Below are 55,338 nucleotides of genomic sequence, written 5' to 3' on the forward strand. Positions count from 1 at the left end.
TACTAAAGAATGATGTTGTAGTGAGACCATGTGACCACTAGAGTGCGGCATGACATCACCTGTAAGTGTGTGCGCGCGTGAGCGTGTCAGCGCGCAGTTTTCTCTGTCCTTTGCGTGGTTTGTTTAAATGTTGTTACAGCTGGAATTCTAGTTGGCACCGCCTTGGCCTTACCTTGTGATACCAAAGTTAAACATTGAGGGAGTTTCTGGTTTTACAACAACAGGATATGCAAATGTGTGGATTAAGATAAAGAACGTAAAAGAGGGTGTATGATAGATGCGATATGGGTTCTATGAAACGATGTTTATTTAAATGTTGAGTGGTTTGAAAGTAGGCTAGTCATCCCTAGGCCTACTTCGCGTTAAACCTTTTAAGGATATATCTGGAGGGGCCCAGGAAATAGTGATGAAGCCTACAAATGAGATGCAGAGGACAGGAGACAATTTACAATGTATTTATTATTATGTAAAAAATGTTTTATTGCTTCATTATTTTGTGCAAACAGATTTTATTTAAAGTGCATTGCCTGTGAGGAGAATTATGGATGTTTTTCATGGTCTGGTGGAAAGTGTCCAGTGGCTGCACTTCCGTAAAGGTCATTGTAAAGGGCCCTTTGCAGCAAGCTCTTGCATACATTTTAGATAGCAAATGTACTTGTTGGTTTTTAAAAGGGCAGTTTTTTTTGTTGTTTTTTTTTGCATTATAGTGCTATGTTACTATTGATCCATTGTTACAAAACATATTTTAGACCGAGAGTGCACCCCCAAAAATTGAACCTACTGAAACTCACCTTCAGGCCATCCATGATACAGATAAGATTGTTTCCTCAGCAAAAGAGATTTGGGGAATTTCAGTATTCAATTACTTCCTCACCAGTGGATCCTCTGCAGTGAATGGGTGCAGTCAGTAGAGAGACCAAACAGCTGACAAAACAGCACAATAATCCACAAGTAATCAACACAACTCCAGTCCGATTCAATTTATTTCTTGTGTATTGAAAATCTGCGTGTTAAGAAACTAATCTATCAATACGGCGTTTTAACTTTAAACCATTGCTTCTTGCCAAAATAAAGAAAAAACTGTTTTTGGACTGTTTTCGCTTGCAAACAGTGTTCAATTTGTGCACATTTCTCTCCTAATTCAGTCTGTTTGGACTGTTGATGTTGATGGCACCCATTCACTGCAGAGGATCCATTGGTGAGCAATTTATGCAATGCAACATTTTTCAAATCTGTTCCAATGAAGAAACAAACTCATCTGCATCTTGGAAGGCCTAAGGGTGGATACACTTTCAGTAGATTTTTATTTTTGGGTGAACTATTCTGTTAAGACAACTGATCTGTGGGAGTTTTGGTAACTACTCATCAAGTAACTTTAGAATCAAATAGTATGTGAACATAAATCTTTAAGACAAGTCATATTTTTTTTTATTTACTTAAATAAAAATTTAGATTAGTCTAAGTTGAATCCAAAAAATAAGACTGATAACCCTTTGTTTGACTGTTAGTTGGTCAGCCTAGTACTTAAGACACTGTCTTAACATAGAGGCTAAGTTCATGCAACTGGCCCCTGATCTTACAGATGAGTTATCTAGCTTCAATGAACTACTACTATGAGCTCAAATAGTCAATCTGCAAAACGACAACATCCAGAATATTATGAAATGTGAGTGGGAAAAAAACTGCAGAGCAAATCATTGCACGATTCTTTTAATAATTCCAAATGTCTCATTATTTGATTTTATTTATTGTAAACCATTCTTTCTTAAATGTCAAATTATTTGCGATACCAGTGTTATGCATGCACAATTTTTTTTTGAAACAACAAGAGTGCTCTCATTATCAATGATTTTTCTGAGGCTCAGTGCAGTACAGAGTCTGGTGTAATATGAAAAGAGCATTCTGCTTTTGCCTTCCAGGGAATGGGAGGTGTTTCCAGAAAGCCTTTGCGTGTCTGCATACATATGCAAACTACAAAGCTGCATAGTATCACTTGACAGTTCTTTGTAAAATAGGAGTCAGTGAAAGATCTTGTAAACAGGGTGGCATGAGTGTGCGAGAAGGAGAGTATGGGAATTCACCAGAAAGAGATGGAGATTTGTTTTCAAATAGTATGGATGCCCATGGACCACATAAAATCTATCATGGTTTGGTAAATCATAATTATGATGTAAAAATTATGACAGAGATGATGATGAGTTATAGGCCTTAAATCATAATTATAGCATAGATAGACATTTTACAAAAAGTTAAAATCATGACAAAAACAGTTATGATATAAACTGAGATAAAATTATAAATAATTATGAGATAAAATGTCAACATTGTGAGATACTAAGTCCTAGTCATGATATATAAAGTATACTAAATCATAATTATGCAATAAAAGTAAAAAAAGACATGATTGTGACATAAAAATCCATAAATACAAGATAAACATTTTCTTATATCATGTATCTTAGTGTCATAATTGTGACATTTTCTGTCATTATTCTGACTTGTCATAATGACTTTATCTCATAGTTAAAAAAAAATAGTCTCATAATTATGATTTAGTATCTCATAGTTGAATCTTTTTGTATCTCATAATTATGTCTTAGTATCTCGAAATGTCTATTATTTATCTAATGACTATGACTTAGTATCTCATAATTATGTCTTAGTATCTCGAAATGTCTATTATTTATCTAATGACTATGACTTAGTATCTCATAATTATGTCTTAGTATTTCGAAATGTCTATTATTTATCTAATGACTATGACTTAGTATCTCATAATTATGTCTTAGTATTTCGAAATGTCTATTATTTATCTAATGACTATGACTTAGTATCTCATAATTATGTCTTAGTATTTCGAAATGTCTATTATTTATCTAATGACTATGACTTAGTATCTCATAATTATGTCTTAGTATTTCGAAATGTCTATTATTTATCTAATGACTATGACTTAGTATCTCATAATTTTAACATTTTTTCTTATAATTATGACATGGTTTTACAATTAGTTTTTCTTGTAGAGGAAAATAATTATTTAGGAATTAAAGACTGATATGGAGCCTCGTCAATCTACTGAACTTTTCATGCTCAAACTGCAAAGCTTTTCCAAAATACATAAACAAATATCATAGCTTCACCCAAAAATAGTCATATTAGACACACCTATGCGTCTCTTATTAAAGTGACGGTGGAAGTCAAGTTTGTGTATAACCATTTACTCACAATATCTTCTTGATGACAGTTATACTCCCTCCTAATTGTTCCATCATTCAACAATCATCCTGCCTTCCCAGCCCAGACCTGCATATTAGGATGACATCATCACTCAAAATAAAGATTGAGCTAGTTCACTTAGCATAGCTAAACTAATGACATGAACTGGTGAACAAGTGAGTTCAACAGGTCTTGTAAACATGACCTCACCATATGTGCTTACCTGACAGTGGTACTTTTGGGGACTGAGCTCAGCTGTCATTTATTCATGAGGCATTTGCATGTTCTGTCGTGTGAAGATGAAAAACGACAAAAGAAAACAATCTCAGCAAGAACATTTGGACCTATTGATTAAAATACTGTAGGCCAATGCCTGGCGCTTTCTCGCAAGTGTAACGCGTATCGAAGATCATGCGATTGAACTCTGTCCAAAGAGAGCAATGAAATGAAATAAGATATTGGTTTATTGTGCTTTATGCGAAAGCTGCAGAGTATAATTGAATTTATGATGTATTTGGCTTCAGATGCATGTGAAGGATAATCATATTAGTAATCTCTCTGTCTTTCAGGTGTAACTGAATCCTCACTTTAATAGCACTGCTCTCTCATCACCCCTCATCGCTTGGCTCGGTCAAGAGAATATCGCTCAGAGAGAGTTCGGATGGGCTTTTGTGCTGTGTTATTCCTCTTTGGACCCCGCAACCTCCCCGGAGCCCGTCTCTCGTTACCAGCCCGTCTCCATGGCCCGGTGCTCAGACCGCTCTTGTTGTTTGAACAGGGTATCACATCTAGATTAAAACGCCATTTCTGTAAGTGATACCTTGATTGATTTATCACTCAGACAATAACAGCCACAACGAAATACTAACTGAAAACTGACCAAATGTGCGCGGGAAAACAACTCTTTCCTCAGCGCTGTCTTATCTGAAGCTTGAAAAATAAGCTTTAGGTTTAGGAATTTACATATGGTAACTTTAAATACCATAGTTGCATACAAGTCCCTAAATGACAAAATGGTTGTATGGAATGATGACAACATTCATGTAGCCTATTTCGGGATTTAAATGGTTCACCAAATACCAAGGTAAATGTCAGAAAAAAATGATAGTATTAACTTGTAACATCCTAAAACAGGAACCATGTCAAAAATCCACGTTAATACTGCAGGATATTTCTGTACTTTTTTGTTAGTGTTGTTAACAATAACTGGTATTTTGACAGAACCTGTAGTACATTTTTACTATTACACTCACTAATTACATAATATCATTAGTAATTCACACACTGTAAAAAAAAAAAAAAAAAAAAAAAAAAAAATGCTATTTAGCAATGCATGGATCTGCAATCCTCCTTTTACCTTTAGGTTTCATTTCAAAGCCCACTATATGATATAGGCATTATATGCCTCTTAAAACTAAAGGCAAACATTTATGCTAATCGACAAATGCCATGATATCCACATATTCCTCACACTTGGCAGCAGCAGTATAAATAAATCTGATGATGCCTCTATGCCATTGGATCAGAGTGTACAGTAAATAAAGTACACAAAATCAGTATTTTGTATAGTATTTGTGGCAGTGGATAAATCATTTTGTGAGATTTGTCCAAAAGGATCAGCGTGTCATGTAATATTCAAACTTTAATAACCAATTAAAAACATATTTGTATAAGAAGCAAACAAAATCAATACATCCTTTATTAACTGCCCTGACAACAATCATTTCTTAATAATAATTGCCACACAAAAATTTCAAGCTGCAATGCTGTAAAATTGCACAATATTTTTCAGTGTAAAACTGTTTGTTCAGATGACTCAATATGGAGAGTTGGGAGAACATTTGGATACATTGTGAACAAATATTCGGGTATCCAATTAATGTAAACAAAAGTATTCTTGTTCATTTCACACAAGATAATAAACTATAATTTAAAAAAAATAAAAAATTATTTATTGAAACTACCTTTTTTACATTTGTTAGAAGAACTGTCCAAAGTTGGATTTTTTTACAGTGCATACATTTTGTCATATTTTCCAGTAGGCAAACTGGACTTTATATTCATATTCTATTATTCAAGATAATTGCCAGCAAGTGACCAAAATAAGGCGTATGTTTCAGTCAATGTCAAGTCAATGATGGCTTGTTTTCTCAGCAAATCTTGTTGATGATCTTGATACTATTGGTCCATAATTGCTTGGTAAACATTATTATCCTTTTTTCTACGCTAATCCAGTCACAATATGACATGTTGGCAGGTAAGAAATGTTTGGCCAGTTTTCAGCAGGTTGTCACCTGGTGCATAGCTTTATACATCCTGGTTAAGTGAACAAATCAACTGCCTTAAGAACAAGTAAAACAACTGGGAGGCAGGCATTATGTACACATGCAATGAGTACAAAACACATTGATCTACACTCCATTACCATGGGGTTTTCTCTTTTTGTGCTGCAATTTAGCTAAAAAGTAGGTAGAGAGACTAATAAAGGGACTACTGGGTCTTATGATCTAAGATCAAGCTTTTATCTGTCATGTGAATATGTGCTACAGGCAAAGCATAAGCTTAGAAACAAACATTCCTTTTCTTTCACACACACACATGCAGGGAGACAGTAAAATAATTCCTTTTTGAATCTCAATCTTAAAAAAGGTAGTTTTGATTTAAATTGAATGATGCAAGACACATTGACAGCCCAAAAAAAATGACAACATTTGGCCATTGTTACAGCTGTAAACAACAATCAACTTCACTCAGGTTCTCCTTTACCTTTGGTTCTTTTTCTGCCTTGCTTTATATAATAACAGAAGAGTAAAAGATAAAAAGTGAATGTTATTAATATGTTTTGTAAAACAACTTTTATTAGACTTCTGATATGACTACAGTCTCTTTTTTTCTTAAGCAAATTGATTTGAAAATATTTTTTAAGTATTTATGGATTTGGGTGAAATGTTTTTAAATAAAAACTCATTAAAATAGTGTACGAAAAGCACTGTATGTATGGCACTGCATCAAAACATCTTTCTCAAAGGGTTCTGACAAGTTAAGAACATTTTCCAAATTGGAAAAACTAGTGGACCTCCACAGCGGGACAGCTATGAAGGTCAATGCAATATGATCCTACAAATACTTCATGTCAAGGGGTCAATTGTCTACCGACAGCGGTCCTTGTTTGATGAGGTCAACATCTGATCAACAGTGACGTCCTGTGATACAAACTCTTCTCTTTTTTCAAAGGGCAGTTAACGGCAAGAATTCCTCAAGTCAAAGCCAAGCCAAAGGTTATGAAGTCAAACTTGAGTTTAGTTCTTAGAGAATAGAATTACATTTTGTCATGTTTCCTCATGTCTCTCCTTTTATTTATACATGTCCCTCTCTGTCCCTCTCAATTTTTCTCAAACTTCCTCACATATCGTCCCTGTGTAACCTTGCCGCTTTTTAAAAGGGATAGTTCACCCAAAAAATGTAATGTTATTATTAATTATTCACGCTCACATTGTTCCAAACCAACATAAGATCAGCATTATTCATACTGTAATAAAATGAGGGGTATTTTTTCCCCGTATTTTTCATTTATTTATTTATTTTGTTTATAGATGCCTTTTTACAATTATAGTAATTACAAATGAACACATAGCAGTTAGCCTGAAATGCTTGGCCCAAATTACTCAGCACTTTTCTGCTTCTGTTTCTGCCTTCTTCCAATCCCTTCTGCTGAACTTGACATACTGAGGTCAAGGATCAGAAGTACTGTAAGTTACCAGATGTTCATTCCGACTCTTTTACCAGTATATCAAAAGTTTTGAGTCAGTGACTTTTTTTTTTTTTTACCTTGTAATAATCTCCACGTTCTTATGGTTTTATTGTAGGTCTGATCAAATTAATGCAGCCTTGGTGAGCATTAGAGACTTCTTTCAAAATTGTGCTTGTGAAGTCGTGCTTATGTGAACCCCAGCGTTCTAATAAGAAAGTCTCAGTGTCAGAATGTCAGAACTATGTTACTGAAGGGTTTACAGAGAATCATATCATCTGAAAATGTATGTTTAGTCAAAAATCATGAAGGACCACAGAAGTGGTATTATCGAAATGATATGTTCTAAACATAGGTTTGGGAGGAGCCTAACCATTCAGTCCTGTCAATCATCATTATAAGCCTATATAAGCAGCTCTCATTTGCACCGACCCAGCGTCAATTCTTCCGGCATTCCTCCTATATTTCTGTTTTTCCCGTCTAGATAGTACCACAGTTGGGGGGGTTGAACTCAGTTCTCAAGAAAGGAGAAAGCTGTTTAATTCAAAGACCTGGCAGGTATTCTCAGTACAGCACTGAAGTCAGGCCTTTGGCTTCACAAGCCATCTATCTAGAGACAGTGCTAGAGCTGTTCAAACACTACGGCTTATTGTTGCATTCTGGGACTTTGACCTGAGGCTCCTCCCATTCTGGTTTATATGTGTGTGTGCATGAATATCATGTGAGTTCTCACTGACTGAAGCTGAAGGCAGTAGAGCACTGTATGTGTGCGTGTGTGTACGTACATCAGCCGCTTTAATGTCTTTTGCGGTCGGCTGTTTTTTTTCAATATATAATAGCCATTTTACAATGTCCGTGACTCTTAAGTTCTCATTTGATATAGTGAATCATGTGGTATAGTAATGGTAAGGGTGACCTAAGTAATAATATATTATAATACTTTCAATTTTGTTATGGTTTATAGTCGCAGTTAGCAGATTATTGCCAGACCACAATTTAGTTTACATTTTGCAAGGATTTAAACAATAAAGTTTACATTTGCCATATAAAGCTTGTGTATCGCGAGTGTTCTGTATGCATGTGGATAAAATATATACAGTATATGCAAATTTACATTGCGAGGTATACTACACTGAAAAAAATCATGTATGAATATTAAGGTTAAATATATACCTTTTTCCTATTCCTATTTTCTCTCACCCATCTCTTTATATTCCAATTTCCAGTCTGGCTTTAAAAAAAAATGTTCTGTTCATCTGAAACTGCCTCACTAGCCAGATATGCTCAAAATGTGTCACTTCTGCAGTTGCAGAAAGAATCTCCACCCTTCCAAACTATATTTCACATGTTTTATGAAGGAAACGCTCTTTTCATATCCATAATTAAATAAGGAGGAAATCTGATTTGCAAATTCATTTTAGCATTGGCCAATTCAATGTCAAAACACTTGGCGAAGATGTATTGTATTGAGGAAAGTGTGTGAGATTTACACGTCTGGTGGATGTGTAGCTTGTAGACGTGTTTTGAAATGACATCCCTGTCTGACTGAAACCAGATAAAGAAACTCAGCATGGTGTTGAGAGAACTCCATTTCCCATAAAGATCAGCATGACAGTTTTACAACAGAGAAATTGTTTTCTGCACCCCCACATTTGGGAACTGACAGGAATGGCAATTGTGAAAATAGGAGAAAATAGAAGTCACATTGGAAAGGAAACACAATCCAAGGAAGCAAGAATTGTGCTTTCAGATAGTTCTATGATTAAATCTATGCTTGGACCACGTTGAGCTAGTTTTACTGAATGCATGAATCAATGAGCATGTTGAAAATCATCAGACTCATCAGCCAGAATGTGTGTGAATAAGTGATTGATTCGCATCTCACATAGTGCCTTGGGCTTTTATTAATGATTATCTGATGAACAGTTTTTCCTTTGTTTTCTGTGTGTTTTCCCCTAATTCCCCCTGAGAAGCATGGGATCTGTAGAACTGACAGCGAGGCTGATGCTCTGGATTTGAAAGAAAATCCATTTTCTTCTCTTTAATTTATTGAATAAACATGAGCCTGTCCATCTGTTCCATGGTAATCTGAAAGTGGAGTACAAGTCTCAAATATGTGTTATGCATAAACGAAAGCTTTAAGTTCAATTAAATTTAAATTGCAGTTTTTTTTTTTTTTTAGATAAATTACTTTCTCCTGTCGTAGTTGAATATTCAAAGAAAACCATAAGTAAGCCTTTAGTGGGTTGATTTAACTGAAAAGGCTTGCACTGTGGCTCTGAGGCTCTTTTACTACATTATTCGGTAAGTTTAAGCATCACAACTAGCCTTACACAGTTTAATTATAGCTCAATATGGCATGAGTCTTGGGTGGCACTTTGCTTGAATGTTGTTATTCTTGCTTTCTATATGTGTGAAATATATAGCAAATAAGTAGTACACTAAATGGTCTATGCACAGTATTCCTAAAAGAGTAAGCAATAAAAACATTAAAAAAATGAATGTTTAACTTTCCATTGTTTAACTATACCATGTTAATAATATATAGTTTTTGTTTTTATTATTATTTATTTATTTATTTATATAAAAAAAATCTGAATTGCAACCAAGTCTAAATTGTGATATAGAAACTCAAAATTATGAGGAAAAAGTCTGAATTGTGAAATAAAATGTCACATTTTTAATCCCATTGTGGAAACAATCTTCCACCGTTTCTTCACTAACGGCAGAGGAATTAGAGTTCAGAACCTGTTTAAAAGAATCATTATTTTTGCATTGCATTTGGTGAGATTTTCACTTTCTAAAGCTCCTATAAAAATATCGTTTGTGGCCATGAGTGTGGGGTTTGAGTAAATGTTTAACCATAATAAAGTGATAATATGAAAAAGAGTAGTTCCTCTTTTCTTCATTTTGTCTACTGTATGTGTGTGAGAGAGAGAAAGAGGAAGAAAGGTGAGGTGCACATAAAAAAGAGTGAATAAATCAGCAGCTATCTCTCCAACCCAATTAATTGTTCCTATGTATCATCTTTCTTTTGCATTTCTTTATGTGTATGCTGTAAAACAAAGCTCTTTCAACAGTTCTTTGGTGACTGAAAAACGCAAAGTTAATTTGAAGATATAGTTCTCACTGTTCTGTCATCGTGATATGGATGGACGAGCAATCATGAAAGACTGTCATCAATGCCACTGTTGATATTCTTTAAATGCAACTGTGAGTGAAGATGGTAAACGGATGAGCTGGAAGATCTTAACCGATTGACCCCTCAGCAGCTTTTTTCACATTTAGCCTCCCTTATTGTTTGAGACAATGTATAATGGCATCATTCATGAAAGTTGGGCTTGTGATAAAACCATCACACCGCTGTAGCAAATTCAGATCTGGTTGTTATTGAAGCCTTCATTATTGCAGTTATTGCACTAACACTTTACAATATGGTTCAGTTCATTAATATTGATTAGTTTATAAAATGTTACACATATTCACTAACAATTAACAATTTTATGAATTAACCTAAATTAATGGTATATTAATTGTCTTTCAACATACCTAAAGCACTAATTAAATGTAACATGTTAAACCTCATTGTAAAGTGTTACCGACATTCCATTTCAGAGTGAAAAATTATATTAAGCTTGCAAAAATGTATAGTTTTTCCTCTGGGATTTTGCTGAATCATGAAAGGTGGGCATTACATTCCAGAATTTATCCAGAATGTAAGTTTGATGAAAGAATATAAAGGTGGTGATTTAGATACTGGTTACCTTTACTTAATAGCTCAATAATATTTCTATAGATGTAGTGTTAGTGCATGTTGCTCAATCTGTGGGTTTGAGTCCCAGGGAATGCATAAACTAATATAATATGTATTAATGCATTTTAAGTTTTTTTTTTTTTAAATTGCAATTACCCCAACTTAACTAACCTTCCTTTCTCTCACAGCAGAACTGATGACTTAATTGCACTCATCAGGGACATGGTGACAGCTTTATAACCACCAAAATAAACACAGAACTGTGTCATACAGGCTAGCAATAGATAGAAAATTGGAGGAAGTGCTCTGAACAAATTATTATTTACATTACTAGTGAAATTCATGGAATCAAACGAGAAATAATGGCAGTGTCTCTGTTATTGTTGGGTTCCTGATCTAATACATATAAAAAAAGTTAAAAAAAAAAAAAAAAAAAAACCTTGCATACAGGTACTGTATGCTGTAAAAAGTGATTTTTTTGAACTTGTAAATAAAGATGGCATCAGTTAAGTAAATTTTACAAACAAATAATATTTTGCCTTTTTACTTCAAAATATCAGGATTAATTCAAAAAGAACTGCCTAAGTAAAAATTTAAGTTAAAAACTCACAAGTATATTTTACTTGGAACCATTTGTTATGTTTACAAGGATTCTTTAAGTTAATATCAAAGTTATGATCCCATATTTCCCATCATGCAATGGGGCATGAATAATTAAAAATGTACACTGTTTTATTGTTGCTTTTGTTGTTAGTTGTTTAGTTAAGTTGTTTGTTGTTGTTTATTTTAGTAACATACTGTTTTGTGACAACTGGAGTTTATTTTCTACTCAAAATGACCCATATGTACTCAAACTCTATTCACTGATTGTCACCGTCATTGTGTGTGGTGTACCAAGTATTGAGGTCTCTGTGTTCATGTGGCTATTCATTTTATTGTGGGCATATTATCTTTGAAGGATAAAAGCCTGTCTACATGCTTCCTTGCATGTTTGCTAATGCAAGGGATTCACATGCTGTAATAGAATTTCCAGTGTTACCTTGTTAAAGTAAATTGTATAAGCTTGCTGATTTTTTTTAATTCAATTGATTAAATTTTTTAATTTTAATTGAGTTTTACTTAATATATATGAGTGCACAATTTGCAAAGGAAAGAACATTTTGTACACATTTTTACAGTGAGAAGCATTACATAATGTAAAATTTATAAACAAAGAGTCAATAAAATTAACTGGGAATTTCCAAGTAAACTTAACTTATAAATGTCTAGTTAAACCTATTAATATTTATGTTTAGGCTTTACGTGGCAAATGTTTGTACTTTTACTAGCCTTTTCTGAGTGAAAAAAGTTTGCAAGGTTTTTTCAAGTAAATCCTACTCCACATTTTTTACAGTGTATAATATTCTTTCACTAAACAATTATTAGTTTCTGATTAGATTATAAAAACAATAAGTGAAAACTCATTCATAGAGATGCCGACCTGAACTTAAGCAAAATAAACTTAAGGGAAACAAAGTAAATTTTTCTTACCCCAAAACTTGACCGTATTTTATGACATCTTGCTTCTCAGGTAAATGCTTAAATGTTTTTTTTATTGGAAAACAATACAAACATTTATTTTTGCAATGACAAATTTTTAAATACTGTCAGTCAGGACAATTATAGGATGTTACTAAACTATATAATGTATTTTAGGTTACAGTATCATGGTGTGAGATCTTTAAAACAGACAGAAATCAATGCGTGACAGTGAAATGCATTTTATGGTTAGAAAGAGAAGTATAGTCCGACAAAGTGTCGTTGGCTTATTTAATATTATTTAATTGTTGTTAAAATAACTGAGTTCTAGCTACAATAATCTTAAATGCCTTAAAGAAAATGCTAAATAAAATGTATATAAAAATTAGCAAATTGTTTGTATTGTTTTGTTGGATGTAATCATTAAAATATTGTTTTTCTGTTCAGTATAGTCGGCTAAATCTTGAGATACATAGACTACAACAAGCTTGTTTCTCACAGAAACATTTAAAAATGTCACACAAAATTCTTCTACGCAAGTAACCTCAACTAAAAATACATGTCAGCACTACCCCGCCATACAATTTTGCATGATGAGAAGAAGGAGGGGAGTACAAATATCTTTACCCCCATTTGGGCATAGGGTGTTAACAATGAGGAGTCTTCATTCCGTCTGCCTTGTGAACAGGAACGGGCAGGAGGCTTGCCCTGGGGAAAATGTTCACTTTATCACATGTGCTGGGCTGAACCCTAACAAGCTCTGGAAGTCTGGTTCTCCATTTTGGGCTGGTTTGGAAAAAGTTATAGCACTGACAAAAAATAACTGAGCTTATACGGGTCTGACAAAGGCCAGTGTTCGAATCTCAACTGGGTTGCTTTCTCTCCTCCCAGTCTTTCGTCAGTTATATCTGATCAAATGCACATTATTATTCTTTATCTTGGGTTAAACTAATTAATTTTACTTTGTTGGAACAGCAGCTATGCTAATTATGTCTCTATTTGTATCTATGTTTTGCCACAGGATGTAACTAGGATTTACACAAGCTTCAATCTGGATCCAGAACACCTGAGACAAGATGATGCAAACCCCTCGGAGGACCTCAGATGATGCTAACCCTGAAACAACATACAGAACTAACAAATATTGCTACAAGTGTGATTGCATCATATAATAATTGCTGTTAATAGTGTTCATCGTCTTCTGCCATATCCACATAAACTGTGTCACCACTGATAAGCTACTACTAAACATTGTAGAAACTTAATTTTCTGTAAATTTGTTTTGCAATGATTTGTATCGTAAAAAGTGATATACAAATAAACTTGAATTGAATTTCTTCATTGTCCTTTAATTTAAATAATAATAATAAAAACTCTTTGTGAAAGCACAGTTAATAGGTATGTGATGGAATGTATTTATATGCAGGATGAGGGATATGTGTATGTGACAGGCTACCAAAGATGGATCTTAACTACGTTGCATCAACTGGAAAGATAGCACAAAGAGGCAACCAACACTCCTCTTACTTGAGTTCACACACACATCTGTTTCAAAGTCATGTGTCATTTGATAGAGAGCTATTAGCTCACTTTGCCTGCGGACACGCATGGTGTGTTGTGGCACTGTAAACACATACAGAGGGGCCTCTGTCCGAGATTGCGGGGTGTGTGAATGTATGAGGCAGAAAGACATGCTGGATTTGAGGAGCTGAACAACCAAGTTTTAACAAGTTTTAAATTTGGTCACATCGGACAAGGAAGCTGTCTGTTAAATGTTTCATTGCACTCTCTTGTGATGCCACTTAAATGTTGTCTTTAACGGATCTTAAAGGATGGCGCCGTTTATCATGAAACATTATCCGCAATGCAAGTGCACCTGAAGGCCTGATACTGATATGACGGATCACCGTTACCTAAACAGAAGAAACACTTCCCCTGGGCTGTACATGTTGTACTTTGAGTGTCTGATTATTGTAAGTGATTTAAGGTGCGTTTGGGTGGTGCATCAATGAGTGGTGTTATGAGGAGGTTAATAGTTTGAAGCGATCTGATTTAATTTAGATGGAGATCATGTTCCACTTGAGGCTAACCACCTGACCCCATTTATTGGGATTTCGTGAGAGGGAGACATGAAGTGAGACCTGCGCTGTTGGGAGTGATTAGAGGTGGATGGTTATCATTTAATTCATTAAAAATAGATACAGGTGGAATTAATATTATGAAAACAAAATATTCTTTATGATGTACCTTTAATTATTAATAAATAATGTTATATTATGATATGATCTCTGTGTGTGTAGCAATAAGCCATGAGATGCTGTTACAATAATTATTCAAGAAAAGGAAAAAATAGCAATGTACAGACAAGAGTGGATTCTTTTGTGAACTTGTGGCAACATTATAATTAAAGGATTAGTTCAATTCCAGAATACACATTTACTGTTAATTTACACACACCCATGTGATCCAAAAGTTCATGTCTTTCTTTCTTCAGCTGAAAAGAAATTAAGATTTTTGAGAAAAACATTCAATGATTTTTGAACCAATCGTTTGCCAAGCAATGTAGTAATGTAATGTACACCCAGTGGTTTTGCATTGGTTCCTGACGTAGCTCGTCCAAAAAAAAAAACTATTTGGCTGTGCGAAATGCATGAGCAAGAGAAATGTAGGGCTCATGTAAAATATCTTCCACCCACTCGCTATGTTTCTAATGCTCACATAGTTTTCTTTCTAAAGCAGTATTTATTTCCATTCCTATTCAACTACTAATTCCAAAGCGAAAATCCCAGCTGTTATTTTTCTGCAGATGTCACTTTTACATATTTTATATGCAAAATATTTGTCTAATAATGTTGATAACAAATTATGGATGGTTTGAAATTGTTGAGCTAATAAACCTTTAAACGGCTGAGAGAGATGGAAAGGAAGATAAATACTGCATGCCTTTAACTGCACCTCTTTGCAGATTGTTCACATAATACATCTTGCAGGTCAAAATAAAGTGTTTCCAACAAATACAGACACTCGTTTGACTTTTGAAACAGGTGCTCTTTAACCTTGCTGGAGGCTATGTTGGTTCCTTTTAGAAGTGTGCTCTTGAAAAAAATTTAGGAGTTGTACCAAAATAGTCTGAAAAGGCCTCAGATCATCAGTGGAGGTTCAGGCTTTTTTTCACAGCTGAGATGAAGATGATCAATGGTTGCCTTTGAGGCAATGATTTGAAGAACTTTCCAGAGCTTGTTCTTCTATTAGGAAAACGCCTTTATTGCTTTGATAAATTTGGTTTTGGCAAAAAAATTAGAACTAAAACAACAAAACAAGTGTAACTGAACATTTCAAAGACCTGTTTATTCCAGAAATTCTGTTATTATATTATTTTCTGATGTGTTTAAAAATGTGCAAGTCTTTATTATTCATAGTAGGTCTATAACGTGTTTGGTGACCATTGCTTTCCAGTTTTTTAGGGAATAATAACTTAACTTTGGTCTGTTCTTCACACAAAGTACTTGTATGACATGAAATGCACTTTCATTGAATGGTGTTTTAGTAACAAGGTTCAGGAGGAGCTTATCAGATACTTAGCTTAATCAACACAGGTGGACCACAATCAATTAATCAATACCATAGCATAAATATCACTGACTTACTTCTATCCATTGACGGTTTATCAGCATCCCTTCTCCACCCCATCTCCTCATTTCGAGTTCACTTTATAAATAGACGGGGACAGCACGCCAAATATGCATACCATACCTCATCTAATCATATGTAAGCATGAACTCGTAAAATAGAAAAGAGCAGCTTAGAGATTTAAATAAATATCTCCTATGTTTCTTAGAGCTACTGTATATACTGTAGACACCTGTTCAAATGCAAAGTAGTTCACAATAAATGATAACATTATGGGCAATATGTAACTACAGGCAAATTCATACTCCTATCACATGTTTACCTTTACCCCTCAACCCCCTGGACTCATTTTTCTGTCAGGCTTTGTCTTATAGTTCAACACAGCAGTCATAAGCAAATACAGTCACTGTGTTCATGGGAATTAGATGAATCAGGGAGCCCAGGAGCTTAAAGTCTTCTCATGAGGTTTGACAAGCATGAGGCACAAGCCATCGGCTTCTTGGATGCCAGAAGATCCTGAAATATATGTTGTATTAAGAAAGCCTGCAGGATCTAACCCACTTTCTTTATGGTTTATTCAATCAAACCTTTAAAACAAGTAAAAGCAAACTGGGAATGACCATGTGAATTCTCTGAAATGACTGCTTTGCTTAATGTTTGCTTTTTTTAACACCTCAATACACCTTAATTGGAACTGCCATTATCTTATTTTCCTGAAACTTGCTTTAGGTAAAACCACATGAAGCATGAAATATGAGCATGAAGAAACAGAGAGACACTTTTGGGTCTAGAAGTTTACATTTTTTACCCCACTTACCGAGTTCAAGCTTAAAATAACTACCAAATTGTAGTAATTTAACACTGAAATTAAACAGAATCTTCAATGGAAAGCAACACAGAATCTTTCAGAATGTATTATTCTGAAAAAGAATGAAAGGAAAGGATGGAAGAGGGGTTTGTGTTCAGAAAAGAGAACATTTGACAAAAAATAAAAAGTAAATGAAAAGCGGAAGGTGATAAGCAGTTTGATAAAAGATAAATAAGCAAATGTAGGGAGGAAAAGGAAAGGGAGTTCAAGGAAACATCTATTTACCTTCGCATACAAGGCCTTGGATTCATGTGACTTTTTTTACAAGAAGAAAGGTAAATATTATGGTTTGAAATAAAGCGGGGAGACTATAGTTTAGTAAGGAGTAACTATATACCCACATGTAAACAGCCTGGGGTTGTTACCTTAACTTGGGTTGTTCATGATGAAAATGTTAAGAGGTTTATTGCATCTTTGCTGTCACAGAATGTGCAGGGTTATGGTTACTCGGTTATTTCCCTATTGCTAGTGATAAACAAATTAAGTTTTTTTCTCACAAAATCTGGCATTTCGCCAGTATGTCCTACATAAGGTGTAATATTTGTAATATCACTATAAACATGCAATATTTTGATTGTACACTTTTTCTTGTATTAAAGCTGAAACAATCTTCTGTTAAACCTTCTTCTGTTCATTTTGCCACATAATCTTGTTTAACATATTTCCTGTCAATCTTTAGTTTAAAACATTTAGTCATGTGACATGTTTTGATGTTTTGTTCTGTTATTGGTGTTATCCTCATTCTAGAATACATTTTACTTCCCTAACAGTTTTATTTGACTATTTGAACTTGTTCAACAGTTTCATTATAGATTTGACAATTCAGTATTGAATTTAAAAGAAAACAACAAATGTGTTTATCTCTGGAGGCTGGAATGATGACAAATCACAAGATTATATGAACAAATGGGAATACAGTAAAGACATCTAAATCATCTGGAAACAGGGTAAGTGATGGGTGAAAGGGAGGTCAGGGGTGTCACAGTCATCATAAAGTCTTGGGTCATATGTTAGAATGACAAGAAGACTCAGTGTTGTCTAGAGCATCCAAGACAAGATGAGCCTCTCATGCACATTAATGACAAACAAACACATAAAACAATGACCATATCCATCCACTCAGATGTGTCTCATTTCTTTCATTTTCAGGCAAAATTAAAGTAGCAAGACTACACAGATTATACTGATCTTGCTGCTTCCAAAACTAATAAAAATAACACAACGTGTTTGTCACATTAAGTGACAACAGTGAAATAAATCAGTTTTTTTATACAACCTGCCTAAATGAGTCACCTCACGCTGTAAACATTATTGCTCTTCTTAGATTAGATAATGTGTAATTATATATATATATATATATATATATATATATATATATATATATATATATATACATATATATATATATATATATATATATATATACATACACACACACACACACACACACACACACACACACACATACATACATATAAAATGCTTGTTAGAAACTTTCTTTATTCAGTTGGAAAATGCAACTGGTATTTTTTCTGCTCTAATAACATTCCATGCGAGTCTGTGACAATGTAAATATTTTTGTCACGAATTCACCATTGCCAGCTCAGTCTTGTTAGAGGAAGCTTTTTTGAATTTGAAGGCCACTGATAACCGCTTTCCTTAGCCATAATTATCATAGTTTCTTCTGACAAACCACGTGTCACCCTGTGGCACTCTTAACCTCGTTTTTGCGTCTCAGGTATGACTAGCACTATTACTGTTGATGTTGCCTCCCTGTCCCCGCCCACGTTCGCTGTCGTTCCGCATGACCCGCGCGCAGAGTACAAGGTAGAAAACAACGCTGGCCCTTTAAGACGAGAGTCGTCGCTCCACTGGAGACCGTTGCGCGGTATTCTCTCAGACTATGAGCTAGATGGAATTATAACAATGGAATATCACTACGTTCTGTTTACTGTTTTGTTGCAGTTAATCGTTCAACCAGGTAGGGCGACTATTATAATTTATTGGTCCTTTCATGGTCTCACTTTGCTTAGAGGATTCCTGAAAGTTTTTCATTGAGATGTTGGGATGGACTGCACTTGCTGTATCTATGCACCTATAGATGACAGGCAGTGGGGTTGTTTAATTATTCTTTATGTATACTCAAAACAAACGGAGTGCCTTTAATAAAGACCATTGTGTGTAGCCTACCTGTTGCTTCCTACTTTTTCTACTTTAGATGCATGCAGGCTCTTTATAGAAGCAGTGTTTGGCTGTTATCATTAGATGACCCCATGCGCGTTCTCTTAATTTTCCACATAATGAAGATCTCCATAAGGAGCCTTCGCACCTCAACGCACGTTCTGTCAGCTCGGGACTCCAAGAAATAATGTATTCTAATGCAGCAGAATTTCTCTGATAATCCCACCGAATCTTATCCTCTTCACTTACCGCACGGGGGCTTATATCAGCAATTTAAGCTGTTACAGGAACCTATCACTGAAACAAGATATCGATCCGGAGAGCCGCAGGTGAGAATGTGAAGCCGATCCCTGCGCGCTGCTCTCAATTATTTATCATTCAAGCTCGCGAGTGCCTGCCTCCGCAACAAGTGGAGGAATACGAAGCTTTAGATATCATTAGTAAGAGACGTGACGGAAAAGAGTGTGGATGGCTAAAAACGCACTTAATTGATATTATTAACTTTATAGATTTAGGATATAATGGGGAGACAGGGTTGGCTCTGCCGGATTTAACCCTCAAAACGTTTCGAAACAAATTTTGCGGGTTTTACAGAATATATTAAACAGATTTAGTTAGTTTTAGTAACCAGAAAAGTACCCCAAATTCATCTGCAGCGCGTTTCTCTGATGTAGCCATAATAACGGTGCGCAGTTGAGCACTTTATGTAACGTACGTGAAACATTTTTTTAACGGTTTATTAAGGACCTCGCTCAAATATTAGCAACAAAAATGTGTTTGAAGTCTGTATGATATGGGACGCCAAAGGCAGAGTTGCGCACTAAACAAATTGAGCTCCATGGAACAAACTCTAGAATTTGTCAACGAGATGGGCTACGAGGGCACTGAGATGGTCAAACTTTGCTGGAACATTCCATTTTTATCGAGTTTGCATTTGCGTTTGTTTTTCTGTTGGTATCCTAACAGCATGGGCAGTTAGGCTGCATATTAACGCTCCGCGATTTCATGTAATTTCCTAAAAGCCAGAAAAGTTGTTTGGCATGCTGCAACCTGACTTTTTTGTGAGCGTGCTGGCACCTCATGGACATATCAGATGGTCTTTTGTGCTCAGATAAGCTCTTATGGATGTTCTAAAAGATGAGGGGCGAGACATTAGCTGGACTGCATCTGTTAACTGACCATTGCGTATCATGTGTTCAGACATTTATCCTTATTACAGATTCATTTGCTAAATTAACGATGCTTATTATGTGGCTTATTAAAGTTTCCCCAAAAAGTAGCCTATCATGTTTCGTTTTGGGGGGAAATTTGCTTCGTTCCATCATTTAGATTCCACGCATGTATCATTGTGCTTGGAGATGGTGTTGCCTGAAGAAACCCGATTATGGTAACCCAGGCCTTTTTACAAACCATTTCAAAGATCACGTTTAGAGTGAGCGTGGGCAACTTAATTAACACATGGGTTGTTGAAGTGACATGGCATTTTCACTGTCCCACAAGATAAAAATGAATATAATTAATATTCTCGTTATTTAAAATCCAGTGGTTAAGCATTTATTTGTCCTACGTTGACCTGTTGTTATAATAGCTGCAGTGTTACTCGATTTTTTTACAATTTTGAGCAATATCTCAAATTTCCTGGTGTGACTGTCCCAAGCATGGTTTAATAAATTATAGCTTTTATAAACGAAAAAGAAAATCATTAAATGTTAATAAATACCTCCTGCATTGTACAAGTTTCTATTTTAGTAAATGCAATAATTTTTTCATCCATATTTCTGAAAGCGTAGGAACTTGATGTCTTGATGTGTTCCTGTTTTGGCGTGTTTTCCTCCCCATGTGCTCCCCGTGACCCAGTTTCTCCCTTGTGTGACTGTATGATTTGGTTCAGGTGTGTCTCGCTTATTACCCCTCATTAAATTTTGTATTCAAAGAGTTGTTCGTTCCTTTGTTCCTTGGTCATGGAAATAATCATGGAAAATTATGCAAATGTGTCTTGCTTACCGTTAATGACAGGTTAAGTTGGAATAGTAATGTCACTAATTGACAGAAATAGCCGGGGGGGGTTGTTGAGGAGAGTAGGGGGGGGGGGTGTTGAGTTAGAAGTTTCAGTAACAATGACTCAATTTTGTTCATGAATTTTTTTTGTTTTGCATTTAGTATTGCAATGGGGTGATATATATATATATATATATATATATATATATATATATATATATATATATATATATATATATAACACTATATAAAAATAAGTGTCTAACAATGAAGATAAATATCTCTCTTGCTATTTATGTACTATTAAAATGTTAATTTTCTTATTTTTTGCTATGTCACACCATAGGAAAAATTTATGGTACAGTTCAGCAAAAAATGTTTCAAAAAAGCAGTGAAATAATTGACGAAGTGACCCTTTATATTTTCTCAAAGATCAGACTTCACACTACATACTTTCTTTTCTTTTTTCTTTTTTTAAAGGCCTTTTACAACAACAACAACAACAAAAAAATTCTGCCTATTTGTCAACTACCCACATACAGCTTTGGTGTGGTTTTGGCGAGAATCTGATGATCAGCTTTGTAATGCCAGAGGGCTTCAACACTCAAGTGGCTGACTATTTTGCATCGGGTTCCTTCTAACACATAATGATACGGGCTTTCAAATAACAGCCGTGAGAGAATCGTTTACATGGAAATATTCCTAGTTAATATTAGAGAGCTCTGATAAGCACAGTTAGAATTATCCTAATTATGCCCAGATTTAGCTTTCTAGTGGGTGTATGATAGGAAGGTGTTGCTTTCATCAGGCGGATACCTCTAGTGGCTGACAATGGTATCACAAGTTACAAAATACACACTTTATATTTACCCAAAAAATGGGAGTAGCCTATGCTAAAAAAACAAACAAAAAAAAACAAGGAAAATAAACAAGGAGGAGATTGGAGAAAAACAAATGGGAAAACAGGCTGAATAGGGTTCAATTTCCATCTTGGTGCAAACATTTTCTTAAATTTTTCTGTAATTATCTCAAAACACACAATTCCCTTACATCACCTCTTTTCAACAGCCCATAATGTTGTCGTAATGGCGTAATTTAGATAAAAATCTCTTTCTGTATGATTTAAATATTTACCAGAGAATCTGAGAAGTGCTGGGCAATGCTTGTGCATTGCTTTTCTGTGAAGGCCTTTCTCTCATTCAGTGTTTCTTATTTGTTCTTTTGTCGCTGATTATGTTTAGAGCCCTGGAGAGGACGCGTAAACATGAACGCTTGTTAGGTGAAGTTTTTCTCTGGAAGGACACCTGACTTTGCAGAAGCCGTTTTCTTGAATGGCATAAAGTGACAGTTTGCAATGAGGCGAGCTACTCATCTGGCTAAACCACAGTTTATCTCATTTCAGCCTGAAGCAACTATGGAAGCCAGTGCATTCCCCAACCCCCGTCTCCCACATTCACAGAAACTAAAAAAGGATTCTTATAATTAAAATAGTATTAGATTTAGCCTTAGACTTTATTGAACACATTTCTAAGACATAACCATTCACACATTGTCCGTTACACTTAAGTTAATCCCACTTTCTCAGTGTTAACTTAAGGCCCATAATTGCCTCAATCCATCAAAATGAACTGCAGAAAGTAATGACAGATTACAACAGTATTTACCAGTTACCAGGAACCAAAAGTAGACATTATGCTACTACATAATTGTGTTTTCTTGGTCTTTTGCCTTTGCTCACTGTTTTGCTCGCTGCTTTTATTTTTAATATTTAATAGTATCCAAAATTATCACAGATTTCTTTAGGCCTATGTAATCAGCTGAAGTTTTACTGTTATGCTACATACATTTACTCAGTTTTAATGCTTTTTTATTTTGTACTTTCTTACTTTTTTTGTGTTCTTCACTTATTTTCACAATTCTCCCAGTCATGTGGGGAGGGGGAGAATAAATGCTCTTTTGTTAGATTAAAACTCTAATCTGTTGTCTTTAAGGGTTATAGCTGACAAGGCAATGCAGCACTTTTAATGGAGAAGGATGCTACAATTCAATCGAATCTAACACTAACTGAGAAAGGGGCATTCATCTTTTTAAGAACTCATTTAGAGAAATTGTGATTAGAGGAACTTAGAAGGCTTAGTTTTTTTAAGTTTTTTTTTTAATGTGAAACTATTTCTCACCCTTAACTGTCATTTATGCAACCTTAGAGGCCTTTGATTTGTGTGTGAGAATAAATGTGTATGCGCTTGGTACATTCTGTATATCAGTGTTGGTTCTTTTATTCAAAACCAGTACCGTAGTGTTCTGGCAAAGTCAAATGCATTTGACAGATTGGTACATTTTCCCGAAAACCTCACGTTAACTCTTAATAATCTCTTCTCCTGCATGTTTATCAAATGTTAAACTATTTTATCTTCTACTTGTGCACCGTGTTCACTTGCTTGTTTCCTCCCAGCCAGGTCCAGGCCCACTATCACCCCTGAAGGACCCCAACTCACAGTACCCCTGAACAGCGACTTCAGCTTGCAGTGTCAGAGTGACAGTTCAGTGCGCTGGCTGCGAGAAGACCGCCCCACACGAATCCTTAAGGAACAAAGACAGGGTCAAGTGACAGTTCTTAAAGTGAGCAAAGCAGGCCCACAACACATGGGCAAATATTCCTGCCAAGAGGAGGAATCTGGTGAAAAAAGCTCAATCTATGTGTATGTAAAAGGTAAGTCAGCCTTTGCATTTGTGAGTCAGAATTTTAATTGGGTGTAATAATGTCTGGGCTGAGTGACAAGTCTGTAGGGCAGTATTTAAAGGATTCTTCAACCCTCCTTTGTGTCTTAGTGTCTACATTGTCTGTATGTGAGTGCTGCAGTTATGTTTTAGATGTGCTAGGTTTGTGCAAGCATGTTAGCAAATGTATACTAGTAGAGATAGATAGAAAGTTTGTCTGCACTATGTGAACTTTCTAACACTTTATTTGCTTTATATTTATGTCTTTCTTTCTCGCTCTCCATCTTTCTCACTATGATCATACTCTCCAGCATCTCTCATCATCCTTTGTGGTTCCTTTTTTGTGCCAAAAAGACACTTTGGGTGTCAACAGATGCCCCAAATACCTACAATCAGCTCGCTGTTTTCACTAGTCACCCGCATGACCTTTATTTACTTTAATGTGTTATTTCAAGCATGTTCTTATAATCCCAGTGGTAAACCCTTCAAATTGGTCCTTGGCATTTTTGGCAATTGACTTTAATTTTACTAATGTGTGCACTGCAGATGTGGGTTATTTGTATTTGTTTATTAGGTATGGTGGAGGGTAGTTTTTCACTTTCAGTCTTTTTTGTGACACTCTCTCTCTTTCTCTGAGCTGTAATGTCATGATCTAAGCCCACTTGGTTGTGTTTCATTGGTTTTTGATTTAGCATTCCTCTCAGCAGATCCTGAAAATCCCTTCAGGAGGAACATCGTGTTTGACTTTGTTGCGGGACAAGGGGAGATGATCACGCTCCCATGCTTGGCCACAGACCCACGTATGACAGACTTGCACCTTCAAAAATGTGACGGACAGCCCCTGCCCAACAACCTCCGATATTCATCCAGTATTGAGACGGGCATAACATTGGAAGATGTCAGGAAGGACTTTGAGGGATGTTACATCTGTGTCGGGACTCTGGAAGGCAACACCGTTAAATCCGGACAATATCAACTCAATGTCCGCCTCGGTGAGAAAGTAAAGGAGAGACATAAGTAAAGTGTAAAGCTCTGCACACTTTTAACAATGTTTTTATTTTGAGGTATTTCAAATATTGATGTTTTCAATTCATTGAGATTAAACCAATTCATTAATCACTTTATCATTGTAATTAATTTAATTAATGAATTGCCCTAAATATCGCTAGAGGACACAGAAAGACACCAGACACACGTCTATGTTACCCCACTTTAGCTTGCTCTTTCTTTCCCACACATTTCCATTGATATAATGCATCAAGCTTCTTTGCTTTTAGTTCCAGACGCACCTCCTGTGATCACACTGGGTCGGCCTCAGAGAGTGCTGCTAGTCCAGGGAGAAGAGCTCGCCCTCTCCTGCAGCACCTCAAACGTCAACAGTGACATCACAATCAGGTGGAAGGCTCCCCATGGAGTGGTAAGAGCACTCTCATAAACTGAGCACATCTGTGGTGCCCCATGACATTCTTCACACACATATATACTGTACATACTGCAGGCTTTATCAAACACACCAACCATTTCAGTCATGTGCAACCAATGTTTACAAAAGAAGACTTATAGTATGAGTGCACATCAAATGTAATGTTTGTAGACTGAAAAAGATAATTTAAACGTTGTTTGTACTTGATATTATGCCCAGAGGCTAATTCGATCTTGTGTGGGTTGAGCTGCTCCTTTAAATTCTATATGTTCATGTACTGTATACACAGCAGCAGAATACAGTTTTCAGCAGGGATGTAATTCATTCAGAACTGAATTTAGAATTTAAGTTTCGAATTTAGGATTTAGCTTGGAATTAAGTATGCAAGCTTAAATCCATCTCAATCTTGAGTTCAGGTATTAACGCAAGTCTACCAAATTTTATAACTGAACTCGCTGTTTTAAATTTTCAGCACTCACAGCTCTATTTTTGGCAAACTTGTGCTGTGAGAACACAACCTATGTGAACATATCTACTGTTTTAAGACTCTACTGGCATCAGAGACTGGGATTTGTGAGAGTAATGGCTTACTTTGTTTTATATAAAGATTATAAAAACAGCCACACCTACACAAGACAGCCACAGACATTATATTCAAGACAATGTCTATGCCTCATCTCTTCAGAGTTGCCCAATGAGCTTTGTGTCTGTTTTCCTTCTGCATGACTCAAGCAACCTTCAGTGCAGCAGTTCTCAAGAATCCTGACCGAACCCATTTCTCACCTGAGGAATGCCACCCTAAATCTGGGGTCTGTGACCATGCAGGATGCAGGGATTTACAACTGCGAGGCCAGGAATGAAAGAGGGACCAGTGCAAAGACAGTCATGGTCGAAATCTTTGGTAAGTCTTGTTTCAAGAATTTATATCAACAATCATATGACTATTTAGTCTAAATTTAAATAGTCTCCAAAAATGTCTCCAAAAAATATTTTATGCGTTTCTGTGTGCAGATAAAGGCTTCATTAACGTAACAAGTGTGAATAATAGCACTAAAAGAATGCGGGCTGGAGAAAGTCTGTCCCTGCGTGTGGTAATGGATGCTTACCCGAAACCTCATACATTTTCCTGGAGCTACAGTGGGGTAAAACTCACCAACACTACTGATCATGTCATTACCAGCCGCTCACACGGGAATAGGTATGATTTTGTTACATTGCTACAAACAATTCTTGTATGTCCTAGGTAGTAATTGCTAGGGATGCACCATATATCAGTATGATATTGGTATTTATTGGATATATTTTTCGTATATTTAATTGTGTTAGCTCATTTACTATTAATGCTCACTTAAAGTTAGTCTTTAAAATATTATTAATTTAGAAACACTATTATATGTAGTCTTTAGTACATCTCTCAATATCTATTTTTGAATTGTGTATTCTAATGTTGTTAAGCGTTTTATATATATATATATATATATATATATATATATATTAGGGGTGTAACGATACGCGTATTCGTATTGAACCGTTCGGTACGACGCTTTCGGTTCGGTACGCGGTACGCATTATGCATACCGAACGGTTCGTTGGACTAATTAATTATATTTGAAAAAAAAAAAGAGAAATATAATGATATGCGTTCAACAAGGTAGCCCAATAACCCAAACGACGTAACAGGCAACGCCCCTGACACTCCCGATTCCCGAAGAAGAAAAAAACACCAACTTATATGTTTATGTTATGTTATGACTCAGTCAGGCGCTCGCTCACTCAGTACGCGCTGAAGGCTCGTTGCAAAATGGCCAATGCGTTTAACAGACTAGAAAAAGAAGATGACTCTCAAACATATTGTTTGAGATGCATGATTCCATCTATGAGCTGCTCGATCAGAGTGACATGAGAGCCCCTCCTTAGAACATTATTTGTAAATCCATGTTATGGTAAGTGTGCACGTGAAGTCTTTGCACACTTTCTGAAATCCACACTGTGGTAAGTTTGCACACTACACTAGTGCTCTGCATTCTTTCTAAAATCCTATATAGTGAGGGCTTCGCGCGGTTGCTTCATTGCTTCAAAAAAAAGAAAAAAAAAAAAAAACACCAGCGTGAATACTTGAAACATGTCAACTCATTTACGCCGACATCACCTTATTGTGTCAGTATCTGGGAAAAGACGAAAAAAAGGAGAAACATGCACGCAACAAACTATGCCTGCAGCATTTAGACACCAGTATTATAGCTTACAGGGAATCCAAAGTGCACCCAAACACCAGACCTGTTGGTTATTTTAGGATCTTATATTTCTGGTCTGTTAAATGCATTAGACATTTTGCAATGAGCCTTCAGCGCGTGCTGAGTGAGCGAGCGCCTTAGGGTCCGTTCACATATCGCTCCTAAAAACGCGTGGAAAACGCTAAGCACGTCTTTTTCCTCCTTTCCAAAGCGCTCGGGCAGAAGCGCTCATGAGGCGTCTGTCTTTGCTAAGCAACAATGACGTGCTCTCTCCATGAGACGCGGAAATTTCAGCAAAGGGTAAATGGATTTGCAGCTCTAAAAATCGCTTGCAGTAGCTCTGCTACTAAATTTATTTCAAAATTACAATCCATATACAACTATAATCAGCTGATCCTTCATCTTGCCTGAGCTCTCAACGTTGTTACGGGAAAGGATGAAGCTGATTGGTTAGTTCTTGTCACATGACCCGCGGTGCGCTTGCGGCATTCTGAAAAGTTGAGATGTTTTTGCATTTTGCTGTATCTAAAACGTACCGAACCGAACCGAACCGTGACATCAGTGTATCGTATCGAACCGAACCGTGAATTTTGTGAACCGTTACACCCCTAATATATATATATATATATATATATATATATATATATATATATATATATATATATATATGTGTGTGTGTGTGTGTGTGTGTGACCCTGGACCACAAACCCAGTCGATGGTGTATATTTGTAGCAACAGCCAAAAATACGTTGTATGGGTCAAAATTATAGATTTTTCTTTTATGCCGAAAATGATTCGGATATTAAGTAAAGATCATGTTCCATGAAGATATTTTGTAAATTTCCTACCATAAATAAATCAAAACGTAATTTATGAGTAGTAATATGCATTGCTAAGAACTTAATTTGGACAACTTTAAAGGTGATTTTCTCAATATTTAGATTTTTTTGCATCCTCAGATTCCAGATATTCAAAATATCGCTATAGGTCAAATATTGTCCTATCCTTACAAACCATGCATCAATGGAAAGCTTATATTTTCGGCTTGATAGCTATTCTATATCTATCTATTAAAATCTCAATTTTGGAAGAAAAAAAAGATATTTAATTAATTGGTTTTGTGGTCCAAGAGAAAACACAATAGAATTATCAGCATCAGCCAGGATTTTAATATCAGCGCAAACTTTATTCACAGCACTGAAAGATACTTTAGGTTTAGGTTATTCATGTATTTTTTTTTCTTCATTCAACAGTTACACCAGCGAGCTGAAGCTAGTACGTCTCAAAGTGTTAGAAAGTGGCGTTTACACATTTTCATGCTCAAACCGAGACGCAACTGTCCATCAAACGTTTGAAGTCCACGTCATAAGTGAGTGAAAACATATCATGCAAATGGCAAATATTTGGCTTTTCCACTTGCCAGAAAAATGCACAGAATCTATGTGATATATGAGTTTTGTTTGTATTCTGTTTCAAAAGTGATTGTTCACATTTCTTGCCGGATAAAAGAACTCGATTGTCTGTGTAAGACAATCTCAAACAAGACAAACATCCATCCCACTGTACAAACATCCATCCCACTAACCAAGATTGTAAAACTGACCTCGTACCAATCTTTGTTGTTAGGTAAACCACAGATTGTGTCCTATGAAGGGCCAATTGATGGACAGGTGCGCTGTGTGGCTGAAGGTTACCCTACTCCTCAGATTAAGTGGTTTTACTGTGACCAACCTCATTCAAGGTATTCATTATTTCTTTCTTCAGTTTTGTTTGTTTCAAATACATCCACAGCTACATACGATGGGCTCCAAAAGTTGCTTTCAAATATTAGCGGCGTATCCCTTGAGCAGTGTTAACGTATTATCCTCTCTGAGGGTACATTGTGACGCAGCATGGATTAGCCACTAACCGCTAACTTGATGTTTGATGATTGGACAAGAAAGCTTTAGCCTATTATTAATAGGGATAAGCAATTTGACTCTGTCATGATTGTGACATCACAAAAGCGATTGGCTATTATCGGTCATATGACAGTACCCAACGACATTAGAACAAGCTGCTTCCATTGGGCTGTTTATTCTTGAATAGCGGTGTTGACCGAACACCTTAGCATAGACTTAGTCACAAGCTTATCCAATCAATTCCTCATGATGATCAAATCCGATCAGGATAACATGCCTTGCTTCAATTGGAGCATGTAAACATGTAGTGCTATGTGTCATTTGATCGTGTCCGTGCGTTGCTCGCTTTATCTGCCACCGGTTTGATGGTTTTCTCACCGAACAGACCATTGTTCCATTGTTGAGGAATTGCTGAGAAGTTTCCAACATGCTAAACAATGTTATTAAAGATATCGCTCAGTAATAAAGAGACAGAACAAGGAATGTGAACCAGTTGAGATTATTTGTTCTGGCTTTATATCCAAAGCTGACTTTGACCTTAACTCAGTAGCACTCATACTTCATTTTAGGAGAAGAGTGAGAAAAAAATTGGAGAAACAAATAAATCAAAGCACTTGATGACAGTACTGATGTTTTTAAGTAAAAGAGCCCCTGAGGTCTGTCATTTTGCTTTCTTAAGCAATAAGCTATTTTTACACACATGAGTAAAAATCTGCCATAGCTCCTGAATGCAGTGAGAAATGCTTATCACATCCTTATCATATTATTGATAAGCAGTGACCTTACATCAAAAATGACCTTTTACATTCCTGGCCTTATCATGAAATTTATTGGAGCATTTTCTTCTGTAGAAAAAATGTTGGCTTTCATAATCTTACATCAAAATGTAATAATCTGCTGTTCCTGGACTAAAATGGGATACAGTAGGCATTAAATTTTGACTGTAAAGCAGAGTTATTATCAACTAAAACTATGAAAAAAAAAATTATTGAAAGAGGCTGAAATAATTATTAGATGTAAATAATCAAACAAATAAACCAAAAATGTTTACAAACTTAAAAAATGATGTACTAAACAATAAAAATAAAAAATGTTGCCTTGGCTGGTAAATGAAACAAGTTAAAATAAAAGATGTTAAAATACATTAGAATTAAAATAAGTTGAGTTTTTAATTCTGAAATAAAATACGTTGAAAGTTTATCAAGCCAAAAGAGTATTATTTGTTTTTTATTGCTCCTTTTATGCAATGTGTCTAAAGCAGTTCACCACCTTATGGTACATGTTCATGAAACAATGCAGGAATATTTATGAGTTTGTTGCATGCTTCCTCAGATGCTCCAATTTGCTGAACGCCACTCAGGAGGAGGAGGATGTTGTCACTGTAACCATGACAAATCCCCCCTTTGGGAAAGGCACAGTGGAAAGTCGACTAAACATCACCAAGAACAGTTACGCCACCCTTGAATGTGTGGCATCTGCCAATGGGGAAATCGTTTACACACTCTTTGCTATCAGCGGTGAGCAAATAACCTCCCAAATCACATGCAGACACACACAGACAATGACTGAAGACTCTAGTTAGTGATTACTAAGTCTCAGCCTCAGACACTCCGCCTACAGTCGGTTTGCTGACCCTCTGATCCATATTTCTCACAAAACTGGAAAGCTCTTTCGTCATCTGCAGGCTATATTATGATTGGCTGACTTCATGCAACTTCTGAGAGTAAGGGTATACAGGTGTGTTTTACTTAAATAAATATAATTCTGGCCAGGGAGCCAAAATCAAAATCGTAGCTGTGCACTGAAACACTCACGTCAGCAGCTCAATATATGCACTTACTGGAAATGTTCTTTTAGCCAAAGCAATGTGTTGTATGTTTTTAAAAGACATTGTATGTCATTTCTGATCTCAGGGTTGCACAATTTTTATTTTATTTTTTTAACTTATACATGTTTTGCAGTTATGGAGTGAGATGCTAATATGCACATTATAAGTATACATATACAGGAATGTCTGCCATTATATACACACACACACACACACACATTTATAATATTACCAAAAAATTACCTTTCAAATAAACATTTTATCACACTATTCATTAAAAACATTAAGCAGCACAATTGTTAACACTGGTAATAAGAATAAATATTCCTTGAGCAGCAGGTCAGGATATTCAAATAATTTCTGAAGGATCAGGGGACACTGAAGACTAATGGCTGCTTTTATATATTAAAACAGATAACAGTTATTTTAAAATTGTAATGAAATTTTACTGTATTATTGTTTTTATTTTATTTTTTAGACCAGATAGATGCAGCCATTGTGAGACTTCAAAAGCAAATTTTAAAATGCAGGATAGAGTGCAATTTTCAAAATGGTACTGTTCACCTACAGCGAAGGTGAAGAACCTCGACTTTGTGTCATCATTGTTTCAGTGTTTAGTATTCATCTTTTGCACATCATAAAAAACCAGGAAATGGAATGAGACTTAGAGAACTCGACCCAGGTGTTTCTAGTTTCCCAGGAATAGTTAAACAACCAAAAAGGAGGAAACGCACATCTCCTCACGTTCGCTCCAGCTGTGCTTTTTCTACTGGCTGCATCTTTTTGAGAAAATCTAAACCAGCTGCCAACTCGCAGGTCACCACTCCTGCTCCAGCTCAACCCTGTGTAGGCAGACTTTTTGGATAAGATGAGATAACAGCAGACTATTATATAAACAGAGGTGCTGAGTTTTAGCCCTAATCTTGTTTCTTTTGTAAACCTAGCATTACCAACTGTTGGGGATTATCTCTCCGGTTTGGGGGGGGGGGGTCGTTTTGGTTTGTTGCAAAACACCCGGGCTTTCCACCCCAGTTAGTACTGGTATTACTGGTAAGGACGGAATGGTTAACAAAAGGTCATCCACATCCAGTTTATTTTGTTTCTGGTATATTCACTTTTTTATCCTTGTTGTTGTTGTTGTTGTTTTTAAGTTGTGGAGTACATTGACTGTTTTTTGCATGTTCTCAGCTGAATTAGCCTTAAGTAAAAAAAACTCTAGTTGAACATTGACCTGTTTGTAGAGTCCTTCAGGAGTTGGACTGGAGGTTTTGAGAGTGTGAATTGAATCCACTGCCTCAGGAAAGCCTGTTAGATGATGTGGGAACTTGTTTAGACTCTCAAGGTTTAGGCTGTAGCAAGTCCAGGAAAACCAGTGGGACGATGAGCCTTAGGCTAGACTTTTAAAGCTATTCATCCTCAGCTGAGCGAGACACAAAAAAATGTCCATTGTTAAGGTTTATGTTTATTTGTGGAGGACTTGATGGTATGCTTGGATGCAGTATGATGATAGATGGATGGCCGGCGAAAGATGGGAAGAGAAAGAGACAGAGGGAGGGAGCAGAAGCAGAAGAGGACTGTGAAAGCCAGTGGCAGGTTTACAAGGGATTACTTCCTGCAGAGTCTGCATTCTTGATTTGAAATGGAGAGAAAGCTTCTTATAGCTTAAGAGCTTACTACACCGCTCAGAACAACGCAGAAAAACAATAACACACCACACATGAACACATACACACACCTTACAAAAACAACACGGCTACACTTTCAAAATGTGAAAAGAAGTGAGGCGCAAAAATCTTCAGTAAAAAGTTTGACCTCAGTGCGTCAGTCTGGATTATTCACAGCTCAGTAAAAACAAGCAATTATGACATAACCCCACTGTGAGGCACTTATTTATTATTAATGTTGTTCTTTAATGCTCATTGTTTTTAGACATTCCTTAAGGTTTGGTTTTAGTGTTTAGACGGAGTGCAGTAATCATTTTTGATTTCAGTTGGCACACTCACTCAAGTCCCTAAACTAGCATCAGATCTGCTGTGGTTTTTTTGCGCCAACAGAAATGATCATCAGGGATGAGCTATGTGTATTGATTATCCATCGATGCCTTGTTCACACAAACACTCTGTCTAGAGCAATGGTTACAGAGGGAAAACACTTCAATTAATGTCAGGGTTTTATTCTAATTAAAAGCTTAACACATACATTTTTAAATAATAAAGGATTTTACTTTACAATTAATCCAGAACGCGGCAGCAAGATTAATTTTTAATGAGCCAAAAAGAAAACACGTCACACCTCTGTTGCACTGACTACCAATAGCTGCTCGCATAAAATTCAAGGCATTGATGTTTGCCTACAAAACTACCACTGGCTCTGCACCCATTTACCTAAATTTAGAAGCTTGCATTCTGCAAGTGAACGCCGCTTGATTGTGCCATCCCAAAGAAGCACAAAGTCACTTTTACGGACTTTTAAATTAGATGTTCCCTTCTGGTGGAATGACATCCCCAACTCAATCCGGGCAGCTGAGTCCTTAGCCATCTTCAAGAATCGGCTTAAAACCCATCTCTTCCATCTTTATTTGACCCTCTAACTTTAACACTCTCTATTCCTAACCCTATTCTTAAAAAATCTAACTACCTTTCTAATCTTTTTGTATTATATTTTCTTTTCATTTATTATGCAATTGTGTGTGTGTGTGTGTGTGTAAAGACCTCTTACACTAGCTTGCTCTATTCTTTTTTTATTCTATCTGTTTTCTTTTTATTTATTATATTAGTTCAAATCCGATGCTACGTGTACTGTGTTAACCTAACTGAGACTTGTTATAGCACTTATATATCATTGATCTTTTTGTTGTTTTTGATTGCTTCCACTGTCTTCATCTGTAAGTCGCTTTGGATAAAAGTGTCTGCTAAATGAATAAATGTTAATGTATTCAAATATAAAACAGCTATTTTACAGTTTAATATGTAAAAAAAATATGAATATTGCTGTCTTTTATGAATTTTTGATCAAAGAAATGCAGACTTCTTTGAAAGAATTAGGTACAATCTTACTGACCCCAAACATTTACTGATAATAAATACAAATAAAAATAAAAATACAGGATATAAAATTATAATAAATAAATTATTTCTTGTTTCCTGTTGATAGAGTACATATATTCTGCAAGTTTTCTGATGCCAACTCTATGTTGTTTTACTCTTCCCAGAAAACACTGTTCCTCATGAACTCTTCACACCATTGCTCATCGGTTTTGTTGCTGCGGCTGTTATCCTGGTTCTCATCCTGATTGTGCTATCCTACAAGTACATGCAGGTAAAGTGTCCTTCATTTTATAGTTTGTCTTCCAGCACAGGAAGTGCACGCTGATTCACTGAGGTAATCCATTAATTAGACAAAATTGAAGTTTTAATTCTCCCTCTATTATAGCAATAAAATATTGGAACCCTTTATTGTTATTCCAGCGCAACTTGTTTTTGGTTATTTGATATTAAACGTGATACTCAACGCAATTTACCTGTCACACCTGGCATCCCTCCCACACTTCAGGGGAACTTTGAAACAGAACACACTTAAGGAAATTATTTACTTAACATGTCATAAGACCTGATGTTTCACTGTGCAGTTTTGCACTGTTGCACAGGGGAGTAATCAGTGAGTAATACAACACACACGCACACATAGAATTAGCATTCACATTGTTGTTTGAATAATTTATGTCCATTTACAAGAAACTCCTATTAGTGGGCTCTGTTTGCTTTTGTCTATTAGAACACGTACAACTACAAACATTGCTCATTGTTTATTCTTCTCCTATCCCATCTCTTTTTTTCTGTCTTCCAACAGAAACCTAAATACCAAATACAGTGGAAAGTCATAGAAGGTATCCATGGAAATAGTTATGTGTATATTGACCCCACCCAGCTTCCATACGACCACCAGTGGGAGTTTCCCAGAGATAAGCTGCGTTTTGGTGAGTTAAGTAAAGTCCTGAATCAGTCTGCTTTGACTTGTCAGACTTCAAATCATTTTCTATATTGGAATATTCTTTGTTTGAAGATTATTTTTGGAAATGTTTACAAGGTTTAGTGCATGAGAAACATAAAGGCCTTTTGAATTTTACAACACTTGCTTATTTTCATTGGCTTTTACATGGTTGGTGGCACTGGATAGCTGGCACCATGTGACATAGTATCATATCTTTCCCATAAAGGAACAGACATATCCGTCAACAAACAGGATCTAACAGGATCTAGCATATCCCGCTTCCCCACAAGCCACACCTCCTTGATTCAAAAACAAGTCGATGTTCAAGCTGAAAGCTGGTTTTGGATCAGTTTCCTGGCACACTGACTGTAAACAACTGTATGAGGGAAAAATGAAATTGATCTAGTTTTCTGCATTCCCAGGAAAAACTCTAGGATCTGGAGCATTTGGGAAGGTGGTAGAGGCCACTGCTTATGGGATGTCCAAAGCAGACACTGTGATGACCGTTGCTGTGAAGATGCTCAAACGTGAGTGAAAAGCAACATAAAACACGATCATAATCTTGTGAAATATAAGTAGCATACTAACTCCACGGCATGTTTAACCACCACACTTAAACAAATAAGAAATTACACAAACCTGGAGGTTAAACATTTCCAGTAACCCACAATTGATTGAATCCTAGAACATTTTGGGTTAATTTTACTTAATGTTTTTTTTTGTAAATAATGAAACCTAAAAAAACATTCCATAAATGTTTAAAATTGGTTTCCAGTGCAATAATCAGAGGGGAACCGTACATTAAAATTGGGGGAACATTCTTTTTTGTTGTTGTTTTGTTTATGTTTTTTTTTATTGTGGTGTTTTGCCCCACAGCAAGTGCCCATGCCACCGAGAAAGAGGCTCTGATGTCAGAGCTGAAGGTGCTTAGTTATCTTGGCAACCATATTAACATTGTCAATTTGCTGGGGGCCTGCACTGTTGGAGGTAAGAGGCTATGGCTAGAGATGGTTTTCCTAGGTTTTTCTGTGTGTATTGTTTTGGTCTTCATTACTGGATTGGTCTGTTGCACAGGTCCAACTCTAGTTATAACGGAGTACTGCTGTTTTGGTGACCTGTTGAACTTCCTGCGCAGAAGGAGAGAATCCTTCTACTTCACTACACTGGGAGAAGACTCTTACTATAGAAACGTCATGCTGCAGCCAGAGCCAAAGTAAGTGTGATCAGTGCAACTGGTGAAGTGTGATAGTGTGAAGTGCTTGTGGGTTCACTAGCCCAGTTTGTATTTAATTACAGTGAGAGCAGGAATGGATACATGACCATGAAGCCCTCGGTAATGGGACTTCTGTCCTCTGAAAACCGAAGATCACTTAATAAAGGTTGGATCAATGCCTTTTCTGTTCTCGTCATCTCTTTTCCTGTCATCTTGTCTCTTCTTGTTACCCAAAGTCCTTTTGTTTCATCTTGTCTTGTGTTTGCTCTTCTTATCTTTTCTGTTTTGTCTTATCTCTTCTCACCTTGTCCTATATCTTACCATGCCTTCATTTTTCTTATCTTCTAATATTGTCTCTTCTATCTCATCTTATCTCTTTTTGTTTCATTTTGTCTTTCATGTTCCTGTCTCATCCCTTCTCTTTTCTTAACGTCTCATCTTTTCTCTTCTGTCTCATCTTTTTTGTCTCATTTTGTCTTCCTTGTCTCCTCTCTTCTCATCTTGTCTCATCTCTTCTCCTGCCTTCCCTTTCTCCTATTGTCTTGTGTCTTCAGTTTTTTCCATCTCCATTATTTTCTCATCTTGTCCCTTCTTTCTCACGTTATCCCTTTTGGCTTATCTTGTCTTTCCTGTTCTCATCCCATCTCTTCTCTTTTCTCATCCCGTCCCTTCTGTCTCATATTTTTTTCTGTTTTGTCTGTTGTCGTTTTGTCTCATCTATAGTCCTTCCCTTTTCTTTTTGTGTCTCTGCTTGTCTGTTAGCTTTTTGTCTCATTGTGTCTTCATCATCTTCAATGAATTTGTCATCCCTTTAGGTGATTCATACAGCGATTCAGATGCCATTAGTGAGATTCTGCAGGAAGATGGCATGACTATGGACACTGAGGATCTTCTTAGCTTCTCCTACCAAGTAGCCAAAGGGATGGATTTCCTGGCATCCAAGAACGTAAGTGTTTTTCTCATTTATTTGCGTTCTGTCTCTCTGACGGATACTGAGTTTTATATTCCAAGAGGTTGCAGTAATCCCATACTACAGATCTTCTCACTCTTCCTCTACAATGCTGAAGCTCACATTCCATTACCTCTGTCCAGTCAAGGATCGTGTTACACAAGGTCACACGAATGCATACATATAGTCAAGCACAAGCACACACTCATTCATTGAGGATCATGCTGAGAAATATCACGTTTCTCCACCTGGTCAGCAGATCCAGTATACAGTTTAGGGGAAGGACACTAAATTAGTCACACTGCTAAGTGGACAAGGGAGTTTTCTGTCAGTAAATTCATTTTAGCACTTCTGTGCTAACTTAGAACATTTCTTTGTTAATAAGGTTTTGAATATTGGCAAGATTATTGTAAATACTTGACAGTTTTGACAGTCCTGGCACATAAGAGCAATTCTAAATTATAATTCTAAGCAAAACCTTTAAAGGGGTTATCGAATGCAAAATCCACTTTTGTTGTAGTTTGAACATAAATGTGTGTTGTAAGTGTTTATGATAAAAATTCACCCAGTGAAATTCACCCAGTGAAATTTACAGTCTGCTAATCACCCCATGGAAGAGAGGGGTGGGGTCAGCAGAGCTCATTAGCATTTAAAGCAACATGGACTAGAACAGTGTGCTGAAAACAGAGCTGATTTTTTTTTTACACTACCATTAAGAAATTTTAATGAAAGTATGTTATAGATCTTCATTAAGACCCTAAAAAAATTATATAAACTTGTGGAAAATGGGCATCCAATGACCCCTGTAAGACTAGCCAGTCCACGTGGTGGTCATTTGGTTAATGCCAACAGGCCACTTACTTAAATTGCAAAAGGCCAAAATCTCAAAAGCTGTCAAGATAGCATATTTTAAATCAGCAATACAGTCTGTATTGTACTGTACAGCTTCTGTAGCTCAAATCACGCAAAAAACAAGTAGTCTTTTCCTACGGCGAATTTGCTTTATTACGTAATCCATTAGTGTTTATATGTTAACCTGTAGTTTTGTTTTTGTGTTCATTCAGTGTATTCACAGAGACCTGGCAGCCAGAAACATTCTTCTCACCCAAGGCCGGGTGGCCAAGATCTGTGACTTTGGACTAGCCCGGGACATCACTACTGACTCAAACTATGTTGTTAAGGGCAATGTAAGTATTAGCTGTCATAACATGACATAAATAACTTTAACCTTTATTTTATTTGTATATTTTCCCACTAGGTTTTTACATATCGTTAACCAGTGCTTTAAGTTTAATGCACCGGTACTCAGTACCACCACTTCCAAATATAGCTCTTGAGGGTACCGCCACCTTTCCGTGCGCCCAGAACGTGCTTTTAGCGTACCGGTACGCTCATTTGGACATCTCTTTTAATAGAGGTTTTAATCTTTTGCCTGCACTGTCGCTTTTCAGAGCGCCCTTCACAATGCACACTTCCTAATTCAGAGACTACATTACCCATACACCCTTGAGTTTTACAAGTGAAAAGTGAATGCATCGCTTTTGTCGCTGTCATTGTCGACAACATAAACGTGGCCGGAGAAGGTGTGTGAAACGGTAAAAACATAAATACAGTGAACAACACTTAATATGCTCTCCTGGCTTCTGACTCTGAGTACTAAAACAACACGGTCAGAATCAGATGACTCGCTGCTTGACACCCCACCAAGCCTGAACGATATCGCTGCAGGTCAGACGCAAGCTAATGAAGTAATGCAATAGCTCTTTCAGGTAGGGTGACCACACGTCCCGAAAAATTCGGGACAGTCCCGAAATCTAAACTGTTGTCCCGAATCCCGAATCCCGAATCTGGCCCTAATTGTCCCGAAAATTATACTAAAGCAAAATCTTCAGTAGTTATTGTCTGATAAACATTAAAAACTGTCTGCGGAGGTTGAGTCGTCCTGCAACCAGCCCCTGCCGGCTGCTCATTGGCTGCAGCATCTTTTTTCTAAGTTCTAAAAAAACACCGTAGGCAGCTAGGCACGAATTTAGATATTCATTTATCTAATTAATCTATATGCACAAAGACAATATGACCTTTTTGTCCACTTTTTGTTTTAAAGCTTGATGAAGAGAGCGCAAGTTGCTGCAGCTGCGAGGAGGACAGTGATGCACTCGTACAGGAGTGATTGACAGTTCGCAGCACTGTGTACAAAAAATACTACACAATTATTTCATTATTTTTGTAAAAGCTTATTAGCGTTAGCATTACAGAAAGGTCTGATTTACAACAGTCATTGTTTTTTTTTTTTTTTTTTACAATGACATTTGAGTTCATGATTTTAATGTTGTTGTTTCTTGTGGCAGACTAAAGAGTAATGACAGACGGTTGATCTTTGAATAAAAATGTGTTTAGTTAAGGTTTGAAATTCATTTACTTTTATTAAAGGCTTCGAAGTCTAATATCATAAGCCCCCCATCCCGTCACCCAAGACCGCAGACGCCCCCCTTACCCCCCTTAGCCCCCGCCCCCAAGGCCCCCAGTCCCGAATTTAAGCCAATCTTATCTTGTCATCATTTTCTAAGGGTATTTTTTTCAAAATCCTTTTGCACATTTTATTTATGTTCAGTAGCTCTTTCTAGCTCAAGCAAATCCACCAACTAATAAAAGTATTTATTATTTTTTATAAGGACTTTAGACTGTTTGGGAGTGCGTTCACAGCAGTTTAGTGTTATCCGGTTCGCAAACAAATCATTCGATGTAACCGGATCTTCTTGAACCAATTCACCAAATCGAGCGGAATCGTTTGAACCAGTTTGTGTGTCCAATAAGCATTAATCCACAAATTACTTAAGATGTTAACTTTCTTAACGTGGCTGACACTCTCTCTGAGTTAAAATAAACCAAGATCCCAGAGTAATTCATTTAGTCAAAGAGTACACTGACTGAACTGCTGTGAAGAGAGAACTGAAGATGAACACCGAGCCAGCTCCTCGGTTCTCGAATCGGACGCATCAGACAAAAACGGTTCTCGGTTAAGTGTGCTAATAAATGTTGAATAAATTATTAATTATTGTTCTGCGTAGTTTGAAGAGAATTTTTTTTTAATCTTTATCCCAGATATATATATATATATATATATATATATATTAATCAGGAAGAGGGTGGGGGGGTCAAGACAATTTTGACAGTGTCTTGAGACCCCCCCCCCAGCACCCACATCCCCCTGCCCCCCACCCCCGGCGCCGCCTGTGACTGTGTGTTGGGTGTGGTTTTTCTAACAGCTTTCTGCAAGGAAAGTTAAAAAGACCCTCATTGGGTCCTTTCTGGCTTCCACTACAAATACTTAACTTGCATCCTGATTTAATGATCCAAAAAAAACACCTAAACATCAAACAGTCATGACAAACTTGGTCTATAGTGTTGCTAGTCTTTGTGTCAGTATTGTAAATTTACAAGTAAAGTAAGAGAATGCCAATTTCCATCTTGCTACCTTGAACAAAACTGCATGATTGAGGTTTCGAAATGCATGTTTTGATTGTTAATCATTTCTATGCAAGTCTAGACTGAATCTGTCAAGAAATGTGGTTTGTATTGTGTGCTTTCATGCTCTGCCTGTGTTTGTAATGAGGCTCTTCTCTTTGTAGGCTCGTCTCCCGGTGAAGTGGATGTCCCCCGAGAGCATCTTTGAGTGCGTGTACACCTTTGAGAGTGACGTCTGGTCTTATGGTATCCTGCTGTGGGAGATCTTCTCTCTTGGTGAGATAAATTTATCTCATAATTATACTGACTTGGTATGACAAACTGTTTTTATTCCAAATACTGACAATCTGCTTCTGTAGGCAGTAGTCCTTACCCTGGAATGCCTGTGGACTCTAAATTCTATAAGATGATCAAGGAAGGATACCGAATGGAGTCACCGGAGTTTGCCCCGAGTGAAATGTAAGTCTAAGCTGTAATTAGTTAGCATTTCTTTCTGTGGGAAAAAAAAAAAACATGACAAGGTAATGACAAGCATTTACCACGTACACACCTAACAACAGTGTTCCCAAAAATACCAGCGCCGCCCTGTTGTTGTGTTTCAGGTATGAGATCATGCACTCATGCTGGGATGCCGACCCCTTCAAGAGACCTTCATTCGGCAAGATAGTTGAGAAGATCGAACAGCAAATCTCAGACAGCACCAAACATGTATGTCTTCCTTTATCCTTTTCCAGCTCTCAAAACATGGAAGTATTTCTAAGAGTTTTAAACAAGATTTTTTGCCTTTTTTCTCTTTAGATTTACTTAAATTTCAGCTCCAGATTGCCTGCAGCATCGGGGTCCCATGAGGGGTCCAGTTCTCACGTCCAGCGGCTGAACTCAGTCGGCACTCACAGCACCACCACTCAGCCCCTGCTCTCCAGCAATGATGTTTACTTTGAAGGGACAAGTTCACGTCACCCTCCGGTCTGAAGATCAATTCTCAGCAAAAACCAGGCATTCCAGCAGATGCCATTCATCTCTCTTTGCCCTGGCTAAGTGTCATTGTAGCTCTCTGACATACATGAGGACACTGGTGGAAAACAATGATCATAAATCTCTTTTTGGATCCAAGAGCAGTCATATTCCTTTAGTCACCTTTCTCGCAGATTGTGTATATATGCCCCCTGCCAGAAAAGACAGCGATGGTGTGCGTTCCTATTAACATTTCATGAATTCGTTGGAACGATGGGATATTTATCATTTTTGAGAAAGCTAATAATCAATGCTGGTATCATTCCATGGTACTATATCTCCAGCGTCAGTCTGCAAGATGACTGAACTTGTTTTCTGTAGAATCCCTTTGCTTTATTATATGGGATATGTAAACACATAATAATGCTTCTTTTGCTAATTGTCAAGTCTTTACAAGTTAAGTGACAGAAGTCTGATTCAAGAAACAGGCTGATTCAAGTCCGAGACTAAAAGAAATCATCACAGAGAAAACAATGGAAATGACTTTCCTAAAACATTTCTGACGTCTTTTTGACATGATTGTCATTGTCAGTAGTAAAAGAGCCTGCCGTGAGTGGAAATTGGTTATTTTCAACTATTCTGCAGGTCATTCAGCTCGTAAATTCAGATATCACCCACATAAAAGGCTACACTATTTGGAAACTATATGTATAAGCAGCAATAACTCAGCATCGTAACATTGACAGAATGATCATGTTGCTGCCCAAGCCAAAAACAAGCTACCAATTGCATGTTGCGTTCAGGATAATATTTTGTCAGTTGGCAGCTGAGACTGTTTTTCTGTTTAAATAGACCAAATTAAGGCGCATTTCAGTTCAATGTCAGGAAAGATGTTGAGGCACGTAGAGGCAATTCATCACACTTCATCGTTTACTTTGAACACTCAGTGAAATTTTGGTTACATAGCAGTATTATATTATTGGCTTGTGTTGTGTTGTTCCTTCCAACCAGGAAGTGTAATTTAGGACAGTAAAATGATCCAGTCAAGCAGCAATTCAAGCTTGAGGCATCAAACTTTTAGACAGTGTTTCTTTTAGGGATCACATTAGAATGCTTCGTCCACTTGTGTTTTAAGGAAAATATTTGGTAAAGAATACTTATTTGTATGGCACAGACATAGCTTGTTTCAACACATTCAAAATGCTTCGAGTTGTTTTACGCATGATGTGGTTCCGTAATAGTGGACTGTAGAAGATCAGAAGCTTCTGTAGCATCGGTTTTGTTCTTTATTCCAGTTCCAGTGATCTACATTTTATCCTTCATGAAACTGGAAGACATAGCGAGTAGTGTTCTCTTGTACATTTGTAAATGTTTTGCTGGCTTTTTCTTTCACGTCAAATTTTGTGCATAAAAAGTAAGGTAGGATTCAGTAGTTATGTCATCGCTCTGCTTTCTCGTGTTTGCGGAAATCGCGGGTTAGCATTTCCTACAGACTTGACTCAGTTACTCTGACTTCTACTTATCACACCAACTGTTGTGCCTGAAACGTTTTCTCTCCTCTTTAGCCAATGAGAATCGTGCGGTTGAAAGTTGAACCAATAGAAAGCTGCAGCTGCTGTGTAGAAAAATGGGTGCCAATGGCTTCTTGCTCTCCGTAGGATTAGCCAATGAAGGATCTGCCAATAGAAGGGTGGCTTTCAGATGGAGGACAAAAAGTGCGGCTTTCTGTTACTTAGATGAGCCAATAGGATTCTCATTCCGCTGCCAAAGGGAAAAGGGCAGAGTTTGGTCTGAATAGGAGCTACGCACTGAATGCTTCAGTCGACACCAACCATAGAACATCAGTAGTCCGGGCACTCAGTCAGTAGCTCATTCCCCAGGTCTCCCTCTGTTCTTTGTGTCCAGCTGCTTCCTCCGGCGGATGTCTCACTTCCACAAAGTCTCAGCCGGGGAGATCCAACTCGGCCCGTCTCCCATCTCCACCGCTCCCTCTTCCTTCTCGCCACACTGGAACATTGTTACTGATGGCACTGGCTTTCGCTTCCATTTGCGCTAATGTGTTTTGCGTGTGTGTGGGAGCGTGTGTGAATGTGTAAATGCAGGTCATTTGCTGTTAAAATACCGGAGCACTGATGGGTTCCTCTTGTAGAACGACTGCAGTTAATGAACTTCAGATTGTTTGAATGATAGTGCTGAAGCAATCTATGTTCAGCTGCTACATACATTCCATCACTGTTTGCTCTTTTCTTATATGTAAATAATATAAATATATATCATAATGTTGCTTTTGTTTTGTTATCACGGTACGTTCTCATGTGCTGAAAAGATTTTTGTATGTTACAGTTTGTCATTGACGTGATCATCTTCTGTCGTTATATTGCCTCTTGATTCATTTATTCATAAGTGCAGTTTTCAGACACAGGTACAGTTGGATTTATATTTAATCCATTTATGTTATATTCAGCGTTGCTTGTCGTTTCAGTATTTTCAGTGATTGTATGACCGATGACTGGAGGAAGATACGTGAAAACTAAACGCAGACGGTCCAGGAATTCCATTTGTGAGTCATTTAACAGTTCTCGTAAGTGATTGAATGGTTTTTGGTCCCTGAAAAGATTGTTTGTTTAATGTATTTTATTGTATATTTATTTTACAGTTTTTATTTTCGAAAACAAATGTGCAAATTCTGTGTGTAGCTCTTGTTACTTCAGTATGTAAATAAATAACTGAAAACATCAATCTTGGAATGATTAAGATTATTAGCGTTGAGGTTTGTTGTTGTTGTTTTTTTGGCATCTGAAGCAAAATTATTGGTGTTCTTCAAAAAAAAAAAAAAAAAAATTGTGAAAGAAAGGTTAAAGAGCCCTTCAAGGCATCACTTTGAAAACTAAATGAATGTTAACAAAAAAAAAAAATAATAATAATAATATTACAGTAGAAAAAAATACTGATTGATAAAAGTATTTTTGACATGAAAAGAAGCTGCAAGGGTGTCCATAGAAAAGTCAAATTGATTCTTTCTATTTATGGAATGGGACATTTTCATATTTGACCAAGCAATTTTCAGTAAAATGAAGTAAATTCATACTATTAAAAAGGTGTCTCTGTCAGTCTGTATCTAATATGTGAACCAAATGATTTTGGGACATATTGTCAGCCATCTGTACGTGCATGCAGTACAGTTTCTGCAGACTGCAGCAAATACAATTTTCTTTGAAGAAATGCTGTGTCTCATTTATGATTCTGCCCAATGGGCTGCAAATGACTTTAATAACATGCTGTCTATGACATCTGAGTGAGATACGGACTGTGATTTTGGCTTTGATGCAACTCTGGACATCTGTTTCTAATGGGCCACAGACATGAACCCTCGTTGCAAGAAGTGTTTTTCCTTCGGAAAATTGTTTATTTAGAATCCTTAACAGTAGGTTGAAGTGTTTTGTGTATATTTTGGAAGCTCTTAGATGGTACTTGTACTCAGAGGTGTCCTGTAGACATCTTAAAGCTCTCCGAGCATGTGAATCTCCCAGCACAGTCAGAGTTTATTGTTCACACATCTGATAAAATGCAAAGGATTTCCCACTATTGAAGATGACCAAAAATACATTCAGTGAGTCAGCAGCACCTGACGACTTCACACACTGGCCAGTCGAAAGACAGCGAGCGAATAAAAGAATAAAGTTTATACAACACACTACAGTTTTGTTGCAAGACAAGAAACACCTGCAGTGAACTCCAGATGTTAAAGGAGTAATAATATTTACTCAAAGCTGAAGTGTGGTAATATCCATCGGCGCTGTGAAAGTGAAAAACAAAAATAATGACTGGTTTCAAACAGGTTTCTAAGACAAGCAGACATCCTTATTTATGCCCCCTAACTTCTTACTGCCCCTTTATTTCTTTGACATACTGTACATATACCCACTATATTTCTTGAAATGGTGAAAAAAAAATCTACCTAGAAATAAATATTGAAATAAAAAAATATATATAATCTGTTAGTGTTTTTCCATGTTGCTGTAATAGTACTTTGTGTGCCCTTCAGTCAAAGTGGTTTCTCTAATGGACGTCCCCTTCCTGTGGTTTTTGTGGTGTTGATGACAGTTTGACCTGTTCAATGTGCTCAGAACAGGACAAGGAGGGTGAAAGGGTTAGATGGGTTTATGAAAGAAGTGATGAAAAAAAGGTGAAATACTGATGAAGAAATACAGTGTGGGGAAAAAAGTTACCGATTATGACTTAAGGAGCTAGAAAAGTTCATACTATATCAAATGCACATTCAAAAAAAAAAAAAAAAAAAAAAAAACATTCAGTAGGTTTCACAGTTTTCTAAGTTTGAAACTGGTTATGGCTTAGAATGTTTTTTTTATTATTATTATTATTATTAAACTGCATTTAAAAAAATAGGTGCACTGACTGTCATTCTTCAGGGGAAAAAGTCTTCATGTCCTTACCTGTCACTGGAGTTGCAGAAAAATGTGAAATTAGATGTTATATCAGATATCAGATGTTGATATAGTAAGAAGTCTAAGAGTACCGAATAAAGAATTGTCACTCAGACAAATTAATTTTTGGTGGACTTGTCCATTGTAAATATTGTTTGGTGTTTTTATTTGTATATTAAAAATGTAATTATTTTAAAATCATTATTTTAACTCTAGGGGCCATATCACACACCCGGCACTAGGGGTGGGCGATATGGAGCAAAAAATATATCTCAATATATTTTGCTATATATGATATATATCTTGGTATCTGGAAAAATACAGGAAAAATAAACCCCCAAAAACGACTGTAAAAACATATATGCCAAATAGTACATGTTTAGGGCCCTATGAAATGTTAAAATTTTTTTCTTCACCATAAGTTTTATTGTTATCTAATTCTGTGTTTAAGCAAGTGTAATTATTTAAATGCATAAAAAACTTAATTTGTTACATTTTTTTCTTAAAATAGCCTTCTGTGAAATGTTTTTTCCCCTCTGAAATTCTGTGTATTCACATTTTTCTGGTTATCAAATGAAGGCATAAAATATTCATTTAGTTTATCTTTAAATTATGGAAAATTAAGCAAACTTTATTTTTTGGTAAACAAAGGGGATTTACTATGAATAAATAATACATGGAAGAAATGTTGTGTGATTATTCCTTAAATTATGTTCGTTTCATTTTAATAGTAGTAGTAGTAGGCTATGAACATTCTACTGAACAATAGTAATAGATTTCTGGCAAATACTTTTATTTTGATGGGTTTACCATTACAGTTCTGTGTATGTGATACTACAGTCCATGATGTGATATATGACGCTAGTTTTACTCAAATCAAACGGTCAGATGCTCATGAAGTGACTCACAGTGCAGTTCTGGAGATGTTGTTCATGTGTTCACATCCTCATTTAGTGAGACGTCAGAAGCTGAAATCATCGCGACCATCAGGCGCGCTTCCGGGTGTGTAATAAAACGAAGAAGCGCTTCTGCTCCATTCATTAACACAGACACACAGAACATGCAGGATTCATATTTAAATAGACTTTTCCGGATTAATATTTACAGATATCCATATCGCGATTTGATGTGAGTGCAATGACCTACTTTCGATTAATTAATTTAAAATTTGACAAATTCCGTGATATTCCACGTTAAACTGTAAATTCAGTTTTTATGACTGAATTCCACAATTCTGTCCACGTTTTCTGCATCGTGGAAATCATAGGGCCCTACAGTAGACATCTTCCTGCTGTTCGCCCGACACCTTAAAACCGATGTATCTCCATATAATGGAGCCAGTTGTCTTTTTTTTATACTAGTTCTGCAGCCTCCGGTCTGGTTGCGGATGCCGCCATGTTTATGAGACAACACGCGAGGGGAGGGGGAACAAAATCAAGGAGGCAGGGGCGAGCACAGCACAGAGAAGACAAACAAGCAAAGTGGCAGAATCAGAATTAAATATAAACAATATATCCATATATACGACATGTCAAAAGTCATATCGTGTTTAAAAAATATCTTGATATATTTTAAATATCGAGATATCGCCCACCCCTACCCGGCGCAATGCGATGCAAGGCACAGCACAAGTGTGTTTGCTAGTTTCAGTCCGGCGCCATTCGCATTTTCCAGTCCAGCGCCACGTCGTTTAATTAGCAAATGCATTTGCACTCATTTGTGCGCCCATGGGTGTACTGGTCTAAAAAATAGGTGTGTTCAGGCGCATTGCTATTTTAAGGTGCTGAAAATAGACTGCACCATAGACCAACTCAAACCTGGTCTAAAGTCAATGGCGCAATATTTTTTTGTTATTTAAATAGCACGTTGGTAGAAAATGCACCTCTGGGCGGGTCCACAGTGCGCGTTGACTTTGCTTATTACACACAGGGATGCGCATCACACACACATGCCAAATATTAAAAACTAAAGGATTACAGTGTAAAAGAATATTATTGTGTAGGCTACATAAATATAAAAATGTAATGATGGATAGGTAGTCATTGCGTGTATTAGAATTAGGCAACCTATTTTCAATTCAGCCTATTACGACTTATAATGATGAATGAAATTGTCTAATTAATTGAACAATTGTGCCAATACACACACATATATATTAACTGACTCATCACTTGGAGCTTTGGTGGATGCTTTAACTTTGCGCACGAGCAGATCGGTTTCTTCGCTTGAGAAGCATTCAGCTTTTCTGCCAAAACATTCCACCATGTAAAAAGCGATCCGCTATGGCGCAAGAGCATCTCGCTCTTAAAGGGAATGGATGATGAAACTCGTTTATTGAACGTTACGCCCATTACTCATTAAAGGGGGGGTGAAATGCTCGTTTTCACTCAATATCCTGTTAATCTTGAGTACCTATAGAGTAGTACTGCATCCTTTATAACTCCAAAAAGTCTTTAGTTTTATTATATTCATAAGAGAAAGATAGTCTGTACCGATTTTTCCCGGAAAAACACGACCAGCTGGAGGCATGACATGTGGGCGGAGCTAAAGAATCACGAGCGCCAGTAGGCTTTTGCGTTGAGAGCTTTTGGAAGCTGTGACATTACTGTGAGGACAAAACCAACCAAAACAAACCATGGCTAACAGTCAGATTCGGCGTATATTTAAGATCCAGAATCAGATCCAGAGGCTGAAATTTAACAAGAGCAGCATCAGCAATGACCTCTCTATGTGGTATGTGCTGAAGCTGTATATATTTGCTTAGCAGTTTTGGAAAATGACTAAGTTCCACTTTCTCTGATCAGTGAATGTCTGTTTTGCTCTCAGTGCTCTGCTATACGGGAGCGCGCGCTCTTCCGGCAGAAGTGCCCTTAGGACCCATATAAGGAAATTCCGCTCCATCTAACATCACACAGAGCCATACTTGAAAAAAACTTTCTGAAACTTGTGACAAACCGGAAGGAGTATTTTTGGAACAGAAATACTCCTTCAAATGTACAACTTAATTTTTGAAACTTTGTCCATGTTTAGCATGGGAATCCAACTCTTTAACAGTGTAAAAAACTCAGTATGCATGAAATAGCATTTCACCCCCCATTTAAGAGAACAGGGACAACTCATTCCAAAAATGCAACCCGGCGCACGGACCGTTTTTCCGTCATTAAAATGGCAAAAGTGGATTTGGACACGCCCTGAGTGCACCTGCACCATGAGCTTTACACTTTGCATTTAGATTGTTAAAATAGGGCACTAGGTGTCAACTATCACATGCTTTGAAATGTTTAGATGAAATTTAAAAATGTAACAGACAAGATATCAATAGACCTCCTTCTGCTGAAGGGGTTGAGGCTATCATACAGGCATGAGATATGGTGAGATATGAGCCTAAATAAAAAACGCAGTTGTAAAAACGCAGTCTACCTTCAATCCAAAATGGTTGTTATGATGGAAACATGGGATATGGGAATATCTCCACCTTGGATAGATCTAGAACCTTGACAGACAATGTAATCAAGTTTTTCTTTTCTGGTTTTCAAAAAAATCAGCTTGGATTACTTGTGGTTTTCAAGACATTGTTTTGCAATGTACTCAGGTAATCAAAAAAAAACATTTCTTGATGAGTTGCTGCTTTATTAAGATTTGCTGACTGTTATTTCTTTGGGCGGTGGATTGCCAGCAGTTTAACTGCATTGGAGAAGCCCATATGAATTTATAAGGACAAACAGGGAGGAGTTGCCTCAGGCAGTGTTTGAGCAGTTAAATGATGAAGGACAGCCCCAGCCAGATGAATGTGCTGTGAACACATACAGGAAGCTCAAGGAAGACCGGCTATTGCTAGCAACCTTATAAGTGAAAATAAGTGAATGTGTTCAAGGGATGGGCATTTCATGTCATTTTATAGTCCAGTGCTCTAACCAAGCAATTAGTCAGTCTACACTGAAGTAAAAATTGGGTGTGACATGACATAATTTCAAAACACAGCCAGTCAGAACAGATCTCTCCGTCTGCAAACTCTCTCACACTCACAGCACACAGCAACCAACAAAATAATTTTGTTCATCACTTTGCAATGTTGTCACAGTATCAGATTTTCACTACATGATTATAATGCCCAAAAGAGTTCACGGCACGCCAGCAATAAAATGCAAGATGTAAACACATTGTGTAAAATGTTTACAAAGAAAAACAATGGAAAAGCAGCACAGTAAAATGCAAAATGGTGGTGGTGATGGCGATGTGGATAAGACGCATGCCATTGGTCGGAGAGACCTGGGTTCAAATCCACTGTGAGACACCAATGTGTCCCTGAGCAAGACACTTAACCTCTAGTTGCTCCAGAGGCGTGCGACCTCTGACATATATATAGCAATTGTAAGTCGCTTTGGATAAAAGCGTCAGCTAAGTGAATAATTGTAAATGTAAAAACGCATTCTGCTCGAAGTGCCCTTTAAAGAGCCAGTAAGATGAAAATTCTAAGCTTCCTATCACTGTTTTTAAGTCCTGTACAATAGGTTTAAATCCATCCAAGGTTAAAAAACATTGTCATTTTGTCAAAATATCATTTTAAAATTACCTCAATTCTCAGAGATCCCCAAACGGTTTGCGCGAAGCTGTTCAAAAGATTCAGTTTCCTGAAACCCCACCTTTCGGTAGCATACTGTGTTCTGATTGGTCAACTGACATAGTCAGTTTTGATTGGTTGTTCCGCACACAACTTCATGGTAAACAATGCGTTAGCATCTTTTTGGGGTGAATTATGTCTTATTCCTCTCATCGCGAAGCAAACTGTAAAATAAAAAACTTGAACAGTCTCGCTGCTTTTTCTTCTGTGTGGGTGTACAGATACAGACGGTTGGTCTGGGAATGCCCCCGGGAACGCCCCGTCACGTGATGTGCATTTAGCCCGTGGGGGAATACATTGCCTTGGCGACAATTGAAATAAACGGGACAATCACGCCGAAGAGTTGCTGTGTCGTTTTCTGTACCTCCAATAAACTAACAAATTATGAATTGAAGTTCTACATCCTTCCTAATAAACATACAGAGCCAGAAATAATTACAAATTGGCTACAAGCAATAAGTTGTGAGGATGATCAAGAGAAGTTGTGGAATCCCAAGACTAAGCATGTGTGTCTGTGCAGTCGGCATTTCATCACAGGCAGGCAATATTAACATTGTGTTCATTATTAACATTATCAAAACTGTGTAAGGTTGTTTCAGAAAGTGGAATGCATATACAGTTAGCCTTATCATTCTACCTGAAGCAAAACTATGTAACGTTAGCCTAGTGTCGAACATAAACCCACTTAAAAAAGCGTGTGGACACGTAAAAACTTAGTTTTGTGTCAGAACTTTTACACTTTCATTCATAAATTCACCCCGTCTGTGTTTGCAAAACGATTGAATCGCGGAATCCAGTCAAAAATAGAGCTTGCTGTATAAAGCAGAACATCATGGGATTTGGCTATTTTTGAATGAATACATCTATATTAGGGCTGTAAAATGAATCAAATATCGATATGGACTAGTGTATATGAATATTAAAGTTAAAAGAGACTACAACTGTTGTACGTGTCTCTGGGAATGAGTGCTCAATATGTGCATTTTGCCATTCAGATACACACGATGCTCTCAGTGTTTTCCCCCACGCTGACTCCGCCCTTGCCACGCCCCCAGCTATGACTAGATGCCGACTGTATCAATTCAAGCTGCGCGCTTCAGTTTGAATCTGAATAGCGCGTTCAGCGCGGGGGCGTGGTCACATTAGATATAATGAAGGGAGACGTGAAAAACGGACATCGCGTTGTTTTCATATGGATTACTTTATCACAGAATATCTGTTAGTAGCACTTGTTACACTTCATTTTTAATGACGTGTTTGTAAATGAAGATCAGCGCAGACAAAGGCTGCAGACAGCACACATACTGATAAGATGCTCGGGAGAAAACAAACACATAACTTCATAATCATACTTCGCGTTGTGATTCGGAGATGCTTGTTGGTCTAAATAAAGTTGGTAATGAACCCCTTTTATGGCCAAACGCTTTGAAAATCCCGCCTTGTACTCACTGAGATTAGAAAAGCAGTCATCAGTAAAATGTTGTGAACACAACAAAAGGGATTTGTTGTACTGCTCTGGTATTGTGGTAAAAATAAATTTTAGCCATTGGTTCTTCTGATCTTCATTCTTTGGCAGTGAAAATAAAACAAACTTGCCTTTACAACTAAAAACACACTGTCTCCTCGACATCATGCTACCACACCAACCAGAGCGTCTGCGTGGGGGGGGTGGGGCAGGTCAGAGTTCCGTTTCTCCCAAGACGGTAGGCGGAGATTATTATGCAAAGTGTTCCTAGTGACGTACATAGAGATGGACAAAAGATTTGAAATCTACTACTATCCAAAATAAAGAAAATATGAGTTATAATCTAACTACAAGCAAATGGCACATATAAATACAATACGTATGCTGTTCAGGTCTCACCTCAGCATGCATGCTATCAACACCCGTTTTTTTTTTTACCAAAAACGTCACACCCCTAAAAAATACCTGAATGCCTACAACAATCAAATGCTAAAAGGAAAATTAATTTGCAACTTCAATAGCATTTTTAATAGTCGATTAGTTGCAGAACGAGTATTGGTCTTGTCGATTATTGTATTCATGCGCATCTCTAACGCATAGTTACGTTTATCTAATTTATATTGTGTGTGTCACAAACAGGGGAGGCCATGGCAGGGTAAACACCACTTCCTGTTTTGTCCCAGCTGCTAAGGAAGTGTGTGTGTTGGATCTGGGTGTATATATACTGGAGGGCATATTTACCACAAGAGCCACCATTAAACCAGTCCAGGACAACACCACAACCACACACACACACACATACAAACAACCTTAAGCAATAACACACACTCACACACTTTGCAGAGAAACCACAGCAGAGAGGTGAAGAGGATGGAGAGATAGATGAGGTGGAGTGGGGAAATGTGCGCAGGGTTTATCTCTGATACAGTTAACTTCCTCAAACACCACCACGGTGGTGTAGTAAGAACAGAGATTAAGGATACATGTAAACACACACACGCACTCTCTTATTCCTCTTCTAAGAAGCTATTTGCTCAGAACCCTTAACAATTCAGGCCAAGTTAACCCTCACTAAACTGAATAATTTAAACTGAGAACATATGAATACTCCATTATGACACCAACAAAAGGTAGACAGAACGATGGAAGGGAAGGAGTAATATCTATAATCTCACACCATCACATTAGCCTTGAATTAACTTCAGCTGTTGTTCTGAGGATCAGCTGAAGAACATATGAAATTGTTTGAAGAGGCAACTTTCATTCCTTCATTGATGTATTTCCTAATGAAACAGGAATTTTGGACGGGAACTGTCGAAAAGGAGCCAATGGGCTTTATTTACATCATAGCTGTGAATCATGATTTGTTACCTGCAAGTCAGACGACATTAATGGGAGGGTCATTCCATTCTAGAGAACTTTTGATTGGACAAAAATCTGTGTAGTTCAGGATGAGTCATCAACACTTTTGGTCAATTTTTCCAGAAGAGAAATACTGTTAAGATCAGATCAAGCTTGCATCTCATTTCTAGTTTACTTGATCTTAGTGCTGCGTTCGACACCATAGATCATGACATACTCATAGATCGATTACAAAACTATACAGTTATTCAAGGGCAGGCTCTAAGATGGTTTAGATCCTACCTGTCCGATCGCTACCATTTTGTTTACTTAAATGGGGAGTCATCTCATTTATCATCAGTAAAATATGGAGTGCCACAAGGATCCGTCCTAGGTCCAATATACATGTAGCCCCTTGGTAATATTATTAGAAAATACGGAATTTGCTTCACTGTTATGCTGATGATACTTAGCTATATATCTAAATGAGACCAGATGAAACTTCTAAATTATCTAAGCTAACAGAGTGTGTTAAAAATGTAAAAGGGATGAAAAATTAATTTTCGGATAAGACAGAGATATTAATTATTGGACCAAAAATCACTATACAGAATCTTGTAGATTATAATCTGCAACTAGACGGATGTACTGTTACTTCCTCTACAGTCAAAAATCTGGGTGTTATATTAGACAGCAATTTGTCTATTGAAAATCATATTTCCCATGTTACAAAAACTGCATTCTTTCCATCTTAGAAACATTGCCTAGCTACGAAACATGTTATCTGTTTCTGATTATCATTACTTACCCATAAGGCCCTAAATGGTTTAGCTCCTGCGTACCTAACTAGCCTTCTACCATGTTACAATCCATCACACTCCCTAAAGTCACAAAACCCTGGACTTTTGGTAGTTCCTAGGATAGCAAAGTCCAGTAAAGGAGGTAGAGCTTTTTCACATTTGGCTCCCAAACTCTGGAATAGCCTTCCTGATAATGTTCGTGGTTCAGACACACTCTCTCTGTTTAAATCTAGATTAAAAACGCATCTCTTTCGTCAAGCATTTTGAATAATGTATCTTAAATTGTGCATGTAGTTGCATCTGATCAAATGCGCATTTTATTATTTAGCTTGGGTTAAACTAATTAATTTTACTTTGTTGGATCAGCAGCTATGCTAATTATGTCTCTATTTTATTTCAATGTTTTGCATTTACACAAGTTCCAGTCTGGATCCAGAACACCTGAGAAGAGATGATGCTAACCCTGATTCAACAAATAGAACTAACAAATATTGCTACAAGTGTGACTGCATCATATAATAATTATTAATTATTAATAATATACCATAAATAATGTTCATCGTCTGGCTGACTACGTCTAGTATAAATTTTTCTAAAAATCCTGTCATATGTGCAACTGACAGTCACCACTTATAAGCTATTACTAAATATTGTAGAAACATAATCTTCTGTAAAGTTGCTTTGTAATGATTTGTATTGTGAAAAAGCTATACAAATAAACTTGAATTGAACTGAATTGAATTGTTAACTTTAAACAGCAAATTAAATTATTAGACATGGACTAAAAGCCCGTTTAGATTTTTTCCTTTTAAACAAAAAACAAAAAAGCAAAAAAACTTAAAGTGATGTATTTATTTGACATGGACAGTGGCACAACACTTGCAAATGAGCAAATATCAATTGCTTTGCTGTATTAAGTTTGATTTAGAAATGCAGTTTATTGGTACCATATCAGTTATTGGTTATAAGAGGATTTTTAATTTATCAGTATTGATCAATACTGGATATTTAAATGTGTCTTTTTGTAACCTTTACTGTCATAGTTCACCCAAAAATGTATATTTTGTTATCATCTACT

General features: G+C 36.8%; 1 protein-coding gene across 4 annotated transcripts; it reads left to right on the forward strand.

Annotated features, from left to right (window-relative positions):
- The first annotated feature begins 18,556 nt into the window (after positions 1–18,556).
- Positions 18,557–44,327, forward strand: LOC113120987 (mast/stem cell growth factor receptor kita). 4 transcript variants are annotated; one of them, XM_026291164.1, is made up of 21 exons: positions 18,557–18,715; positions 23,366–23,623; positions 24,324–24,623; positions 24,909–25,048; positions 25,787–25,955; positions 26,066–26,252; positions 28,542–28,657; positions 28,915–29,029; positions 30,522–30,706; positions 34,229–34,335; positions 34,867–34,993; positions 35,430–35,534; positions 35,884–35,994; positions 36,082–36,220; positions 36,304–36,386; positions 37,036–37,166; positions 38,234–38,356; positions 40,799–40,910; positions 40,994–41,093; positions 41,237–41,342; positions 41,433–44,327. In XM_026291164.1, exons 1-21 carry the CDS (start codon positions 18,661–18,663, stop codon positions 41,604–41,606), a joined length of 2,943 nt encoding a protein of 980 aa, XP_026146949.1. In that variant the 5' UTR covers positions 18,557–18,660; the 3' UTR covers positions 41,607–44,327. The 4 variants fall into 4 exon arrangements, with proteins under 4 accessions (XP_026146949.1, XP_026146950.1, XP_026146951.1 ...); XM_026291165.1 differs by having other exon boundaries at positions 24,336–24,623; XM_026291166.1 differs by having other exon boundaries at positions 24,339–24,623.
- The last annotated feature ends 11,011 nt before the right edge of the window (positions 44,328–55,338 follow it).

The sequence above is a fragment of the Carassius auratus genome, chromosome 20, assembly GCF_003368295.1.
Source record: "Carassius auratus strain Wakin chromosome 20, ASM336829v1, whole genome shotgun sequence".
In the NCBI taxonomy this organism is placed as follows: Eukaryota; Metazoa; Chordata; class Actinopteri; order Cypriniformes; family Cyprinidae; genus Carassius; species Carassius auratus.

What these genes read in the sequence shown, in the direction of transcription:
- LOC113120987 (XM_026291164.1), top strand. Translation starts at nt 18,661, where the DNA reads ATGGAATATCACTACGTTCTGTTTACTGTTTTGTTGCAGTTAATCGTT. An exon ending in GTGGGAGATCTTCTCTCTTG is followed by an intron (nt 40,911 to 40,993) that starts GTGAGATAAATT and finishes CTGCTTCTGTAG; the next exon opens with GCAGTAGTCCTTACCCTGGA. An exon ending in TCTCAGACAGCACCAAACAT is followed by an intron (nt 41,343 to 41,432) that starts GTATGTCTTCCT and finishes TTTTCTCTTTAG; the next exon opens with ATTTACTTAAATTTCAGCTC.